Below are 71,227 nucleotides of genomic sequence, written 5' to 3'. Positions count from 1 at the left end.
ACTTGAACCCTTTTTTTGAAGGGAAACGCCATCATGGCTTACTTTATTGAAAATTAACAAGAGCTTACATCATTCACGAGCGCATTAAGAATAACATCAGGAGGTTCATCAACCCAAACACAAGAAAAGGAATTCTGAAAGCTGAACTTTGCTAACTCTTGTGCAGACTGATTAGCTTCCCGCAAGCAATGAAAAAATTTGACGTTCCCAATTGAGGCTATTAAATCCATGCAATCAGCAAATATAGGTGCTGCTTCACTGCATCAAGTACTTCCAGTACATGCACTGACAACATCTGTAGAATCTGATTCTGCAACAATCCTACTGAAACTGAGCTTTGCTGCCAAAGTGAGGCCATGCTTCATGGCCATTGCTTCAACAGTAGAGGCTTCAGATGCATAAGGAATAAAGGTGCATGATGCTGCTACAAATCTGCCATGGTCATCTCGGATAATCGCAGCATTAGCTCCCGCACCCACATCAGTATGAAATGATGCATCAACATTCAGTTTAAGATCGTCTTTCCCCGGCTTCTCCCAGTGTACAGTTTCCTTCAGATCAATTTTCTGGTTGGCTTTAATGAACGCATTGCAGAGAGCAAGAATCTTCATTGGCCATTGTGACAGGGGCGGAATACTTTCATTATGTGTAGTCCTTCGACGTATCCACCAGAGGTACCAGCATGCTGTCGCTATAACCTCTGCAATACCCACACTCTGCAGATTTTGATATTGGCCGACTGAACCATCAAGGAGCTGTTCCAGAATTTGAGAACCCGAAGTATCAACAGCAAAAGCATCTCTGATTCTGTTTTCGAAATTCAGAGCTTTCCACAGCTGTTTGGCAGGAGCACAATCAAATAGTAGATGGGCTACATCCTCTGTTCCAGTACGACAAATAGGGCATAGAGGATCAGTGCCCACATGACGCCTAACCAGAATTGCTTTCACCTGAATGGTCGCATGGAGAGCACGCCAACAAAAGATTTTTATCTTACCAGGTATGGATAGCTTCCAGATTTTCCTCCATATAGGATTTGTGCCTGCTGAAGATGATGCCATCTCGTTAACAGAATTGCCGAACTGGTGCCTCCATTCCACATGGTATGCAGACTTGACTGAAAATGTACCCGATTTGTTAAAGTGCCAAGCAATGAAATCATTAAAACCATTCAGGCTCACAGGTATCCCGAGGACTCTATTTGCGTCCACAACTGAGAAAATATCCCTGATCAACACTTCGTCCCATTGTCCAGTCAAAGGATCAATGAGATCTGAAACTTTATCAATAAGAACCACTCCTCTGTCAGAAATAATCCTCCTGGATGGACTAGTCGGTATCCAAGGATCTCTCCAAATATTAATTGATGTACCATTGCCAACACGCCAAATGTTGCCTCGTTTAAAAGTTTGAATACCTGCAACTATGCTCTGCCAGGTAAAAGAAGACCCCTTCTTTGGTCCAGCTTGAAGAACATGTTGGTTTGGATAGTACTTAGCTTTTAGTATCTTAGAACAGAGGGAGTCAGGTTTTTCAATCAACCGCCACACTTGTTTTGCTAACATGGCCAAGTTAAACGAATGGAAATCTCGGAAACCTAGCCCCCCTTGATACTTAGGGAAGCATAATTTTCACCAAGCAAACCAATGCATTTTCCTATCATTTTCCTTATCTCCCCACCAAAACTTTGCTACTGCATCTGCCATCTCCTTACAAATACCTTTTGGAATCTTGAAAACTCCCATTGCATATACAGGAATAGTTTGAGCTACGGCCTTCAATAAGGTTTCCTTACCAGCAATAGATAGGTTCTTTTCTTTCCAACCATTAATTCTCTGTATTATTCTTTCCACCAGATGTTTGAAGCAATCACTTCTATCAATCCCTACAAGTGCCGGGAGTCCCAAATACCTATCTGATAATGCTTCATTGTCAATGTTGAGATGTAAGCAAATATCCACCCTCATATCCACCTCAGTGTTTGGGCTAAAGAAAATACTAGATTTTGCTACACTCACCAATTGTCCTGAATTTGCACAATAAGTATGAAGTACCCACTGTAAGGAAGTTGCATTCTTCATATACAACTTCATGAGGATTAGGGAGTCATCAGCAAATAAAAGGTGTGAAACTGATGGTGCATTTCTGCACACCCTAATCCCATCGATGCCACCATCTTCTTCTTCAAACAACAGTAAACTAGAAAGTGCCTCTAAACATAGCAAAAACAGGTATGGTGATAACGGATCCCCTTGCCGGAGACCTCTGGTGGGAACAAACTGTTCTGTTTCTTGAGAGGTCTACCTGACATTATATTTCACAGAAGAAACACAACTGAGTATAAGATTAACCCACTGCTCATTAAAGCCCAATTAGCATTATCTCTCTCAAGAATTTCCATTCCACTATCATAAGCTTTGTGCATATCCAACTTTACTGCACATAACCATATTTCCCCTTCCTTTTATTTTTTATCATATGAATACACTCATATGAAACAAGTACATTGTCGGTAATAAGTCTGCCAGGTACAAAGGCATTCTGTGTGGGAGCAATAATCTCTGGCAAAATCGATTTCAATCTACTGGACAACATTTTTGATATGATCTTATATATCACATTGCAAAGGCCAATGGGACGATACTGAGAAATTAATTCTGGGGCATCTACCTTTGGGATGAGAACAATATTAGTGTCATTCCACCCCTCTGGGATTTGTCCTCCCTGAATGGCCGCAAGTACCTCCATAGTAATTTCCTCACCGATTAAGTGCCAACACCTCTTGAAGAAGATAGCATGTAAACCATCTGGTCCAGGTGCTTTCAGGTCACCAATGCTAAAGGCAGCTTGTTTCACATCCTCAGGCGTGAATGGCTTCATAAGGTGCTCATTCATTATATCACTTACTTTTGGCACAATTTTTCCCAGAAGTTCATGATCTATATCATTCACTTGAGAAGTAAATAGATTAGTAAAATAATCTCGAATATGAGGGTTCAACAGATTTATACCTTCCAACCAGACCCCCTGGTCATTTTTTAACTTCTTTATATAATTTTTCTTCCTTCGTTCTGAGGCAAAACCTTGGAAAAAGCGTGTGTTTCTGTCTCCATTTTTCAGCCAATTCACCCGTGGACTTCCTCCTGTTCCAATAGCTCTTCTATTTCTGTTATTAACTTTTTCTTTTTTCCTTCATTTATATCGGTCATTGGCCCCCTCATCACTCTTTCCAAATCTCTCTGTTTCTTTCGAAGCTTCTTCATAGGTCGTTTCAGAACGAACTGGTCCCAGGCATGCAAACCGGCATGCAACCGACCAAGTTTATCCAGGACTCCATTCCCCGAGACCTGCAACTCAGCCTCACTCCACGCCTGCCCGACGGCATCAGAGAAAGATGGTTCCTGCAGCCAACGCGCTTCAAAGCGAAGCTTGTGATTCTGCGCTGCTTCGCGTCCTTCTCTATGATACATCGTGTCCAATAGCAACGGTCTGTGATCAGAGTCCGCAAAGCCCATGTGAATGATTGCCGCATCCGGAATCTTGCATGGCGGCGAGCTGCATCCGTCAATGGAGGCAAGCTGCAACTACGCGTCCAGAATGCTGGCACTGTCATGCCCAAATGGTGGAACTATGATTGACAGTTGCTGCGATTCTCAGACACACACGAGCTTCCATGTTGACCATGGCGGCAGATGTAGGAACCCGCAACTTTCGGTGGTGACCACGCCCACGGGTGCTGCAACCACGGTGGCCAGATGCTAGAACAGTGGAGGTCGGATGCTGGGATGGGCTAGAACCCGGTGTTGCGACGGGGCAACAATTTGGTGCGGCGAATTTTGTGTTGGAACCGGCATTAGGGGTTGGAGGTGTTCTGCGAAGGGAGACATTGCTGGCTGTGAGGCACGTGTGAGCAAAACGGCCATGCCCGAGCTGGATTGCCGGGATGGGGAAGGACGCTAGAATTCTTATTTCTGTTGCGAGACCCAGATCCAACGGTCGTCATCGGCTGAATCGGAAGGCTCGGGTGCGACTTGCCAAAACTGGCGCCGCGCCTAGCAGCACCCATTTTTTTTTTGAGAAACACCTGTAATTTTATTCATACTCATAACAATTACATGTATACCGATTTGGATTTCTTGGAAACACCTTCTTCGCTGCACCAATCTCTGTTAGAAAAAGTACTCCAAAGACATCGGTAAAAATGCTGCAATTGGACTGGAGCAACGATGTTGTCACTTTTTCACCCGCACGAACATTACCAATAATGATATTTGAAAGCACCTTGAGTCGCCCATCAAAAAGGATGGGAGGCCTTGATCGGTGAACGCACTTGGACCAGGGATGATCCCCTAGAAGTGCAGGACGTCGGATCACAATATCTTCACCATGATGTCAATGAAACACTTCGACTTCATAAAGAATCAAACCAACAGAAAAAGTTTGATACATCAAGCTAAACTCATCAAATCCGAATAATCGGATCTGCGAGGACAGAAAACTCTCTAATCTCATGGCACCGCCAAAAGAACGATAGTAAATTTTTTCTCACAAAATACAATGATCACCAGATGATGACGAGGACCGTAGGACCCATAATTAATCTGTGACAGAGGCTATTGGGTCATTTGTCAATTTTTAAATTTGTCAGACATGTTGCACGTTGCTCCACATTTATTGATTAATGTATTCTAAGAATATATTTAATGATCAATGATTAATCCATGATTGAGCGGTTATTAAGTCATTTATTAGACTTTAAATTTGTTGGAGGTGTTACCTGCTACCCCTATAGTCTATATATATAAACGAGGCTTTGTCCTTCGGCACTTCCACACTTAAGTTGCACTAGCACATATGCCCGTGCGTTGCAACGGGAGAGATGTTTCTTTGGAGAAGCAATGGAGAGATAATTGATGTGTCCACCAAAAAGATCTCCATAGCGGTGCGATCGAGAATGGAGTTGTGGTCTTCTCGCGGGTCATGTTTGTCCCGCAAGATCTTGATAGTGGTGGGGTTAGTCGGCGTGGCGGCAACCATCCGACTCGTGCATTTTTTTCCTTCGGGTCCGCCCCTGTCTCGGGGTTGCGTCTGCTTCCTCGTTTGGTAGCTATGCGGCGGCGATCTTTGGGCATGGTTGCTTCGACCACTCTCCCTTACGATGGCGTAACCGGATGGATTACTAATTGTAGCGCATAAATCTCATTTTATTAGCATATTTAGTGCATAACCAGACATTATGTCCCTTCTCTATTAGAGTTTATTCTTTTTGATTATTTTAGCGCTCATGTGCCAAATTTTTTTTATTCGAGCCAAACCAACTTATTCAATTTTATTGGCCCTAAAAAAAAAAAATTGCTCCCTCGGACGACCCAGTAGGGGAGTACGGCTGAGGCCCAATACAGCCTATGCGACACTACATGGGGCTACTATATGATGCTAGTTGCATAAAATAGCGTGTGGGAAACACATCAGTTCGCACTGGTAAGCGCCAAGACGACCTGTGTTAGTAAGGCACGGATTTTCCTAAAAAATGATGAGCTGATGCATCGAAATCATGCCCTCAAAGACCAGACTACGTGCTGCTAGCCACTCGAAGAAACGAGTCCTACCAGCCAATGGCCAGCTCAAACCTTTAATGTCGGATTGGAAACAACTTTTTTTGAACTGTTTAAAAAAAAATTGCTGAATATTCTTAGAAACATGAACAATTTTACAAATCCCAAACACTTTAATTCTTTACATTTTCAGAAATACACAACAAAATTTGGAACACTAAAAATTCACAATTTTATTTGAAAAATAAACCTTTTATAATTACATGAACATGTTTTAAATTTGTGATTTTTTAAAAAAGGAAACGTATTTTGAACATTCACAACAATTTTTGAAAATATGTTTCTTTAAACTCAGACATTATTCTGAATTTGCGAACATTCCGCTAAAACAAAAATATTATTCATATTTTGAAAAAAAAATTGAATGCATATTTTTTCAGGAAAATCTCAAACCACTTTGAAATACGCAAAGAAAAATTGGAACATTTTTTAAAAATCTGAACTAATTTTAGAATGAGAACAAAAATTTAATGTTCTGAACGTTTTTTGAAATGAAATATATTTTAAAATACCAGAAATTTTAAAAAAATGGGAGTTTTCTTTTATTATGAAACTTTTCTGAAATTTGAATTTACGAAAAAAAGGGAGAAAGAAAAATAAACTTGAAAGGAAAAAAAAGAAGAAAAGGAAAGAAACGTAAAAAGAAAAATAGAAACATAACACAGAACAAAAATGGAAAACAGTTCAGCCCAGCTCGGGCACCCTATGTGAATTTGCGACTATTTTGAAATGAGAACAAAGATTTAATGTTCTGATCATTTTTCAAAACGGAATGTATTTTAAAATTCTGAACACTTTTTAAAAAAATCGATTTTTTATGATATTATGATCATTTTTTTCAAAAAATTTAATTTACAAAAAAGGGAGAAAAAAATAAACTTGAAAGGAAAAAGACCAACGAAAAAGAAAAAGAAAAATAAAAATAAACAGAAAAAGAAAATTAGAAACATAACAAAAAAAAACATGTCTGCCCAGCCGTGTGCGATAAATACGGTTTTTCCACTTGCATGGACACGAAAAAAACTGGGTTGACTTTACTGGGCCATACCGCAAGCGGCCCATGTACGAAATCTGTCGTTTTTCTTTTCTAATAGACGAACGGACAAAAATTTAGTACCACCTCGATAGAAAAAACTCTTTTCGATGGTGAACAGATGAAAAAATCGGAGAAACGCACCTTGCTTTATTAGTAGGTATAGATTATTACTAGCTGTAGAGCAATAGGTATCGACTGGCCGGAGCAATTGACCAAAGATCCATCTCAAAGCTCTCCAACTGATCGAAGGTATATTTGTCTAGCGATCAGTCGGCCACTCCAAGCTTTTCCTACTTTTCACATATATGATCTAGCTAAGAAAATCCATGAGCCTTTTTTTTGAACAAGAAATCCATGAGCTTGAATGTTTCCTCGCAACTGTGTGCAAATCATACCTAAGCACCCAAGGACCTTGTTTTACCCTTTAGGACATGTCTGATTTGTTGGAGATATGATTTGCGGTGTCCAATCGGGTTTAAAAAATGGAACTATAATACATTTGAGATTCTTCTGTTTGGTACTCCCTCTTACTAGCTTTAAAAACGTTCTTATATTATGGGACAAAAGGATAATAAATATAAAGCCCATAAAGTATGCATACGTACGTCAAGGTTGTGCAGGTGCAACTATGGGAAGCATGGGAAAATCCAGAGCAATGACCGTGCAGGAGCTCGCTAACATCGGCAAGCCCGACGTGCCAGAACAGTACATGGTGCGTGGTTACCACGACCAGCAGCTCGCCACGGCCGTCGCAGCACTGATCCCTGTCATTGACCTCTGCTGTCCTTTTAACAAAGACGGTGCAGCCGTCGATGAGGCGTCCAAGCTCCGGGCAGCGCTCGAGTCATGAGGCCTCTTCCTTGTAAGTAACAATTCTATCAGCACTTCAGCACCCGGTATAGTACTCCACCAATTTGTAGCAAGAGGAAGCATTCGTATTCATGTTGCTTCATATGTACGTTTCTGCAAGCAGCTCGGTAACCATGGCATAGAAGCCACCATGATGGATGACATGATGACCGTGTCGAGGGAGTTGTTCCGGCGGCCATTCGATGACAAGCAGAGGTACACCAACCTGATCGACGGCGAGCAGTTCCAGCTTGAGGGGTACGGGAAGGACTAAGTGAGGTCGCCAGATCAGATCCTGGACTGGTCTGACCGCCTCTACCTCAAAGTGGAGCCCGAGGACAAGCAGTGGATCACCCTCTGGCCAACATATCCCGAAAACTTCAGGTCATCAATTGATCTGAGCGATGTCTTCCCAAATTTCCTGGCTCGGGGGTTAAGAATCAGTAGCTCATATTTTTTGTGTTTGCAGGGATGTTCTGCATGAGTTCACAAAGAAATGTGGGAGAGTGAAGGACCATCTGCTCCGGGCAATGGCAACGCTGCTGGAGCTTAACCACGATGACTACTTTGTGGACCAGCCTGGGGAGAAGGCTGAAACTAACGTGAGATGCAGCTACTACCCACAGTGTCCAAGGCCAGAGCTTGTATTTGGTCTCAAGCCTCACTGCGATGGAACCATTCTTACAATTCTCATGGTCGATGACAACGTCGGTGGCCTTCAAGTTCTAAGAGATGGGGTGTGGTGGGATGTACCGACCATACCTCGCACCCTCCTGGTCATTATAGGAGATCAGACTGAGGTGCGCTTTTTCTAATAAACTAACTTTGTTTGGTCAGGTTAGAATGTTAGCCTTTTGATGAAAAATACTTTAATAGTATAACAAATTTATAGTCTTTCCTAACATATCCACATAAAACACAACAATCAAACTTACAAGCGAGGTATTTTGAACATAAAATCATTTTGTTGAAAGTTTCTAAGGTGTTGGGTTGATCGATTTAAATGTTTGTTGCACAGATATTGAGCAATGGGTTCTTCACTAGCCCTGTGCATAGGGTCGTGACAAATGCAAAGAAAGAGAGGCTATCGGTGGCTCTAGACTATGTTGACCACGAGAGAGAAATCGAGCCATCGCCATAGCTGATTAATGAGAAGAGACCAGCATTGTACAGGAAAGTTAAGGTCAAGGACTATATTGCCGCGCTCTATGAACATTTCTCTCAAGGGACAATGGTTATTGATACACTGCAGATATAATTAAGCAGTATGTATCATGGGTGTCATGCAAAAAATGTGATCATTTTAGGACCAATGTTTGTATCGTGTATTGTTAAATGGCAAGTGTATTAAGTACTCCCTTTTTTTCTGAAGGAAATATGCCCTATAGGCAATAATAAAGTTGTTATTTATATTTCCTTACATCATGGTAAATGTTTACTATTCATGCTAGAATTGTATTAACCGGAAACTTAGTACATGTGTGAATACATAGACAAACAGAGTGTCACTAGTATGCCTCTATTTGACTAGCTCGTTGAATCAAAGATGGTTAAGTTTCCTAGCCATAGACATGAGTTGTCGTTTGATTAACGGGATCACATCATTAGAGAATGATGTGATTGACTTGACCCATTCCGTTAGCTTAGCACTTGATCGTTTAGTTTATTGCTATTGCTTTCTTTATGACTTATACATGTTCCTATGACTATGAGATTATGCAACTCCTGAATACCGAAGGAACACTTAGTGTGCTATCAAACGTCACAACATAAATGGGTGATTATAAAGATCCTCTACAGGTGTCTCCGATGGTGTTTGTTGAGTTGGCATAGATCGAGATTAGGTTTTGTCACTCCGAGTATCGGAGAGGTTTCTCTGGGCCCTCTCGGTAATGCACATCACTACAAGCCTTGCAAGCAATGTGACTAATGAGTTAGTTATGGGATGACGCATTACGGAACGAGTAAAGAGACTTGCTGATAATGAGATTGAACTAGGTATTGAGATACCGACGATCGAATCTCGGGCAAGTAACATACCGATGACAAAGGGAACAACGTATGTTGTTATGCGGTTTGACCAATAAACATCTTCGTAGAATATGTAGGAACCAATATGAGCATCCAGTTCCGCTATTGGTTATTGACCGGAGATGAGTCTCGGTCATGTCAACATAGTTCTCGAACCCGTAGGGTCCGCACGCTTAACGTTCGGTGACGATCGGTATTATGAGTTTACGTGTTTTGATGTACCGAAGGTTGTTCGGAGTCCCGAATTTGATCACGGACATGACGAGGAGTCTCGAAATGGTCGAGACATAAAGATCGATATATTGGATGGCTATGTTGGGACATCGGAAGGGTTCCGGGTGAGTTCGGGCATTTACCGGAGTACCGGGGGGTTACCGGAACCCCCCGGGGAGTATATGGGCCTTATTGGGCCTTAGTGGGAGAGAGGAGGAGGCGGCCCAGGAGGGGGCGCGCCCCCAAGCCCAATCCGGATTGGGAGGGGGGTCGCCCCCCCTTTCCTTCCTCCCTCTCTCCTCCTTCCTTCCTCTCCTACTCCAACTAGGGAAGGGGGGGAATCCTACTCCCGGTGGGAGTAGGACTCCCCTAGGGCGCGCCATAGATAGGACCGGCCCCTCCCCTCCTCCACTCCTTTATATACGGGGGAGGGGGGGCACCCCATAGACACACAAGTTGATTGCTTAGCCGTGTGCGGTGCCCCCCTCCACAGATTTCCACCTCGGTCATATTGTTGTAGTGCTTAGGCGAAGCCCTGCTTCGGTAACTTCATCATCACCGTCATCACGCCGTCGTGCTGACGAAGCTCTCCCTCGACACTCAACTGGATCAAGAGTTCGTGGGACGTCACCGAGCCGAATGTGTGCAGATCGCGGAGGTGTCATACTTTCGGTACTAGGATCGGTTGGATCGTGAAGATGTACGACTACATCAACCGCGTTGTCATAACGCTTCCGCTTTCGGTCTACGAGGGTACATGGACAACACTCTCCCCTCTCGTTTCTATGCATCACCAAAATGGATCTTACGTGTGCATTTGAATTTTTTTAAAATTACTGTGTTCCCCATTAGTGGCATCCGAGCCAGGTCTATGCGTAGATGTTATATGCACGAGCAGAAAACAAAGAGTTGTCGGCGATAATATTCATACTGATTACCAGCATGTCATACTTTGATTCGGCGGTATTGTTGGATGAAGCGGTCCGGACCGACATTACGCGTACGCTTACGCGAGACTGGTTCTACCGACGTGCTTCGCACACAGGTGGCTGGCGGGTATCAGTTTCTCCAACTTTAGTTGAATCGAGTGTGACTACGCCCGGTCCTTGTTGAAGGTTAAAACTGCGCACTTGACGAAAAATTGTTGTGTTTTGATGCGTAGGTAAGAACGGTTCTTGCTCAGCCCGTAGCAGCCACGTAAAACTTGCAACAACAAAGTAGAGGACGTCTAACTTGTTTTTGCAGGGCATATTGTGATGCGATATGGTCAAGAAATGATGCTAAATTTTATTGTATGAGATGATCATGTTTTGTAACAGAGTTATCGGCAACTGGCAAGAGCCATATGGTTGTCGCTTTATTGTATAAAATGCAATCGCCAAGCAGGGCCGGTCCTGAGATTTTGGGGGCCCGGGGCAAGAAAATTTTTTGGGGCCCCTTAATATATATAATTATCAATAACACTTGAATGCAACCAATTTTGATATTATTCTAGAAGTTTCTTCTAAAATCCCGCTGGCCATCCAGGACCTAGCGGTAAGGCCATGATTCGTGTCTAGAGATCAGTCATTCTTCTGTAGGCAAAACATGTGCACAAACACAAACTCCAAATGTTAGACATCCGTGTATCCTGAGAAAGTTTTAACTCGGCTACGGAACGACTAAGCAAGCAAAGGACAATAAATATATATAAGATCTAGTCTCTTAACATAATTCTCGATAAAAATCCACTTATGATAGGGTCAATGTCAGTTTTATCCAACAATCTTTATGGATGCGAAATATTGCCAAATCATTTAGCAGTGGAAGATATGCATCTTATATGTATGTGAAGATAAATTACTTAATCAGCAACATGAATAATAGGGAATAGCACACGAGTGATATACCTCTTATTTTTTGCGGGTACGAATGATATACCTCATACAAATCGCATCAGTGTCCGTGATTAGGCGCTCAGCAACGACGCAATATGGACGTCAGGATGGAGGCACCTGCAATATACTCCCAGCACCTAGAAAGTGGATAACGGACGCACTAGGTGCTGTCAATTGCCATGCCCAGGCGATGTGCGTGTGAGTCCCGCGTGGCCGCGTCCAGCTACTCGAGCTGCCGGCGGCCTGCGACTTGTGATCTAAAATTCGGGACCAGGGAGCAGAGAATAGGGCAGTGGATTAGGGATGCGATCTCACGTCTCAAGAGTTACGCCGTGATTTGCGTGTTTACATCAATGTGGCCTAATTTTGTTTACTTGAGCCAATTACATTTCGGGAGAAGAAAGTAGTGAATTACTGATTGCGTACTTGCCTAGTCTGCTACCTCTTTCCTTTATTTGAGCTAATTTCATTTCAGGAAATGATATGGGCCTATGGGCCACCTTCGTACCACTGTGCCATCAGGGCCCCTGGATTTTGGGGGCCCGGGGCGGCCGCCCCCCTGCCCCCCCATCCGGGCCGGGCCTGTCGCCAAGTAACTGCTTTACTTTATCACTAAGCGGTAGCGATAGTCGTAGAAGCAATAGTTGGCGAGACGACAACGATGCTTCGATGGAGATCAAGGTGTCAAGCCGGTGACGATGGTGATCATGACGGTGCTTTGGAGATGGAAATCAAAGGCATTAGATGATGATGGCCATATCATATCACTTATATCGATTGCATGTGATGTTTATCCTTTATGCATCTTATTTTCCTTAGTTCGGTGGTAGCATTATAAGATGATCTCTCACTAAATTTCAAGGTACAAGTGTTCTCCCTGAGTATGCACCGTTGCGAAAGTTCGTCGTGCCGAGACACCATGTGATGATCGGGGTGTGACAAGCTCTACGTTCACATACAACGGGTGCAAGCCAGTTTTGCACACGCAGAATACTCGGGTTAAACTTGACGAGCCTAGCATATGCAGATATGGCCTCGGAACACTGAGAGCGAAAGGTCGAGAGTGAATCATATAGTACATATGATCAACATAGTGATGTTCATCATTGAAAACTACTCCATCTCACGTGATGATTGGACATGGTTTAGTTGATTTGGATCACGTGATCACCTAGATGATTAGAGGGATATCTATCTAAGTGGGAGTTCTTAAGTATATGATTAATTGAACTTTAATTTATCATGAACTTAGTACCTGATAGTGTTTTGCATGTCTATGTTGTTGTAGATCAATGGCCCGTGCTACTGTTCCTTTGAATTTTAATGCGTTCCTAGAGAAAGCTAAGTTGAAAGATGATGGTAGCAACTACACGGACTAGGTCCATAACTTGAGGATTATCCTCATGGCTGCACAAAAGAATTACGTCCTGGAAGCACCGGTAGGTGCCAGGCCTGCTGCAGATGCTGCTGATGACGTTAAGAACGTCTGGCAGAGTAAAGCTGATGACTACTCGATAGTTCAGTGTGCCATGCTTTACGGCTTAGAATCGGGACTTCAACGATGTTTTGAACGTCATGGAGCATATGAGATGTTCCAGGAGTTGAAGTTAATATTTCAAGCAAATGCCCGGATTGAGAGATATGAAGTCTCCAATAAGTTCTACAGCTGTAAAATGGAGGAGAATAGTTATGTCAGTGAACATATACTCAAAATGTCTAGGTACCACAACCACTTGACTCAGCTGGGAGTTAATCTTCCTGATGATAGTGTCATTGACAGAGTTCTTCAATCACTGCCACCAAGCTACAAGAGCTTCGTGATGAACTATAATATGCAAGGGATGGATAAGACAATTCCCGAGCTCTTCGCGATGCTAAAGGCTGCGGAGGTAGAAATCAAGAAGGAGCATCAAGTGTTGATGGTCAACAAGACCACCAGTTTCAAGAAAAAGGGTAAAGGGAAGAAGGAGAACTTCAAGAAGAACGGCAAGCAAGTTGCTACTCAAGTGAAGAAGCCCATGTCTGGACCTAAGCCTAAGACTGTGTGCTTCTACTTCAAAGAGACTGGTGACTGGAAGCGAAACTGCTCCAAATATTTGGCGGATAAGAAGGATGGCAAGGTGAACAAAGGTATATGTGGAGTGAAGTCTGACTTAAACTTTGAAGTTGTAGTGCCGGTCGAAAACGAACCCTCACATCTGAATCCCTGAAGTCTATACCCTGTCCTATCTAATCCCGGACGTTTTTAACCTTGTTACCCTTTTAGGAGTGGATTTGCTGATGTGGCAGGGAGAGACCGGGATTGCTGACTTATTTAAAGGAAAAATAACGTGAGTGCATGCATGCATGCATGTGCGTGGTAGCGTAGGCGCAAAAAGGAAAAACAAAACGCATGTACGCATACGCATTGGCCGGGTTACAAGCTCCACGCTGGCGACGTCGCGGCGCTCGCCGACTTCCGACTCGCCGCCGACCGCTCCGGTGTGCTCTGGAGCTGGAACCTGTCTGCTAGTCCATCCCATGCACCGGAGAGATAACAATCCTGCCGCTCGCCAAGCTGGTGCTCGAGGCCTGTCCGGAGCGGATGCAATCCCACCGCGTGCCAGACTCGACGGCTTCCGCGTGCTCAGTCAGTCAGCCTCAAGGGAGCCACTTCCCCGCCGTCGTCCTGGACCTCTCACACCTCGTCGGGCTGAAGTTGCTCTTCCTCTCGCGCAACGCGCTCTTCGGCGGGATCCCGCCATGCGAGCCCACTATTGTACACCACTTCCTGCACTGGCGAGCTGTCGGGCATCTCGTCAGCTCCTGGATGGCTGGATGGCCCAGTCTATTGCGTGTTGCATCGGTCACCGGTGGCCGGAGCATGAGCACACCTCTTCGTTGGAGCTTCCGCGCTACCATCCATCTACTTCCTCTTCTTCATCATGTATGCGGCACTCGTCGCTGCCTGGGTCTCCATACTACATCACACCCTAGGCCCTGGTACATCCCTGTTTGGATAGTATCACAAGGTTAAAAACAACCGGGATTAGAAAGGACAGGGTACAAACTTCAGGGATTTAGAGGTGAGGGTTCATTCTAGACAAGTCCTACAACTTCAAGGTTTAAATCAGACTTCACTCGTATATGTGATATACATGTTATTGATGTGTACCTTACTAATGCTCGCAGTAGTGCCTGGGTATTTGATACTGGTTCTGTTGCTAATATTTGCAACTCGAAACTGGGACTACAGATTAAGCGAAGATTGGCTAAGGACGAGGTGACGATGCGCGTGGGAAATGGTTCCAAAGTCGATGTGATCGCGGTCGGCACACTACCTCTACATCTACCTTCGGGATTAGTTTTAGACCTGAATAATTATTATTTGGTGCCAGCGTTAAGCATGAACATTATATCTGGATCTTGTTTGATGCGAGACGGTTATTCATTTAAATCAGAGAATAATGGTTGTTCTAATTATATGAGTAATATCTTTTATGGTCATGCACCCTTGAAGAGTGGTCTATTCTTTTTGAATCTCGATAGTAGTGACACACATATTCATAATATTGAAGCCAAAAGATGCAGAGTTGATAATGATAGTGCAACTTATTTGTGGCACTGCCGTTTGGGTCATATTGGTGTAAAGCGCATAAAGAAACTCCATTCTGATGGACTTTTGGAATCACTTGATTATGAATCACCTGGTACTTGCGAACCATGCCTCATGGGCAAGATGACTAAAACTCCGTTCTCCGGAACAATGGAGCGAGCAACAGATTTATTGGAAATCATACATACTGATGTATGTAGTCCAATGAACATTGAGGCTCGCGGCGGGTATCATTATTTTCTCACCTTCACAGATGATTTGAGCAGATATGGGTATATCTACTTAATGAAACATAAGTCTGAAACATTTGAAAAGTTAAAAGAATTTCATAGTGAAGTGGAAAATCATCGTAACAAGAAAATAAAGTTTCTACGATCTGATCATGGAGGAGAATATTTGAGTTACGTGTTTGGTCTTCATTTGACACAATGTGGAATAGTTTCGCAACTCACGCCACCCGAAACACCACAACGTAATGGTGTGTCCGAACGTCGTAATCGTACTTTACTAGATATGGTGCGATCTATGATGTCTCTTACTGATTTACCGCTATCATTTTGGGGATATGCTTTAGAGACGCCTGCATTCACGTTAAATAGGGCACCATCTAAATCCGCGGAGACGGCACCTTATGAACTGTGGTTTGGCAAGAAACCCAAGTTGTCGTTTCTTAAAGTTTGGGCTGCGATGCTTATGTGAAAAAACTCCAACCTGATAAGCTCGAATCCAAATCGGAGAAATGTGTCTTCATAGGATACCCAAAGGAGACTATTGGGTACACCTTCTATCACAGATCCGAAGGCAAGACATTCGTTGCCAAGAATGGATCCTTTCTAGAGAAGGAGTTTCTCTCGAAAGAAGTGAGTAGGAGGAAAGTAGAACTTGATAAGGTAACTGTACCTGCTCCCTTATTGGAAAGTAGTTCATCACAGAAATCAGTTCCTGTGACTTCTATACCAATTAGTGAGGAAGCTAATGATTATGATCATGTAACTTCAGATCAAGTTACTACTGAACCTCGTAGGTCAATCAGAGCAAGATTCGCACCAGAGTGGTACAGTAATCCTGTTCTGGAGGTCATGTTACTTGACCATGACGAACCTACGAACTATGAGGAAGCGACGATGAGCCCAGATTCCGCGAAATGGCTTGAGGCCATGAAATTTGAGATGGGATCCATGTACGAGAACAAAGTGTGGACTTTGGTTGACTTGCCCGATGATCGGCAAGCCATCGAGGATAAATGGATCTTCAAGAAAAAGACTGACGCTGACGGTAATGTTAGTGTCTACAAAGCTCGACTTGTTGCGAAAGGTTTTCGACAATTTCAAGGAGTTGAGTACGATGAGACCTTCTCTCCCGTAGCGATGCTTAAGTCCGTCCGAATCATGTTAGCAATTGCTGCATTTTATGATTATGAAATTTGGCAAATGGATGTAAAGACTGCATTCCTGAATGGATTTCTGGAAGAATAGTTGTATATGATGCAACCTGAAGATTTTATCGATCCAAAGGATGCTAACAAAGTGTGCAAGCTCCAGCGATCCATTTATGGACTGGTGCAAGCATCTCGGAGTTGGAACAAACGTTTTGATAGTGTGATCAAAGGATATGGTTTTATACAGACTTTTGGAGAAGCCTGTATTTACAAGAAAGTGAGTGGGAGCTCTATAGCATTTCTAATATTATATGTAGATGACATATTGTTGATTGGAAATGATATAGAATTTCTGGATAGCATAAAAGGATACTTGAATAAGAGTTTTTCAATGAAAGACCTCGGTGAAGCTGCTTATATATTAGGCATCAAGATCTATAGAGATAGATCTAGACGCTTAATTGGACTTTCACAAAGCACATACCTTGATAAAGTTTTGAAGAAGTTCAAAATTGATCAAGCAAGGAAAGGGTTCTTACCTGTGTTACAAGGTGTGAAATTGAGTTAGACTCAATGCCCGACCACTTCAGAAGATAGAGAGAAAATGAAAGTCATTCCCTATGCTTCAGCCATTGGTTCTATCATGTATGCAATGCTGTGTACTAGACCTGATGTGTGCCTTTCTATTAGTTTAGCAGGGAGGTACCAAGGTAATCCAGGAGTGGATCACTGGACAGCGGTCAAGAATATCCTGAAATACCTGAAAAGGACTAAGGATATGTTTCTCGTTTATGGAGGTGACAAAGAGCTCGTCGTAAATGGTTACGTCGATGCAAGCTTTGACACTGATACGGATGACTCTAAGTCACAGACCGGATACATATTTATATTGAACGGTGGAGCTATAAGTTGGTGTAGTTCTAAGCAAAGCGTCGTGGCGGGATCTACGTGTGAAGCGGAGTACATAGCTGCTTCGGAAGCAGCAAATGAAGGAGTCTGGATGAAGAAGTTCATATCCGATCTAGGTGTCATACCTAGTGCATCGGGTCCATTGAAAATATTTTGTGACAATACTGGTGCAATTGCCTTGGCAAAGGAATTCAGATTTGATAAGAGAACCAAGCACATCAAGAGACGCTTAAATTCCATCCGCGATCAAGTCAAGGAGGGAGACATAGAGATTTGCAAGATACATACGGATCTGAATGTTGCAGACCCATTGACTAAGCCTCTCTCACGAGCAAAACGTGATCAACACCAAGACTCCATGGGTGTTAGAATCATTATTGTGTAATCTAGATTATTGACTCTAGTGCAAGTGGGAGACTGAAGGAAATATGCCCTAGAGTCAATAATAAAGTTGTTATTTATATTTCCTTACATTATGATAAATGTTTATTATTCATGCTAGAATTGTATTAACCGGAAACTTAGTACATGTGTGAATACATAGACAAACAGAGTGTCACTAGTATGCCTCTACTTGACTAGCTCGTTGAATCAAAGATGATTAAGTTTCCTAGCCATAGACATGAGTTGTCATTTGATTAACAGGATCACATCATTAGAGAATGATGTGATTGACTTGACCCATTCCGTTAGCTTAGCACTTGATCGTTTAGTTTATTGCTATTGCTTTCTTCATGACTTATACATGTTCCTATGACTATGGGATTATGCAACTCCCGAATACCGGAGGAACACTTAGTGTGCTATCAAACGTCACAACGTAACTGGGTGATTATAAAGATGCTCTACAGGTGTCTACGATTGTGTTTGTTGAGTTGGCATAGATCGAGATTAGGATTTGTCACTCCGAGTATCGGAGAGGTTTCTCTGGGCCCTCTCGGTAATGCACATCACTATAAGCCTTGCAAGCAATGTGACTAATGAGTTAGTTATGGGATGATGCATTACAGAACGAGTAAAGAGACTCGCCGATAACGAGATTGAACTAGGTATTGAGATACCGACGATCGAATCTCGGGCAAGTAACATACGTACCGATGACAAAAGGGAACAACGTATGTTGTTATGCGGTTTGACCGATAAAGATCTTCGTAGAATATGTAGGGACCAATATGAGCATCCAGGTTCTTCTATTGGTTATTGACCGGAGATGAGTCTCGGTCATGTCTACATAGTTCTTGAACCCGTAGGGTCCGCACGCTTAACGTTCGGTGACGATCGGTATTATGAGTTTATGTGTTTTGATGTACCGAAGGTTGTTCGGAGTCCCGGATTTGATCACGGACATGATGAGGAGTCTCGAAATGGTCGAGACATAAAGATCGATATATTTGATGGCTATGTTTTGACATCGAAAGGGTTCCGGGTGAGTTCGGGCATTTACTGGAGTACCGGGGGGTTACCGGAACCCCGCGGGAGTATATGAGCCTTATTGGGCCTTAGTGGGAGAGAGGAGGAGGCGGCCTAGGAGGGGGCGCCCCCCCCCCCCCCCCCCCAAGCCCAATCTGAATTGGGAGGGGGGCCGGCCCCCCTTTTTCCTTCCTCCCTCTCTCCTCCTTCCTTCCTCTCCTACTCCAACTAGGAAGGGGGGGGGGGGAATCCTACTCCCGGTGGGAGTAGGACTCCCCTAGGGCGCGCCATAAAGAGGGCCGCCCCCTCCCCTCCTCCACTCCTTTATATACGGGGGAGGGGGGCACCCCATAGACACACAAGTTGATTGCTTAGCCGTGTGTGGTGCCCCTCCACAGATTTCCACCTCGGTCATATCATTGTAGTGCTTAGGCGAAGCCCTGCGTCGGTAACTTCGTCATCACCGTCATCACGCCGTCGTGCTGACGAAGCTCTCCCTCGACACTCAACTGGATCAAGAGTTCGTGGGACGTCACCGAGCGGAACGTGTGCAGATCACGGAAGTGCCGTACTTTCGGTACTAGGATCGGTCGGATCGTGAAGACGTACGACTACATCAATCGCGTTGTCATAACGCTTCCGCTTTCGGTTTACGAGGGTACGTGGACAACACTCTCACCTCTCGTTGCTATGCATCACCTAGATGGATCTTGCGTGTGCGTAGGATTTTTTTTGAAATTATTGCGTTCCCCATCATGTTCAACAGCACATGTCATTTCAGGTTGTGCATGGTTTACATGCTACTAAGAAAATAAAGTTACATATCACTAGTGTGTTCTATACGTGAGGATAATATTTCCACTTGTGAATTTCATAAACCATTTCTGTATAGTACCAATGAAAAATGCGAGTTCAAGGACTATTGCTGGGTTGTTTGAGTATGCTTCCCGAGGGACAAGTGTCATCAACAAAGAAGATATTGTTGGAAAATAAAGGTAATAGTTTAAATCCAAGAATTGACTGGAGTCATCATTCACAATAAGAATACGGCGCAAAAATACTTCTAACTGTAGGTAAGACAGTCCTAACAAGGGAATGCAAACAAACGCCGTAAGGTTATCAACACACCTGCCTGCTGCCATGTGTCCCTCGCTCCCACCTGATGACTCCCCGTGGTTGAGATGCCGACAAGCTTTTTGAGCTAGTTGTGGTACCCATCTGCGTCCGAGACTAGTGAGAGGTCTACGACATTCGTTTATGAAGTGTATCTCTCTATGCTAAAGAGCACGGGAGTTCATTTGATTATTGATGGGTAATTACAGGTGCTATGTTTGGGCTGTGGTTCAGGGCGAGCCTTGGTATTTTGGACATGATTAAGCCAAGGTAAGATGTAAAATAGACTGCAAAGTCGTAAATAGACCAAAGGAATCCTGTCTGCTATTTCCTAATCATTGGTACCAATCATGTATAGTTCAAAACATTCAAGTCAAGATCTTTGGTCTTACCCTGAAACCATTGAAAACAGTGAAACATAATATAATAGAAAGACTAAGTGTCGTAGAAAAAACTATATTATATTATTTATCCTACTAGTTTTTTCTGTGGCAATTTTCCCTAACCTTATGCATGTAGTATTTTAATCCATATATAGAGAAAGCAGATGTGCCCTTATTAGCGCAGAACATACATATATCTCTTTATCATGAAAGAACATCTTGGCCCATTCCACCTTCTCAGGGCTACTGGGAATGAATCAAATCATGGTGGAGTGAAATCCAACAGAAAATTAGTAACAATATAATAGAGAATTATTGGCACGTGAACACAGTCAATACCATGGTAGCAACAACTGGAATTTCTTTAGGAGGAGTTTAAATCCAGATACCAAAGGAAAAAGAATGGAAACTCAAAAAGGATCGTTCGATTCTCAAAAGAATGTCCTGAACGGGTTATGACAAGTGCTTCAGAGAGAGGAGAACGGGTTATTCACTTTAATTGGATGGCCAGAGGAGAATTCAAAGTTAAGTTGCTAATGTATGTACAAAAACTTGAAGTGGGACGAAGGAGTCTTGGTTAGCCAAAATTTGGTTATAGGTACGCGCAAGATATTTCGTCTTCCCCTGAAACCGATGGAAAAAAAGGCCAGCGGGAAAAGCATGAAAAAAATGCTCGAATGCATCAAGTGGTTGATTTTAGTAATTCCTCACAGAGAATTATTGACTCCCCAGCTTGTTGCTTGCGCATTGTGAACAAAAGAAGTCAATACAAGAAGAGAGTCAGAGTAGGCCGTAGGGTGACCGAGATGCTTTTGGCTAGTGCTGGCAAAACTAAGCAAATAGTCACCGATTCTTCTTGTAAATAAGAAATAAATTTCATGGGGTCTAGAGATCATTAGCAATGCATGCAATTATTGATCACCGGAAAACACAATTTCCTTTTCTTTTTTTAGAGCTAGGGCATGAAATAGAGTCACCGAATAAAGCGGATTCATTAACAACTCAATTTACAGATACAAAAAAAAAGCCATTGCATTAGCATCTTCTAGACCTTTTCTAGAACGATCCATTTTTCAAGGAACATGGATAGTATTGGGATATTCTACCCTATTTTTTCTCGGAGACAATGAATTCGTGTAGACTCCTAGTAGAGTCTGGAAGACCATGAATAAATTGGAAAGAAACATAAAGTATTAGACGTAACTGAAGCTTATAAGTGGGGTCACAATAGTGGTGGACATAGCCTGGGCACCGCCACAACTATTTTGAGAAAGTTCTAGTGGCGGATGAAAAAGGCGCATGTCACTGCTAAATGCTCAGCAGTGGCGAGCAGTAGTCGTCACCCGGTGCAAAGTGTCAAGTTTTGAAAAGTGGTGGTTTTCCTAGAGCTATGACATGAAAGTGGTGGTTTTATGCATTTTACTCGTCAATCCCAGAATACTCAGATCACGCGGAACTACGCTACCGAAGAATAACACAAACAGATCTGAGAACAACGTCACAATATGCCTTAGTACATCTAAGCTCCACGACAACGCCCTCAAGAGGAAGAATGACGCAAAGTGTCGCCGCTGCCTAGTCCACAATGGACAAAGGTTTTCATCCGGAACCCAGACACAAGAGGAACACTACGATGGCGTTCAAGAAGAGAGCGGCGCCTGCGAGCATCGCCGTCGGTTGCGGCAAAGCGCTGAGCTTTCCCTCGGCATGCCTCTCATGCCAGCATGAGGACTTTAGGAGAAGCGCGGCAAGTTCAGATCCCCGGATTTGGATCCCACTGCAAGAGACAGAGAGCGCGCCCGAGCTATCCGCCGCTATATCTCTCATCGCCCACATGAAAGAGACATAGCCACCACTGCGGCCGTGATGCCCGCGGGAGAGCCACCCATGCTAGGGGACTACAAAACTCTCAGTCAAATTGCCTACCTAAAAGCACTGAAAAAAATAGCACGCTATAGCGCCGCTAATAGCACGCTATAGTATATAGAGAATTGACTCGCTAAATAAATAAATGTACAATGCCTTGCTAATAGCACGCTATAGCGCGCTATAGCACGCTAATAGCATATTTTCAGGGGTCACGCTATTTTATATAGCGCGCTATTTTTTTCATTGCTAAAAGCGACGCACCGATTTTTTTCAAACTAATGCATATCCAGGGCACCAATAATAAGAATCCAGGTCGTTTGGAGTCGTGCGCACGTACGTCTACCCTATCTGTCTGTGCGTAGGGTGCAATATATCGATCGAATCCAACAGAACAATTCTTCTTCCGCGGCTGCTCTTTCTTCTTCGGCACGTCAAACATGTTGCGGAAGGACGAGGTGGCCGCGATCCTCTCCGGCGCTGCTTTTGTCTGGTCAGCGTGGAAGTTATACAACGTCGACAATGATCTGTTGCCTCGGTTCCCCTTCAGACTCACCATCTTGGACGCCAACAGTGTTGATCCAGTCATCGGCCGCGACAACGAGATCGACCGCGTCATCTGCATCCTCTGCCGCCGGACCAAGAACTGTGCCGCGCTCGTCGGAGCCGCGGGAGTCGGCAAGACCGCCATCGTCGAGGGCCTCGCCCGACGCATCGCCGCCGGGACCGTCCCCGACCTTCTCCTTGGAGCGCGCGTCGCGGTGCTCGATGTCGGGGCGATGATCGCTGGGACCTCGTTGCGCGGCCAGTTCGAGCAGCGCTTGAAGGAGGCTATCAAGCAGGCCGAGGATGAAAGCAGTAAACTGATCCTCTTCATCGACGAGATGCACATGCTTATTGGCGCAGGCGATGGAAGTGGCACCGCCGACGCCGCTAACATCCTCAAGCCGGCGTTGGCCCGAGGCCGCCTCCGTTGCGTCGGTGCTACCACCTCTCAGGAGTATTACAAGTACATTGAGCAGGATGCTGCGCTTGAGCGGCGGTTCCAGAAGGTCGAAGTCGGAGAGCCGAGCATGCAAACCACCGTTGCCATCCTGCAGGGGCTGAAGCACAAGTACCAAGAGCACCATGGCTTGAAAATCGACGACGAGGCTCTTGTTGCTGCTGTAGAGCTCGCTGCCCGTTATATTACTGGTACGTCCGTGAAATCGTCGAGAATTGGTTTGGTTTATTCTTTTAAATTGGTGCACCTTGAAGAAAATTATTGACCTCTTTTTCTTCGTTCCAGGTCGCAAATTCCCTGATAAAGCAATTGATCTCATGGACGAGGCATGCACTACGGTAAAGTTGCGTGCCAGCAAACAAAGAGAAACAAACGCGCCTGGGGAGGTACTGGTTGGTCAAGGCCATGTCACAGAGGTCATTCCTAATCACATGTCTTACCTAGCTTCTACTATTTCATTATTATTATTATTCTCTTCTCAATTACCATTTTCTAATATTGTTTGAAGATTGTGAGCCGGTGGACTGGAATTCCTATCACTACACTTGATCAAGAGGAGGAAAAACTGACTCATCTAATAGATAGGCTCCATGAGCGAGTTGTTGGTCAGAATGAAACGGTTAGTTTGGTTGCACAAGCAGTGCTACGTTCTAGGGTTGGCATTGATAAATCTGGTCAACCAATATGTTCTTTCCTCTTTTTGGGCTCGATTGGTGTTGGAAAGACGGAACTTGCTAAAGCTCTTGCCGAGAAGCTATTTAACAATGAGAAAATGTTAGTTTGTTTTGACATGTCTGAATATGCTGAGAGTGGATCTTTGTTGCGTCTCATTGGAGGACCTCGAAGGTTTGACTTGTACACTTGTTTAAGTGTTTTTTTTACACTTCATCATCATGTCTCACCTTTTCATTGGACTTCCTAAAGCTATGAAGAAGAGGGACAACTCACCGAGATAGTCAGGCGCCGGCCATATAGTGTTATCCTTTTTAACGAGATGGATAAGGCAAACCCTTCGATACTCAAGCTTTTTGTTCAACTCCTCAATGATGGTATGTTGGTTGATGGCAAAGGAAGAGACGTAGATTTCAAGAATACAATCATTATTATGAGTTCAAATCTAGGATCAGAGCACCTATCTGCTGAAGTGGGAGGAGAAAACACAATGGAAAGTGCACGTGATTTTCTCATGAAACAGGTATGCGAATCAATTCAAACGGTCCCTTGTAATGTCCTCAGTGATTGATCATCATATAATACTTGTTTGTGCAGGTTGAGAAACGTTTCAAGCCTGATCTTATGAACAGATTGAGCGAGATTGTGATATTTGAGCCGCTTTCACACCATGAACTGAGGGAAATTTTGAAAATCCAAATGAAGAGCATTGTCGCTATGATGGCCAAGAAGCGTATTTCTCTATCTGTGGCAGATGCCGCGTTGGAAGTCATTTTGTCGGAATCACACGACAAGGTAAGCATAGCTTCTTACCACAATCAGCGTACGAGAAAGACATAATATCTATTTTTTAACAGGAAAATATTTATTTGAGTATTTGTTAGTATGACTTGTTAATCCATGCATCCTTCATGGATGCTCATAGGTGAACGGTGCGAGGCCTATAAAGATGTGGGTACGAAAGCATGTGGCGACAATTCTTTCAAATATGTTGGTCAATGGAGAAGCATGTAAAGGCTCAACGATTTCCATAGATGCTAGTGACGATAAGAGGGGGTTGAAGTACCGAGTATTGAAGAAGCAGGAGATGGCAGATCCATTAGGCCTGCTACAAGTTATGCTGTAAACGTCAGTTTAAGAACAAAATTAGATGACAAAGAAGATGAACTTGCATATACTTGTATTTTCGCAAAAGTAAAAGACTTGCATATACTTATATTAGCGGGAGCTGATATGTGGGTTGTTAGTGATTTACACAGGTTTATATGTAACAGGACTTTGCTATCTTCCAATCGTTCTGAAATATAGCATTAGATCTGAACGATTGCTTGCATGCATGCAGATACTAGCGCTAGGGCGGTAACTTGTATGCGTGGGTGCCCAGGAGTAGTCATTGTTTAATTAGAAGGGCCTAATTACATGCATGTAGAAAAAAACAAAAGTGATGGTGTCAGCCTTGATTCCCTTTAAAATTGAAATTTCAAAATGTTTTGTAGCTCAAATCATTGGCCCGATTGAAAAATTGTTTTCACATAAAAGATTCATCGTGACAAGACCTTGAAAATTAGATCACATGTTGCTATGTTTCGACATCTTTTTCGGATAAAAACTTACCATGCTTGTGCTACGCAAATTATCACCTTTGTGTTATATAAGTTATCATGTTGTTTATCCAGAAATTACCGGTCACAAAAATGGTTCCACCAAACTTCTTTCCACATGCACATGCATGCATGCACTAGAGGACAAAAATCTAGTAATGTCATTCTAGATGCTTCCATTCCAAAATTTCAAAATGATTTATAAGCTAAACCGCCGGTTCAATCAAAAAGTCGTTTTCACATAAAAATACGTCGCGGTGAGACCTTCAAAACTAGATTCCATATTGATATGTTCCAACGATTTTTTTAATCAAAAAGCTACCAGGCCTGGCTAAAGTGTTTATCAGTTCTGCTGTGCGTATGTTACAATGCTATTCATACATGAGTTATAGGAGTGTTTTTAACATTTTTTTTGGGGTCAGATAATTACCACCCCTGGGCTAAGTAAGTAACCAGCTTTGTTATGCATCTATTACCATGCGCATGAGTTACCGAGGGGTGTTTTTAAATAAATCAATACCCATGTCAAAAGCTATCCTGGTGTTTATATGTGAATTATCAGCTTTGTTGTGCATATAGAACAATGTTATTTACACAGAAATTATAAGGAGGGTCTATGGATAACTAAATTGTTAGAAGGCTGATAACTAGAGGATGAGAAACATGGTAACTTTACCATGATAATGTTGATAACTTCAACATTAGCACCCTCATAACAAATAAGTAGCATGGTAAGGTTGATAACTACATCGTTAGAAGGCTGATTACTACATCGTTCGAACCATGGTACGGTTGATAACTTCAACATTAGCATTCACAAAAAGCATGGTAAGATTGATAGCTACATCGTTAAAGGGTTGATAACTAGAGCGTGAGGGGTATGTTTCCACACCCCCCCCCCCCCCCCCGGTCAAAGTTACCATGTTATTTTGTATGTAAGTTATCAGGTCTGTGGTGCGTAAAATTACCACGCTACTTACATAGAAACTATCAAAGTTATGTTTCAAGAACATTTTTTGCTCGGGTCAAAGTTACTATGATGTCTATGATGTTTTATAAGTTCATTGCCCATTTAGATGATTTCAAAACAGTGTGCCAAAGCTTTGACACTGCCAAAACTTTTTTGTTTGCCAAAGCTTAGATGAACTAGCTAGTGTTTTTTTTTTTTTTTGCATTCATATACTCTAATTCATCCTCTAGTTCATATATTCTTTTAGTTGCATTCATATACTCTAGTTCATCCTCTAGGCCATCATAGGCATATGTTCTAAAGTGCCAAAAACAGTTCATCCTCTAGTTCATATACTCTAGTTCACATACTCTAGTTCTTCCACTAGTTCATCCTCTAATTGTTGTTATTTTGTAGTTGACGCCGATGAGTACCTACAGGTCTTCTTGCAACTTGGCGTGTTCCGATGTCGACGGAGGCGAAGCGGGCACCAACCAGGCAATTAAGATTCAAAACACACCCATGATCATTGCAAACACATGCATACATCTAACCATTCATGATGATTGCAAACACACATGCATACCTAGCAATTTCAAACATTTGACTTGGTAGGCATACGTGCCGGATCCGATACCTGTCGAGGAGAAGGTATATGATGTCGACATGCTCAACCGCCAGCTGATAGAGTCTCATGGAAGTACCATCAAGGCCCTGAAGGAGGTGAATGCCTCGCTGAAGGCGGAGAGGGATCAGCTGATCACCGAGAAGACTGATCTCTTCAACAAGACTCTTAGGCTGAGAGACCAGAGGGATCATGATGTGACCTTTAATAGCAAAATGAAGGATTCCACATGTGTTATAGGAGCTATGCCACACATTAATCCCGAGAAAAGCGACACATGTTACATGAAGGCCTCTGTACATGCAAATACACAAACTTTAGCTGCGTCACCTGCTAGTCCAAAGAAAGATACGATGAAGCCAAACTTCAGAACTGCTCTAAGATGGTGGTCTAGAGCGTGCCAAGAAATATCTCATTTATCTTTTGATTAGGTACTATGTGATCAATGTGGCCGGAATATTTAATTAGTTTCCTTACAATTAGAGAGTCCTAGAGAGTCTGTACGTGAGCTTTTAAAATCGGGAAAGGGGTATAGGTCCGTTGCTAGATGTTGGCAGGTTTATTTGGATTTGTACGAGTCAAATTAGGAGTTTTCGAGAGTCCAATTAGGAGTCAGCATGAAATATTTAGTCACGTGCTTGCGTGCACTATGAAAAGTATGAGTAAGTCGATCGTGCAAGGGGGCCAGAATAGGTTGAATAAAATACATAAAAAGGCAACGATATGGTTGCGCCAAACATGTTTGCTTGCTGATCCATGAGGGATCCGAGAGTTGCTTGGCGTGGAATTAATCTGCGATTGATTATATGCTAGTGTTTTCTGCACTTTCTTCTTCTAGCGTCCTGCTTGATTCAGAGAGTTGTTCTTCTATTTCTTCATCTATTTCTGCTATTACGAGAATTGTTTGTCGTGGTCCGTCGCTGAATTTTCGTGTACCATGAAAGATTGGACCATCAAATGACTCGTCCTCTAGTAGAAAGCTCATTCCAGAAAGAGGGAGAGAACACAGATACAAGATTCGACAATTGAAGTTAATCCTTGATCAAGAAATGTGATCGACCACCAAGACTAGCTATATATGGATGATGTAATTTGGTTGTTCAACGGTTTGTGAAGTTGAACTAGTTTAATTAGTTCTTGAACTACTAACTTCTGTGAAGTTGAACTAGTTAAGTTGTTGAGTACCTAACTAGTTTGTAGAGTTGAACTAGTTGATATAGTAGTATATCTCAAATTAGTTGATGGTTTACATAGCTGCATATAAATTTTTTATAAGCGAAAAAACAATTTGTTGGCATTGGGCCAACAAGGCACGTTAGTGGTAACATACACTTACTGCTGGCATTGGCCATGCGGCATTGCCATCAATATCTAAAATACTGTTGACATGTGCTCCAACACCATCAGTAAATTTTTTTACTGGCGCCATTTTGGTGCGGTTGGAACCCAACGCCAGCAAGGCCAATTTTGCCATGCAGTAACTAGGCTTTTCTGCATTAGTGAATGAAATGGGGAAAGAGCAGGGAGAACATTATTCCTACACTGGAACGACACTATCGTCTTGCCATCACAAACCAAACTCAAAGACTCTCTAAAGAAAACATGAAAAAATCACCCATGCCACTGCACGATACGTCTGAGTATGATACTGAGCTCGCCGCCATCCAGGACCATGCACTAGCTCCCTCTTCTTCGATGACTTAGCGAAGTCGGGTCGCCGTTGAAGATCACCGCGCTAGATTACGAATGAAATCGCCGAGCACTGCCTGACGAAGACTGCAACTGGAGCACACATCTCCTTCGCCATCTCGCCGCAACCCTCCAACTCCTCCACAAACAAGCGGCCCCAGGTCAGGATCTCCTTGCTATCATTGGCGCTGCATGGGCTTTGCCGGCTGGCGGCGGCGAGAAGGGAAGTACATGGGGAGGTGGCTAGGTTTTTGGTAGCCCGCCACCTCTCCACGAAACGGTACATCCCTGTTGTGCTCTATTTTCGCGAATTTTACCATCGGGTAGTTTTTGTAGAATTAAAAAACGTGTGGAATTTGCAATCAAAAAATAACTAGTGCATATTTTTTTTAAGTCTGGCATAGAAATAGGATTTTCGGAAATTAGTACTTACAAATGCTATTCTATGTGCTACTTTTACAAAAGCTTTACATAATGTGTTATTCTATGTTAGGTCCAGCGTCTTGGTTGGGGCGGTGTGGCGGCGGCGATGTCCCTCAGCAGGAATAATGTCTCCCACGTTGTATCCCCGTCCTAATGGTTTGTCTGGCATCGTCAGAGGGCGTGTGGAGTTGTGTCCACGTCGGATCTTATGGGATTCAATCGGTGCTAGTCTTCAGTGGATCTGTTTGGATTCGGTCTTCGTTCGTCTCTGTTTGGGTGTTTACAGGTAAGATCCTTCTGTTCTTCATCGGTGATGGTTGCTACTCTGGTGCGCTGGTCCTATAGGGCCTTAGCACGATGACTTCCCTACTGTATATTACAACAAGGTTTGCCTGGCTCTAACGAGTGAGGGCTGACAACTGCGGCGCGCCTTCGGCTCGCTCTAGTGCATTAGTCATCACTAGGTGGTACACGGACCTGGTTGTAATTTTTATTACCTCTGGTGTTTTTTGTACTGCCATGATTGAAGATTAATAGATTGGAAATTTCTCTCGTAAAAAAATATGAGACAAAAGTAACTTTTTTTAGAGAGAGACAAAAATAACTACCTACACCAAAACAGTTGTTAAGAGTTTTTTTCAGCGAACCAACATGTGGTTGGATGGTTAGGAGGATAGTGGTATTCCCATTCCACTAGAGTTCAAGTCCTAAACTTGATATTGGTGTTCATATTTTCCTGGATTAATTTTAAGTCTTAAAACGATATGCGTGCAGTGGGTCGAGATGTTCTCGTCGATTACAAAGACGTCTATGGCTATCTCGCCAATCTTTTTTTTTTAGAATAGAGTAGAAAGCCTACTCAAAACGGAGCAGTACATTCAGAGATCATTAGAGATCGAAGACTACTCGGGACGTTCGCGATCCAAACCTGCTCTCCTATGCTCCTGGTCAGCGCAGCCAGTCCATAAGCCAAAGTGTTTCTGCTCCTCTTTACATACTGCACACTGCAATCTGAGAAAGCGGCCATGCACTTCTTAATGTATGTGATTAGGCCATAATGAGGCGAGCGTGTAGGCTTCAGTGCTAGCAGTTCGTTCGCGATGATTTGGTTGTCCGTCTCAACAATCACTTGGCCATTGTAATTTCCTTGCATAGCCTGCAGACCTACCAGGATGGCTCGGGCTTCGGCTTCCTCAGCGCTCCGGCACATTGGTAGCCTCTTGCAGACTGACTTCAAGACAACACCACGGTAGTCTCGTCCAACAACTCCAGCAGCACTTTCGCTGATCTCAGCTAGGAAAGATGCATCGGTGTTTATTTTAACTGCACCTCGAACTAGCGGGATCCATTTTTCGTCGAGTCTTTTGGTCATACAGACTGGTTGTGCAGTAGCCCGGGTGCAGTTCCCCTGATCGTTTTCTACAGCCTTCCCCCCATACTGGTCAGCTGAAACCTCTGCCTTTCTTAAATCTTCCTCGTATTGTTTCAGAAACTGCACACACCCTTTGATCGTCTCCCTGCCATTATTTCTCAAGCAATCCTCCCTGTGGTGCCAATATCGCCAGAGTAACAGCAGGATTTTGGCGCGCGTTTCCTCGTTCTCTGTGTCCAGTACTACTTGTAGCCAGTTCTCGCCTGTGAACCAGAATTTATTTTCAGCAGGTAGGTTCCAGACCTCTCTCATGGCAGCTCTCAACGCTCTACTCCTTGTACACATAACCACGTTTTGTAGGTAGCATCCAGTTCAAGTGTTCTTTTCCATTTGTTCTGTTTTGTTGCTAGGGTATCGGTGGCCACCCTCCATCCAAAGATTCGTACTTTCCCAGGCACCTTGGATTTCCAAATTAGGTCCCATATGCTCCGGTCGTTTGGGTCCCTAGCCGAACTTAAGGCATTTCGGGCTAGTTGGGGAAGGCTCATCACAGCAAGTTTGTAGGCGCTTCTCACCGAGAACTCGCCATTTTTCTCGTGATGCCATGCCACGCAGTCCTCCACATCCGAGGACGGAATATGAATTTTGCATATTTCATCTGCATCAATCTTATGATGATGTGTCGCCTTAGTCTTTCGGAGGTGCTCATAAGGGTAAAGTGTGCATGCATGCGTTCATAGGGTTCATTGGAGCGATCGATCGAGCATCACACATTGGAAAGCTCCTTCCATGTAATATCCAAAATTCTCTCCCCCGTGAATTCTAGTGGTAGGGCTAGCATGTACTACTTTCATAAATCTCTCCTACTGAAATCAACACGTGGTCACCCGCAAAAAAAAATTAAAAAAATTCAACGCGTGGTGCGGGCATCTCCTTCCATAAATCTCTCTCGGTCCCTGAATTCTACGGGTGGGGCCCGGCGCATCATTTAATTTTCTCTCACGCTGATTATGTGTAAAAGGAAAGTTGACTTCTGAAGTTTCCTATCAGAAATTGGCCGCTGCAAAGCCAATAGCATCTCCCGTACATATGTATACTAGCATACATGTACTCGTGCAAATGCACGCATTGACTTCGGTCATTACATTGGATCGGCTCTAAAGTCACACTAATGCCAGCTCTAAACTCTAGAGAAAAAAAAACCTCCTCGTTGAGGCGATTAGTGTGCACGTCACCGTAGCTCGGATGCAACGTAATAACATCTTGTTTAGCAATGCATACCATAAAAGGAAAATATCTTAGTCACATTTGTTATTGAAAGACGAATATTTTTATGGTTGCAAAACTTGAAACACGAAAAAAAAAACAAATCACAGGGTAGAAAAGAATACATTGTTATACACTAATCACAACTTAATAAATGTACTGCCATAAGTGCTATATATTCTCTAAAAAACAGCTATATGACGCACAAACACGTTACAAAGTGATGCCTTGGTACACGTGGAACTTTTCATGCTGACACCATTCTTGCTTTCTGCTTTTGCCAGCTAAAAATAAGAGTATGATAGAGATAGGAGTACAGAAGAAGTCTGGCGTGGCTGCAAACTGTTGTGCTACAGGTCCACGGGCCATGGCCGGCTGGTTTGTTCTGCCTGCGTGGCCAGACATGCAGTGCACCAGCGAGACGTCCGTATACAATAAACAATTCAGAGTGACCAAGATTTCTCTAGAATGAAGTGCAGTTGCCTGGTGGACACTGTAGACGCGAATCCCTCCACTTTGGACCATAGGATTGAGCCCATCAACGGCTGACATTGCTTCTTAGGCTTAGGTTTCAAAATTTTAAAACTCGTACACTATAGAGTAGTATAGATATAGATAGTATAGATGTATGAGTGTCTATGTCTGTACTGTGATAAAAAATTAATCTTTTAGGGTGTCGTCATAGTAAAACTACTAGTAGTAACCTAAGATTTTGTCTAACTTGTTTTACTACCCTCCGTTGTTAAATATAAAATGTTTTGACAGTTCAATTCCTTTCGATTTCATCCACGTCAGCGCATAGGGTAATCCCGTAAACCAAAAATCCCATAACAGGATTAGGTCTTTGAAAAGGTTCATATGACTCCGATCAACCCAATCATTTGGAAGACATTTGAAAAATCCCGTAACTGAAAATATTCCGGTGCACTATTTCACAAGACATTGGGAAAATGGATGCAAGAATTAATTGATGCAGAGATTGGTGTTTTTCCCTTTTAAATTTTTTACATCGCCAACTTTAATATTTTCATGTTTCTCGAAAAAATCTTGAATATTTTCATGAAGTTCACCCTGCTAACTAATATGTGATGCGCAAGGTGATCAAGAAGGAGCCTTAGCTAACGACATCCCAATAGTTGCGTTGTTAATTTAAGGAGATTTGAGAAAGTAATGAGGAATTTTCAACAAAATCTAGAGGACGGAATAGAGTACCAATGTAGTACGAGGAGAGTGCCTATCCCACTCGTATGGTACGGGATAGCCAGCAAATACGATTGTGTTGTTGCTAGAAGCTAAATGGGTCGGCCCAATTTACTAGGTTGAGCCAAAATTGCTTTTAGTTTTTTTAATTTGCAGTTAAATGTTAGTATTTGGTTTAGGAAAAAATATTTGAAAATGTCTCTAAATTTTTGAAGAATTTAGGAAAATGTTGGAAAATTTTAGAAGTTCATGAATTTAAAAGATATCCATGAAATTTTAAATACATCTGCACATTAAAAAATGTATATGCATTTTTAAATTTGTTCCTAAACTAAAAAGATGGAAAATATAAAAAATATGATTTTAAAAAATGTAGAAGGTTTTATATTTAAGAGCTTTAAAAGTATTGATAAAATATTGATGAATTTCAAAATGCATATGATGTATTTTTAACAAATTTTAAAAAAATGTGTGGGGATTTGGACGCGTATTAACCGCACACAAACCCGTCGAGTGCCATGTGCCCCGAGATGTTAGACCTACTGGCTACTGACACACTTATGGATCGACTTACGGGCTGATTGGCATATTTTGGTAGGAAATTAGGTAGGAGGAGAGATACTTTCCGCCATGTGTGGTTGGGCAATCCTTAGCTAAAGCTTCTTCTTCTCTTGATATGAAATTTTGAGGTGCCCATGATGCCCTATATCGCGAATGTAAATTTTGAGGCGCATTCTTTATAATTAGCTAAAGCTTCTTCTTCTTCTCTTGATATAGGGCATCATGTGTGGCTGGGGAATCCTCATGAGATTGCATGTTTTATGATGACTTTGAGTGTTGAATAAAGAACTGTGCTAAAGGTGAGCATCTAAACAAAAGGTGGGAGGACCGGAGGAGAGAGTCCGGTAGTTAAAGCCAGGAGGAGTTTTGTCTCAAAGAGAATCAGGAGGACTTTTGTCCTTTCAAAAAAATACGAGGGATACATTTGTCCCTGATAGTACTTTTTTTTATTGAAATCTCTAAAAAAAATCCCTAAAAAAAAGAGAGAGAGGGGCCAACGTGGAAGAATTGGATTGGTGTTTAGGGGAGTGAGGGGCCCACACCCCTGAAAATCAGGGATGGGGAGGTTTAGATTAGGATAGTCCCGTAGAGCTTCTAATTCGCACAACAACATGCAGGACGCACGCATCTTGCCACCACACAACCCTCGTCGTTGTCCGTCTCTTCTGGTCTACCAGTGTGCCTCGTTATCTTTCATACTCAGCTCGGCTGTCCATCCTATTTGCCCATGTATATTAATTCTTGAAGCAGCTTACTGATTTAAATTCATACATGTATATAAATCGGTGTAGAGGGGCGTAAAGAAGCGAGGTGGTACTATTTAATAGAAGCACAAACCCTCTATTGTCTAGGGAATCAGGCATGGCTCAGTAGGATTGTGCCTTCATGACTTGGAGGCAGGTATTGAGTTTGATCCCAACAGAATACGATTTTTTTTTGGCCTAATCTCTTGGGCTGCCAGGGTCTGCTTCGAGAGGTCGAGGCCCACAAAGGTGAACGGAGGCGTATGACGGTAATCAAACATCGGCGGTGTCAGGTGATAGGATTATTAAGACGTTGAAAAGGTTGATACGACTCCGATCGAGACACAATCAGCGGTCGCTCCAAATCGCACGGCGCACGTCGATCGCTCACAAGTTGGGTACGGCGCGCGCCGGCCCTAGCTAGCGAAGATCAATGGAGACGCTGCCGGAGGACGTGGTCGCCGAGATCCTGGTGCGCGTGGCGGGCGTCGCCGCCCTCTTCCGCTGTGCCGCGACGTGCAAGCGGTGGCGCCGCCTCATCGCCGACGCCTCTTTCCTCTTCCGCCGCTGGCCGGAGGGCGCGCTCCACCCGTCCTTCCTCCTCGGCGTCCTCGTCACACCACTGCCCCGTGAAGAACGACCAGCACGAATCATCTCTGCGCCCGCGCCGTCGTTCGCCCTGGTGCCATGGTCGCCCCTCGGAGACCGCTACCGCTTCCTCGGGCATTACATCCGCGGCCTTCCCAAGGATGGTCGCTTGCACACGGTGCCGCTCACCGCGCGTCGTGGCCTTCTTCTCAATCACATCGTCGAACTCGTCTACCCCAACAATCTGACTATCGAGGGAAGCTTCAGTCTGGCATTGTGCGATCCGCTCGCGGGCGTAGGTCGCGTGCTCCCCCCGCTGAAGTACAATGGAAAATTCACGATGGTAGGGTATACCATCCTAACCGATCTTGATTGCTGCTCCGGCAAACGGCGATGGCCAATCTACTCGGTCTCGTTCAAAGTGCTAATCATCAGTGTCGACGAAGGTCAGCCCGGGTACAATCTCCATGTGTTCATGCCCGCTGAGTGGAGCTGGAGCACGCCTAGACAGTTCTTTGGCACTCTGGAGCACGGCGTGCATGTGGCGCCCCAGCAGGCCAACGCCGTCGTGTGCCAAGGCGCGGCACACTGGCTTTTCAGGCGGACGTCAAGCTTTTACACGCTCAGTGTGTGCGCTAAGACTGCCCACATGTCCTTAACAAGGCTCCCAATCACGCCGAACCAAACCGACCTCAACTTGTATAGTGAACCAATGCTTAGTGTCACCAATGACGGGATGCTATCGTTACTTCGTTTGTATAGGAAATTCACCATGCTGGAGATCTGGACATGTCAAGGTGACTATAAAAGTGAGGATGACAACGTGGACCGCTGGTACCGCACAAAGATGATCAAGCTAAAACGACCCACGCAGATTAAGATCGACCTTGTGCGATGCCTGTGTATCGGAGAGATGAGTGGCAAACTGCTGGTCAATGACAATCAAGGTTGTGTGTACATTGCAGACCTCCAAACTGGTGCAATGGAGACGGTCACCGAGTGGTTTCGCGGCAGTGTCCGGAGTGCTATACCCTTTGAGATGGATTGGCCTGCCTACTTCATGTCTAAGTTGGCTGGTGGCAGGATCAAGCGGACTAAACTGGGAGGAGCTATACAGAAAATTGCGAAATCTTTCTGGGGACTAGTAGTTGTGTCAGTAATCTTTGGACCAATTGCTATGAGGTGGGCTTGGGCCTAGTAGGAGCTACAAGAATCTTAGGTTTTTGTGTGGCAGACTTGGTGAACACCTAAGTTAATATACTACGTACGGGCGCAATGGCTACAAACTTTTCCATTGACTTTTTTCATCAGATCAACAGCTTGGAGTTGACATATTCAGATCAATTGCCTCTGCATTCTGTGTTCTGTTTTGATATGTGTTTTATCAGGACTGCTTGGTGTGCTTGCTGAACCATTGATGTTCTATATTAAACAAATCGTAATGATGTTTTAAATGGGTGTTTAAGCTATGTGCATTTCCAGTTCTCCAGTATCTAAGAAGTAAAGTTTCAGTTCTTTAAGATTAAGTATACAGTTAATTGTGATTATAACTGATAGTTCAACTGAACCTGCATGCTATAACACTATATCCTGCATGCTGCTTAATTTGTTCATTATTTCATGGCTAAAGTAGAGATCAAGATAAAACTTGTAATTAATGTACTTGACTATGAGAAAAGCATGGCCGAGTAAGCATTTGCAAGGTCCATCAAATTTGAAATATGAAAAATGACTCGATAGCCGCCAATCCATGGATGAATTATTCGGTAATTAAAAAAATTACCTCCAGAAGAAAAATTACCCTTCCCAAAGGATGGATGCATCTCTGGGGTCGCCATGCATCAATTTACCAGCAAATACTCCACACACTTAAACCCAAGCGGATGGCTAACTTGAAATATACTACGTAGAGCTAACTACAATATTGCAAGAGACTCAGGACGCGGCTTGAGAGTTTCATAAGAAGAAAAAAAAACTTCATTTTTCTAATCAGTCAATCAAAAGCTCTTGGTTGTTGCAGGGGTCACTCCGCTAATTGGCTTGGATCTGTTTCAACTTAATTATAGACAACTAAAGCACATGACCAGCAATCCAGCATCACAAAATTTTCATTTAGAACACATTAGTAATATTATAACTTTATTTTCTTATTAGCATATAAAACATGCAAAAACTTGAAATGACATGTGTTGTTGAACAAAGGGAGTACTTAATACAAGTGACATTTAGAAATACACAATACAAACATTGGTCATAATTTGATCACATTTTTTCCATGATGGATACCACATAGTTATATCTGCAGTGTATCAATAACCATCGTTCCCTGAGAGAAATGTTCATACAGCCCGGCAATGTAGTCCTTAACCTTCACTTTCATGTACAGTGCTGGTCTCTTCTCATCGATCAGCTGAGCCGATGGCTCGATTTCTCTCTCATGGTCAACAGAATAGTCTACAGCCACTGATAGCCTCTCTTTCTTTGCATTTGTCAGAACCCTATGCACAGGGCTCTTGAAGAACCCGTTGCTCATTATCTATTAAACAAAACATTTAACTCAATTAGTCCATGACCTTAGAAACTTTTGACAAAATGGTTTTTTAATCCGTAAACCCTGGCATTTAATTTTGATTGTTTTGTTCCATTATGGATATGCTAGCAAAGACTATAAATTTGTTATACCATGGAAGTATTTTTCATGGAAAACACAAACGGTTTCGTTCTGACCTGACCATACAAAATAGTACTTCTAGTTTATAAAGAAAACGCACCTCAGTCTGATCTCCTATAATGACCAGCAGTGTGTGAGGTACGATCGGTACATCCCACCACACCCCATCTCTTAGAACTTGCAAGCCACCGACGCTGTCATCGACCATGAGAAGTGTAAGAACGGTTCCATCGCTGTGAGGCTTGAGACCAAATACAAGCTCTGGCCTTGGACACTCTGGGTAGTAGCTGCATCTCACGTTAGTTTCAGCCTTCTCCCCGAGCTGGTCCACAAAGTAGTTGTCATCGTCAAGCTTCAGTAGCTTCGCCATTGCCCGGAGGAGATCGTCCTTCACTCCCCCACATTTTGTCGTGAAGTTGTGCAGAATATTCCTGCAAAGAAAACAATATATGAGCTTATGATACTTAAACCCCAAGCCTGGAAATTTGGAAAGTGATATCTCTGATCAATAGGTGACCTGAAGTTTTCAGGATGTGTTGGCCAGAGGGCAATGCGTCGCTCGTCCTCGGGCTCCACCTTGAGGTAGAGGCGGTCAGACCAGTCTAGGATCTGGTCCGGCGACCTCACCTGGTCGTTCCCGTACCCCTCAAACTGGAATTGCTCACCGCCAATTAGGTTGGTGTACCTCTTCTTGTCTTCGAGTGGCCGCTTGAAAAACTCCCTCGAAGCAATCATCATGCCATCCATCATGGTGGTTTCTACACCATGGTTACTGAGCTGCATGCAGGTACATATATATAAGCAAGATGAATATGAACGTTTGATCTTGTACTAAAATTGTGGAGTACTACTAAGTACCGTGGGCTGATAGGATAGTTACTTACCAGGAAGAGGCCCCATGACTCGAGCGCTGCTCGAAGCTTCGATGCCTCATTAGTGGCTGCACCATCTTCCGTGAAAAGGCTGCGGAGGTCGATGACAGGGATAGGTGCTGCGATGGCTGTGGCGAGCTGCTGGCTGTGGTGCCCGCGCACCACGTACTGGGCTGGCACCTCGGGCTTGCCGAGGACGTTGGCGAGCTCCTGCACCATCATTGCTCGCGCTTCTCCCATGCTTCCCATAGTTGCACTTGCACGACCTTCACGTATACTGCATGGGTCTTATAGTAAGAGGGAGTACCAAACAGAAGAATCTGAAATGTATTCTGGTTACACTTAAAAATCAGATTGATACTGCAAATCAGACATACGGGTAAACTAGATATGATTTGAACAGTTGCAAGGCAACGTTAAATCTCATGCATTTTCTCGGCTAGCTCATGCATATGAGCTTAGATCAGGAACTGCCAGACGAAATTACCTGCAATAGTGGGAGAGATCTTAGCTAGATGGATCTGTGATCAATATCCTTGACCAATTCCTTGGGTCAGTACTTGTGCTCTACAACAAGTAATGCAACTTAGCTGTGGAAGTACCAGAGCATGGTGCCCCGTTTATATAGACTTTGGAGTAACAGGTAGCGCCTCTAACAATTGAAGAATATGACAAAAGAACTTCATAGCCGGCCAGCCATGGATTAATTATTGGGTAAGTACTCTCTCTGTCTGAAAAAGTTTGTCCCTCAAATGGATGTATCTAGCACCAAGCTTCTTCGGACGGAGGGAGTAGAAGATTACCGCCCACAGAAAATCTAGTCTTCCCCATACACATGCGCTTCCCAAAGGGATCGATGCATCTGGTCACCATGCATCTAAGTTCGAACTGCCAGCAAATACTCCACAATTAACCTAACCCAAGTGGATGGCCAACTTGAAACATACGACGTATGAACTTTGAGGTAACAAATTGAAAATATGACAAATGACTTAATAGCCGCCTAGCCATGGATTAATTATTCGGTAAATTTAAAACTACCACCAAAGGAAAATTTACCCTTCCTAGAGGATCGATGCGTCTGGTCAGTATCCGTCAATCTACCAGTAAATATTCCCCACTTAAAGCCAAGTGGACAGCCAACTTGAAATATACCGTGTATGTGCCACGTAGGAACTTAGAGCTAACAACAATATTGCAAGAGACCCAAGGACGCGACTCGAGAGTTCCTTGAGAAAACTTAATTTCGTATGAACACTTGCTTTGAACGCCGACGTGGAATGAATTCTTTTAATCGGCCGGTCAAGAGCGCTTGGTTGCTGCAGGGGTCAGTCCTAGATTCGTGTGGCTGGCAGGCTTAGATCCGTTTTAGTTTAAATATTGACAACTGAAGCCCATGACCAGCATGTGTACGTCAACTTCAAACTATTTATGCGTCGGGGACGTCATTAGTGCTAATTACTATTACGTCAGCAACTGAAGCACAAGCTGCTGCTACGTCGGAGTTAGAGGTACACTTATGTGCTAAGCATCATGTTGATGATTGTTGTTCGAATGTGTGGTATGTTACACCTCCAGCCTTCCTTTTAAGGTGTACTAGAACATGGATGTGCGCTTTACTGCACCCGTCTATCTACAAATGTAATAATATAATACCTGAGAACATTTAGCCGGTAGAAAGGTTCGGGAAAGAAATGAACAATTTAAATGATGTTAGGGTTTAAAGCAGTACATATTTTACATGTTTACATAATTGTTTGTACTTCCTCCGGTCCAAATTAATCAACGCGGTCTCTATACAGCATTGTACAGAGGTTGCATCAACTAATTCAGTTCAGAGGGAGTAACCAAAATTTGCTAAATAATGTAGCATGCACATTTCAATTTTACTCTATGCTCCAAATATATATTATGCAGATGCCACTAATTTCATTGGTTGAAAATGGGTCATAATTACAATTACCTTTCATGCTCAAATTAATATTGATGAATATCATTCCATACATAAATTTTTCTAATCAGTCAATCAAGAGCGCTTGGTTGTTCCTGGGGACAGTCAGCTAACTGGCTTGGGCCCGTTTCAACTTAATATTAACAACTGAAGCACATGACAACCAATCCAGCATCACGTATTTTTCATTTAGAACACATTAAGAATAAATAACTTTGTTTTTCTTATTAGCATGTGGAACATGCAAAAATTTGAACATGATACAAACATTGGTCATAAAATGATCAAAGTTTTTGCATGACATGCATGATACCACATATTTATATCAGAAGTGTATCAATAACCATCGTTCCTTGAGCGCACAGCCCGGCAATGTAGTCCTTGACATTCACTATCATGTACAATGCTGGTCTCTTCTCAACAATCAGCTGATTCGATGTCTCGAGATATCTCACATGGTCAACATAATAGTCTAGAGGCATCTATGGCCTCTGTTTCTATGCATTTGTCACGACCCTATGCACAGGGCTCTTGAAGAACCCATTGATCATTATCTGTGCAACAAAACATTTAACTTCATCAGCCCAAGACCTTAGAAACATTGAACAAAATGATTTTATGTTTAAAATACCTGGCATGTAACTTTGATTGTTGTGTTATATATGGATATGCTAGGAAAGACTCTAATGTTTTTATAGTATGAATGTGTTTTCATGAAAAACACAAGCAGTAACTTTCTAACATGACCAAACGAAGTAGTAGTTCATAAAAAAATGCACCTCAGTCTGATTTGCTATAATGACGAGCAGTAATTGAGGTACGGTCAATACATACCACCACACCTCATATCTTAAAACATTTTGAAATAGACTTTCGCCCTGCTTTATAAATAAAGAGCAACTGTCAGGTCCATACAACAAGTTCAAGTGCAGAAAGTAGAGAAATAGTATGATGTGGCATTAGCACAAATAGGCCCAAAGAAAGCATAAAAAAAGACCACCAAGTTGTAGGAGTCTCGAGCTGCCTGCAACGAGGCAAGTCGGCGAACAACATCAGTCGTCGCTTCTATCATAAGGCCCAGCCGATCGCAATTCGTTGTTTAGACAACAGGTACCAGTGCTGCAAAAGTGCATGGAATTTGAGGATTGAGTCAGAGGCCTGCCTAAGAAAGACTTGTTCAATGACCATCTTGTTGCATGTCGTCCATAGGGTCGAAGCTAGTGACACAAGCAAGAAGAGGTGTCTCCTCCTACCGGTCTGGTTGCCATAGGTTTGAAGGAACCCGGTCAGGTCCAGGGCCTCCCAGTCAGCCCTAGAGCCTCACGGACAAAACTCCAAAGTACTCTCGCCGCCATGCAAGAGAATAGGATGTGGGTCCCAGTCACCGAGACATCACAGAGAGGGCACATCCCATTTCCAGCGACGTGCCACTTGATCACCTCTATCCCTAATGGTAGGCGATCCCGCAACAATTGTCAAACAAAGATTTCAATCTTAAGGGATAAGGGCACTTTCCAGAGCAGAAGAGTCTAGGAAATAGATGGCCTTCGGCACAGGGCATGATATGCCGAGCCGACAGAGAAGTCTCCCGAAGAGGCTAGTTGTCGGGATATGGTATCCGGATAATCTGCAAGCACCGGTGAGAGGGCCGCCCGCAATCCAGCCCACTCTATGTTCTCCCGTGGCCCAAATATCCGTCGGAACAAGATGTTCCACTGGCCATCATAGGCGAACATGGAGACCAATACCATCCAATCCGAGCAAACGATAAACAAGATTGGAAACCTCATACATAATGGTGTCCCGTCCACCCATGGGTCGAGCCAGAATAGGATCCCCTCTCCATTGCCAGTGGAGAAGGACACCCCGGGGGATCTCATGCTTGATCCGTTGGATGGACCTCCAGAATTGGGATCCCTCCCTGTGCCCACTAGTAAGCAGGGGTTGGCCCCTCATGTATTCTGCTTGGGAAAGGCCCACCATACCCCGCGCAGCATAAGGGCCACGTTCATGCGACGAGACGCTAGAATGCCTATCCCTCCCAATTCCTTTGGCATGCATTCTTAGGCAACTTTACTATATGATATTTTTGTCGGCCATCCATCACTTGCCATAAGAATCGGCAAATTTCTTTATCAAATTAGCTCTGAACCCCTTCCAGTAAGATATAAAGCCCCATCATATACATCGGGAGACTAGAGACATTGGAATCTATAAGCATGGTATTACTCCCCTTGGATGAAAAATGTCTGCACCAAGGTTCCACCCTAGATGCTACCCATCCCATAAGAAGGTCAAACTCACTCAAGGGATCCATCCAGTCAGATAGCAGGATCCCCAAGCAGGGCCGAATCTACTAGGGGTGGCTTTAACAGGCTCGAGCCCCCCCCCCCCCCTCTCCAGCACCGCAAAATATATTGTTACTACTAGTCTCGAGGCCCGGCCCCGCCACTTCCTAGTCCAGCCCAACCCATGTGCGCATGACACAGGCAACCGAACCCCCCCCCCCCCCCTATATTTATTTGTAGATTCGCCACTATCCCCAAGTACGCAACGAGGAAGGAGGACAACCTGCAGTTTAAGTTGTCTGCTATACGTTTTTGCTCATCCTCAGAGTAACCTACAACTACCACCTCGCTCTTGTCGAAGTTGATCTTAAGACCATACATGGCCGTGAAACAGAGTAAGATGAACTTGAGATTTATGATGACAAGTTCAGAGCCCTCGACCATAATCATGGTATCATCTGCATCCTGAAGATGGGTGACACCAGCTCTAGGGATAAGATGCCCAACCATCCCAGGGTGCAACCAGCATCCATGCTTTGTCCAGGATGACCGCAAGGGCGTCGACCACAAGGTTGGAGAGAAGAGGGGAAATAGGACCCCCTTGTGTCTTACCCCAAGCTAAGACCTAAAGAAGGGCCAACGTCCCCATTAATATTGATCGATGTGATGTCAATCCTAACCAACTGCATGATCCAGGAGCACTATAGGTCATCAAACCTCCTCCACTCAAGCACCAAGTGGAGGAAGGCCTGGTCAAGGCGGTCATAGTTCTTCTGGAACTCTAGCTTAAGAAAGACACATCTATGGCGGTGTATCCTAACCTCATGGAATATTTCATAAAGAGCTAAGATCCCATCATCAGGGTCAGAGAAGCAGTTGGTAGACTTTCTGACAAAGCCTTTGGGTCGCATCAGGGTCCTCCAGCTATGTGACAAGATTGGAATGCTCAAGATAAGGTAGGCGCCACAAGTTTTAGGGGGTGATTGTTAGCAAATAAAACCTTGCTGCGCGTCGGTACTTAATCTGCCATGGCAAGCTATTTTTGCTCCCATGGCAGCGCTTTTATAGGCTACCATGGCAGTGTTTTCTGGCTGATGTGGCAAGTCTTTCTGTTAGAAGTTTTTACGGTTTAGGGATCAACTACTTTGAGCGATTCTTGTGGCATGATTGGTTTGTTAGTGGGATAGCGTGATCGGTTTGTTCGTGGGATGGCAAAAACCACTCTCTGCATCTTTGTTCTCTTAGGGCATGTACAATGGTGCTATTTTAGGAGTGTCACATAGGATAAATGATGAGGTGGAGGAGAGAGAACTCATAAGAAAAGATTTGTCTTCTCTTATTTAAGAGATAATCTCTTAGCACAATTTATCTCACCACATTTATAGGAATTGCTAGTTATTAAAGATAAATCTAAGAGATAACCCATTGTAGACATCCTTTTATTATCATCTCTAAATTACATGCAAAGCTTAAGATAACACCGTCTTATCAACCACTGTACACAAGCAAGTGTGAGTTGAGGGCGAAGGGATTCCTAACAGGTAGCCGGCCAGACATGGATTAATTATTGGGCAAATAAAAGATTGTCACCCACTGAAAATCTAGTATTCCCCATGCACATGCTCTTCCCAAAGGAGGGATGCATCTGGTCGCCATGCATCTATCGACAAGCAAATACTCCCCATTTAAGCTAACCCAAGTAGATGATCAACTTGGAATATACCACGTAACTATTCTGTAAATTTAAAACTACCACAAAAAAATCTACCCTTCCCAAAGGATCAATGTATCTGGACACTAAATCAATCTATCAGCAAATACTCCACATTTAAACCAAGTGGTCGGCCAACTTGAAAATATACTGTGTATATACTTCTTTTTTTGCGGGAGTACTGTGTATATACGATGTATGAACTATGAGCTAACAGAGTAACAGTATTGCAAGAGACCCAAGGATGCGAGTCAGGATTTTTATAAGGAAAAACTTAATTTCGTATGAACACTTGCTTTGGGCGCCGATGTGGAATGAGTTCTTCTAATCGGTCAGTCAATAGCGCTTTGTTGTTGCAAGGGTCAGTCCTAGATTCCAGCAGCTAGCCGGCTTAGATCCGTTCCAAGTTAATTATTGACAACTAACGCACATGACCAGCTTGTACGTCAATTTCACACTATCGTGCGTCGTCAGCAAGGACGTGGTCAGTGCTTAACTACTAATCACGATTACCTCTGCAGGTGGATTTGGGCTAGTTGTTGTATCATGAAGATCAAGGTCTTTTCGTTGATGATTGTGATGGATAGATTGAACACTCTAAGATCTACTTGCAAGAAGGCATTGGAATGTCTGATCCTAATACATGTGTTCGGTGTCCAACTCACACCAAAGAAGACAGGGATCATCTTTTCTTCATGTGCAACTTCAGTTGCAGAGTCTGGTATTATTTGCAGATTGATTGGCCATAGGGAGTGGATATGAGGGACAATGCTTTGACGCCCAGAAGGAATTTTGCTAAACCTTTCTTCACTGAGGTGGTGTTCACTGCATGTTTGAATGTCTGGATCATAAGGAATGCTAGAGTCTTCAGGAATGAAAAGCCTAGCTTCAACAGATGGAGGAATGCTTTCATTCATCACATTTCTCTTCTAGCTCATAGAACTAGCAGAGATATATAGAGGAGCTAGTTAGATGGGTTTCCTTTACCACCCTGAGGTGAGTCTTGCCGTTTTTTTGTACACATTTCCTTTCTCCTTTGCCTTAGGACGTGTACATACTATATTGTGTTCTCTTTGAAATAAAAATGAGAGGCGGTGGGGTGATTTTCCCTACAGTAAGCCGTCAAAAAACAACACATCATGAAAGTTTCCTATTTACTCGGTGCCCTGAAGCGATCCTAGTTACTTCAGCAGTTGATTCAAACAGGGAAGATTCCTATTTTGAAATAATCATGGTGCCTAAGACGTTAAACAATTCCACCAGAGAAATAACATCATAATGCTTCACTGGAACTTACCGACATAGGAGCTATTGTGAAAGACGGTTTGTAATTTGAACGCTTGCATAAGTTGTTTCTGTTCGAGAAACAGGCAATTCCACTCCTCCTGTGAGCCCCTCCAATTCACCCCACATGTCAAGCAGGGAGTTACCCTTGACCATCCTCAAAAGGCAGTTGTTTTCTAGTGATTATCAAAAGAAAATGGCAGACTACTCCCCATGCATTGATCTACCAGCAAGCATTCCCAATTTAAACCCGGGATGGACAGCTTGAAATATACAAATATGGACTTTGAGCTAACAACTTGATGTTCGCAATATCGCAAGAGACTCAAGGATTACGCGACTCTAGTGCGCCTAAGCAAGTTTCCTACCAAAATTTTTAATTCGCTATGAACACTTTGGACGTCGACGTGGAATGACTTTTTTTTAATTGACAATTCATGCACATTAATTGTTGTGGTACACTTGTACAAAGGACTTGAACGATTGCTCTAACTGGATCCCTCGTGAGCGTGAGCCAATGATCATACACATGCACATCATATACAATGTGCACGAAGAAATCTCTATGTATTCGGAATCGTTGTCTGAAAAGGTTCTACGGATACACCAGATTGTCTGTATATAGTCCATGACAAGTTTGGCATGTCCTTCTGCCCCATGGCAAAAAAATGCAACCACGCCCTGGTTGAGGGCCTGTTCGGCAACCCTCTAGCTCCCTCAGATCCTCAACTCCTCAGCTCAACTCCTCCGCCCAACTCCTCGTTGAAAAAACCCAGAGTTCAGAAACGTTTGGCAGCACAGCTTCTCGATCGGGAGCACTGGCGTGGGCTGGCAGCTGATTCGGTTTTGATGTGGCCTAGCTCGAGCGATAAGCTGCAGCGAACCGGTACGCTAGCTCACTTGGCGGTGGCACGCAGCCGTAGTTTCAGTCAACTCTCGCTCCTTTGATTTTTCAGAGCAGTAGATGTCTAGCTCCTCAGCTCCTCGTAAAATATAGTACGCTCCGCTCCCAGCTTCTTTTTCTTAACTCCGGGAGTTAACCCGTTCGGCACAGCTCCAAAGCTGGAGTTAGTGGAGTTGGGAGCTGGAGAGCAACCGAACAGGCTCTGAGAACCACATCTCTCATTCTCCTTTTTCCTCTGAATTGATCTGAGCCATCGCTATCTTCTCCCTATTCCTCATACGAGGAGTCGTCGAAAAACTTGTCCACAAGCCTCTTCATATGTGGATTGCATCGGAGTTAAATATGAGCATTGTTGCCTATGAATTTGCTGCATCAATTGAGAAAAAACAAAACAAAACAAAGAGGGGGGGGGGGGGGGTAGCTCTGGAATAATCTCTCGAGCACCTTGTGGCATGCAGCAACCAGCACATGATGCACGGGGGTGGTCTCGGAAGACAAGGGGGAGGCGTGGACGCGTGAAGAGTCAATTCGAGGCATGGTTTTAAGTTTCAGTTTCAGAAAAAATTTAGCACCAACCGAAATTACCGAAATTCAGTGAATCTCAGTTTCCATTCAGCCAAATGACTGAAATATTCACTCAAATTCAATTGAAAATTTGAAAATTTGGAAAACATTTGAATTCCTGTGTTGTACTGAAATTGCTGAAATATTTTGGCTGAAAGGTAATATTTCAGTGTATACTGAAATTCAGTGAATTTCGTCGGAATCTCACTGAAAGTGAAAACCATGATTCGAGGATAGCGTGCACCGCGCCAACAGGGCATACCACAGCTTGGCTCGGCTGGCAGAGGTGGCCGACATGGGGAGGCGAGGAGGAGTCCGAGAGCTTGGGCACCCCTGCTCCTCACGCTAGTACGCGGAGATGGTTTCGCCCTGTACGAACATAGGCGACGAGCTCGGCTCGGTGCACGGTGAGGTGGTGGCTTCAGCGGGGGGCTAGGGAGGCAGCGGGGCCCTAGTGTGCAAGGGGAGGCAAAAATGCAATCAGCGGGGGGTGCTGGGTGTCGTGGCGGTTGACAGTGGGGACATGGAGAAGATGCGTGCAAATAGCACGACATAGCGCCCCTAATAGTTCCGCCATAGCGTTTTGATAAATGTTTCGCTAAAAAATATATGTACAATATGTCGCTAATAAGAGCATCTCTAGCCGCGCCCCAGGACGGCCCCAGGAGCCATTTTTTAGCACCGGCACTAAAAAAAGTGTCCCAGTCGCATCCCTACAGGCTCGTTTTGTGCCGGATTTAACGAAAGCTACGGCCGGCGCACGCAAGGCAATCCCAGGGAATCAGGGAGCAGCTGGGGGCGCCGGCACTAGTTTTTGGCTGCAAAAGGCCCACTGCCAGCCTCTAATCTCTCTCTCCTTCCTTTTTCTGACTAGGCCCACCACATGTAGTGCAAGCAAGAATCTCCTCTTTCTCCCACATGCCCGCCGCCCCTTCTTCTCCACGCTCCACCAGCCCTCATCCGCCTCGCGGCCTGCGCTGGCTCCGAACGGGCGAGTGCGGCCAGCGAGCGGGCGCGGTCAGGGCTCGCCGCGCCACCCGAGCTCGCCGCCTTTCCGGCCGGATCCCGCGGGCGTGGCCGGCTCACCTCGTTGCTGCTCAACGCGGCAACCGGCCTCTGTCTCCTCACCGCCGCTGGTCGCGGCCGCCTCCTCGCCGCGCGCCGGTCTCTGCCTCCTCACCGCCTCACTCTGCTCACCGCGCGCTGCGCGCCGCCGTCGCCGCCCTGCCCACAGCGCGCCGGCTCGGGCGTGCCGGAGCCCAAGCTGCCTCGCGGCGCGCCCGAGGGCCTCGACTCCAGCGGCGTCTCGCCGCCTCGTCCTCGACTCCAGCAGCGGCGGGCCACGCCGCTCGTCGCCGTCCCCGCCTGCGGCGCCGGGTCCGGCCCCGTCCGCTGACCGGCTCGCCGCCCGTCCGCCTCCTCGCCCCCGCCGGCTCCTCCCTCTGCCGGCCCCGCGTGCCGGCTCCACCCACTCGCCCTCCCGCGGCTTCCTCCGCGCGGGCGTTGCTTCACCCCCGGTCGGGTCTGCTCGCCGCCCCACTCGCCAGCTCGCCCCGTCCGCTCCGCTAGCCACTTGGGCGGTTCGCGTGGTGGTGGTGGCTGGGTACGTGCGTGGGGGGCAACGAGTGGATTTTTTTCCACCCCCAAGCTTAATTTTTCGCCGGCAGCCCCCAAGCGGCGAAAAAAATGCCTCCTGGGGGGCTCAACGGCTGGAGATGCTCTAACACCCTACAGCATGATATACATGCTAAAGGCATCCTCAATGCCGACCCACAAACCTCCCGCAATAGTCGAACTGCGATGTCTATATTGCGAAAGCCATCCAACAACGACCTCCATCGGTCAGCGGGGCGGTCCGGACGTGATTTCTCCCGCAAACCAAAGACAAAAGTGCGCGGGGGGGGGGGGGGGGGGGGGGTTGCAGGAGTCCGGACCGATCCCAAGCCTGCTTCTGACCGTCCATGCCCACCAAAAAACCCTCCCCACTATCCCGCGTGCCTCTCGGCCGGCGCCAGCTGCCTGCATTCATGCGGCTGTAAGGCGCGTCGATCCGCATTGAAGGCGGCTTAGGGAGGACGCAACCTCTCACTGCCTCCGCCATTGAAGCGGTTCGCCGCCGATGGCGCCACCCGCTACACGCCCGGATGAACACGCCTCCTCGCCGCATTCATACGCCTCCATTAAACCCGCGTGGAAACCAAGAAACCTACTCCGGCTACATGTCCATTCATGAGCGGGTCGGCATTAAACGCAACGCCGGCCGAGCTCCTCCCGTCCGCCCTCTATTTAAACGAGGCTAGACGCCAGACAAGAATCACACTCCATAGCTCCCCATCTCCTCCTTCACCACTTTTCTGATGGCTCCTGAAGAGCAGTTCTCCGGCATACAAGCCGGCTGGGTGGCCCGCCGAGCCCGCCGGATACGAGCGAGGCAGGTCGCTGCTCCACCTCTCGCGCCTGACCTGACAGAGCAAGTTGCCGCCCCAAACCGCCGCGTGGTTCAACAACTCGCCGCGCCAGGCCAACTAGATGAGGAGTGGGGGTTGCTCCACACCGACACGGCGGGAAACACGACGGCTCGGGCATCGCCGCATCCAGTGCATGCGACCGCGCCATCGGCCGTCATCACGCGCGTAGCCGCGCCATACACGCAGAGAAAGAAGATGGATGTGCGGATGTTGACGAGGTGGCGGCCCGCACATCCGCGCCCGCCGCCATCTTCGAGGACAAGTAGAACACGGGAGGCCGCCGCCGCTTGGGTCCCATGAAGGCCACCGCTGAGGCGACTCCGGTGTACACAGCCGGTGTCTTACCCGGCTCTTCTCTTGCGAGGACGTCCGTCGATCCCACACGGGCTTCACAGAAGCGGAGCCGCCGCCTTCCCCTCCCGTTGAAGCATCAGCCGGGGTTCCACTCTGGTGAGCGGTGGGTAAGCGAGCCATCCTTTGCGTTGAATTATATACCTCAGGGGCTCCCGGCAGTCCGGTGATCGAGCTGCCGGACATGAGGAAGACAGAGGGATCGGCGGGCGGCCATTTAGATTAGGTACTACTCCCTCCGTTCCTAAATATAAGTCTTTTTAGACATTTCAAATGGATTACAACATACGGATGTATGTAGACATATTTTAGAGTGTAGATTCACTCATTTTGCTCGGTATGTAGTCACTTATTGGAATCTCTAAAAAGACTTATATTTGGGAACGGAGGGAGTATTATACATCCAGAGCCAGACTAGCACCGTTTAGTTGATGTAAATATACTAAAATCCGTCATGTTTATATGAAAATCCGGCATTTTTATGTGAAATCCGCCATGTTTATATGAAATCCGGCCATGTTTATACGAATTTCGTCCGATTGATTCGAGTTTTTGTGAAAATGTATGCGGCTACAATTGAATGGCGTCCTCCCGCATCCGTGTCCGCGGACTGGTTTTCTGTCCACTTACAGATGCGGGAGGAAATGTGGGGGTTGTCGTTGGAGATGCCATAGTAGCATAATTTTAGTACGACGCTATTTTTTTTATTGCACAAAATGCACGGGTCAGGAGGGGACATGGAGAAGACAAACTCCGCTCCAGAATGCATATTGTGCACTGCATTTGCTCCACATGATAAATGTTAATTAATTATTCTTGATCGGTTAGAGTTATATCTCAACAAACACGAAATCCATAATGCCACTGTGCTAAAAGAAACAAAAGGGGGAGATGAAATCAAGCCTCAGCCTGAGCTGACTTCTCCATGTAGAGCTCGACGATCTTCTCCTGGGAGAAATCCGTGAAGTACCCCTCGCCGACGGCGAGGCCTTCCTCCCCCGCCAGCCGCTCCACCATGCCCTGCACCTCCTCGGCGCCCACGCTCCCCGGGTCGAGCAGGTTGCACGCCACCTCGGCGCCGCCGTCGCCGTGCGCGAGCCCCATGGCCTGCACGGACCGGAGCCCGCCGCCGCGCTCGCTGACCCGGCGCGCGACCCGCCGCACGGCCTCCACGTCGGCCGTGCGCACCGGCACGTTGTAGTTGTCCACCCAGGCCGTCGCCCCGAGCACCAACACGCCCTTGGACGCCGACGCCGCGTCCGGGCCGGCGTCGGGCGCGACGGGGAGCGTCGTCGCCTCGGCCGTGACGGGGAGCGGCCCGTGCCACTCGGCGTTGCTCTGAGGCCTGAAGTAGCCCAGCTGCCTCCTGATGGCCGCCAGCGTCCGGCCCTCCCGGTGCGCCGCGCCGTAGAGGTACGTCGGCACTGCCAACCGACCCCGTCGCCGCACGGGTCTGAACGTCAGCACGCCGCACGGAGTGGCAAGCAAAGGGGGACAAGAACAAGAAACAGAGGAGACTGGTTTACCTTGGAGCCCGTCGCCGATGTCGGCAGCCACGGCGGCGGCGAGCGCGGCGACGTCGCGGAGGGCGGCCCCGGCGAGGGGGTGGAAGCAGACGTGGTCGACGGCGCCGAGCCGCGGGTGCGCGCCGGCGTGGGCGCCCAGGTCGATGGCCCCGAGCGCGGCCTCGACCATGCCGAACACGGCCCGCCGCAGCGGCGTGGCCGGCGCGACGGGGTGCGGGAGGCGGGAGACGAGCGTGTAGCCGACCCGGTTGTAGGCGTCGTCGGCGAAGGTGTTGACAAGGGCGACGGCCGGGTGGTGCCGGCGCGCCGCCTGCTCGACCGCGCGCAGGACGGCCGAGCTCCGGCCCTCGGAGACGTAGAGCTTGCAGCACGCCAGCATCGGCCTCAGCATCCTGCTCCTATACGCAGCCGCCGCATCCAAGATGCAACCACCAACCAAAAAGAACAGAAAATTCTCGTACAAGGAGAGGAAGATGAGGTTGTGGACAGAATTGGGCAGCGAGAGAAGAGACCAAGCGTCCAAGGTCTCAGCCACACAATGGATTCTTCCTCCGTTCAGAGGAACTTGGTTCTCAAAATTGCTCAAATGTTCTTTGTGCCGTGTCGATATGAATTACAAAAACTTCCAGTTAGGAACATCGATATCCACGAGAATCCAGCCATTACAAATATTGGAGTTTGCTGAAAACCATGCAAGTTCCAGAAAGACACAACCACAAGGATGACCACATCCAAAAACTGTCCAAATCCAAACTCTTGAAACCACTGAAAGCAGAACGAGCAAAATTGTTTCGAATGCGGAAGTGTCCCGACCAGCGACATGAATAGACAGTGGCACCGTGTGTTCAGTGTGTCTCTAAAACATAACAAGATCAATCAATTATACAATACAAGATGCCGCCAACCGTCATGCTCATGCCTCACTCTTGGGAGAAGAATACGTGCCAGGCGGCAGGGTGTAGCATTATTTCCCAGCTACAATAACTCGAAACCAAGATCTATGTGTTGCCATGCGAATTCCATGCAACCTAACTATATAACTTAAACCTGCAAATTTCCAGGCAGCATCCTACTCTATCTTGTGGTGTGTGATGAGCTAAACCGCCCATGAAATGCTGGGCGGCTTGGCTCCTAAGACCGGCTATCCTGATGCGCCAGCTGCCTTTTCCGCGTCCTTGTCGTCCTCGCCCTTCTCTTCCTTCTCGAACTCCTCGAGAAGCATGCGCTGTTTCTGCGTCAAATTCCTGCAGGAAATATGTGTGAGAACTACCTGTGACGGCACAGGGCATTGTACACAAGTTTTGCAGGCAACTTACACAGGGATTTTGACATTGAAATGGACATATTGGTCTCCATATGAATACGAGTTTCTTGTCTTGATTCCTGCAGGACACGATGTTTATGATTATATAGGCAAAAGGGAATGCATCAGTTATTCTGTTTTCCTATAATCATTATTAGTATGATGCCATACATAAATCATTTATGTGGTAGTTCAAGCTGAATGTTCACCTAGATGCCAGTTAAAAACGAATCCTGGCATTTTCTTTCAGATCTTACTCCTGGCAATCTAATATACAGGAAGGCAAAAGGAGACAATTTTGCAGGTGCTACAAACTTTGTCTCTTCGTTGCTTATTCATATCCTTATTGCTTCACTTGAAGACTTAAACCCAGATACAGTTTGGCAAATGCCTACTTTTCAATTGTTCCGAAGAAAAGAGTAGATCTTAGCAACTAGTAGTAGTTATACCTAGCAAACACAAGATGTGCTTCAACATAAAAGCACCGACTATAAACTATGTCACTGTATATGCACCTAAGATAAAATGAACCACGAGCAAAAGATAAACAGTCCACTGCAATTTACCTTTTCCTCTCAGAACAACCTTCTGACCAGGTTGAGTACCAGGCTTAACCTACAACAAGAGGAGACCGATGGATAGTTTGCCACTTAATAAACAACTAAAACCTTGCACAATTAAGATAGACCTTTTTGGGCATACCTTTAGAACAACATCTCCAGCGAGAGTTGGCACTTGAACAGTACCTCCCAGAATTGCCTATAAATGACATGAATTATGTCTCATGAGAACAATTATACCTCACATTTCAAGTGCCACTGCAATGTCACAAGTGACTCAGCACAGAACTACTCTTAACATGAGCTGTTGTGATTAATGCGAGGAAGGATTGGTACTTGCTCATTCAAAGGTCATGGGGAAGCTAATAGCATTAGTATCCTATAAGATCAAATTCAGCCAACACGATCAGGATTCGTATTCCTATCAATCAGTGGCTTAGAACAGAGTTTTCATGCTAGCGCACAGAGGTACAATTTCAAAGAAGGGGGATCAATTTTACCACTTTCCTTTAACTGTCCCATGACAAATAAAAATGGTATACCACACAGAGACTGGAACATGCAACAATTACCTGAGTCACGTTTAAGACAGCATCTACATGGATATCACCTTTCTCTCTCCGGAATACTGGATCCTCACGAACCTGGAACGAGAATAGCATTACAAAGGTCAAGTGCCCATCTTCAGCCATCAGCTAACAACAGAAATACCAAACGAGAAGACGGCTGACCTTAATGGCTACATAAAGGTCACCAGCACGAAGACCGTCTGGATCTGCTTGACCTGATCTAAGCACTTTCATGACATCCTCATCATCCGTACCTGCACATGCAGAATCATGTCCAATGGCATATAGTAAACACAGAAGAACATCACGTGGGTACAAGCGATGTCAAAAACTTGGAAGCTTACCAGGCGCTATATCAATAGAGACTGTTTTTATTCCTGGCACAACCTTCTTCCCCCTGCACGACTTGCAGAAATCCTAACAACACAGGCATGGTAATCTTCAGCTCACATCAAGTAATTAGAAATACTCATTGTGCATAATGTTGATTGCAGACAAATATGGCAAGACAAAGGGCTTCATAATCATCAGTCTTCACATTAACCACTAATGTATGATAGGAAGCAACATTTACATTAAACAGTAATGTATGATAGGAAGATGCAGATGCACAGTCTCACACGACATTTATTCTAGTCACCTGGTTGGTAATAAATCAGTACACACTAAAGAGTACACCGATATTTGTTCACTATGATGTTGATGTAGATATTTGTAGGTACCAAAAAGTAAGCAGATATTTGCTCATTCCATTTATTCTGGTCATCTGGTTAGAAATAAATCAATACACATTAATAAGTACGCAGATATTTGTTCAAAATAAGAAGCTTCTCTAGTCTAGAACCTTAACGAATGGTCAACTTTCCCAATGATTCATTGGGGGCTTGGTACAGAAATGTGCTACATCGGAAAGCTGTTTTTACTTTATTGCAACTGATAGTTGCTATTACAAAGCGATATCTCACCTTTACAGTCTTGCCAGATCCACCACACTGCGTGCATGTTGATTGCATTCTGAAGGGACCAGTTTGCAGAACCATCTGCCAGCATTAGATGAAAAACAAAAACAAATAAGACACTAATTATATTGGTCAAAGGCATCTTGATAACTAAATAGAATGTGCTGGTGGAAGAACTAACATATCCAGAACCCCTGCAAGCTAGACAAGTTTCGGGTTTGGTTCCCGCAGGTACACCAGCTCCATCTAGAAGAAGCATGATGTTATCAGAAAAGGGAAAATATGATTCAAAGACGACATTTAGTTACCAAAAAAATGCAGTTGGTAAATGGTAAAATACACGTGCATATACATACTGCAGGTTTCGCATGTTACTAAAGTCTGGAAGTTGATTGTCTTTTTGCATCCTTCAACTGCTTCCATAAATGACAACTCAAGCTTAACCTGCAAAAGGATTACATGTAATTGCAATTCAAAGAGCAGAGCTATAACGGTCAAAGAAAATTAAATCTAGAAATAACCTTAACGTCCTGTCCACCAGATTCTCTATCTTTGAAGATGTTCCGGAGGAACTTCACAGCAAACAAAGAAAGCAGAGGTCAGATTAGATATGCTAGATTCATGAGATTTGAATACATGAAGCAACAGAAAATTCATCTGTTCAGTGTCAAGTAAAACAAAAATGTAGAAACGGATCGAGAAATATTCCTATATGCTTAGCAAGCTAACTCGATGAGAGAGAGAGAGAGAGAAACCATCTGTGACATAAGAGGGTATGGCTGGTGCTTTAGGAGAGCATCACAAAAGAACCAGCCATATAAGGGGCTATCTAGTGTGTAATGATTAACACACAAATGCAGATGCTTAGCTCAAAGTAGCTCCAGAAACTGAAAATTGCAAAGATGAAAGATTTTCCAGACGATATAACTATTTCTGCTTAGTCAGAACATACATAATAATGCTAAAAACATGAGATTTGAGAAGAAGCAAAACCACCAAACTGGGACCTAAAATAAAAACAGTAGAAAAGATTAATAACTCAGAAGATGACATACATCATTCATTCCGCCAGTACGACCAGTGCCGAAAATATCCTCAAAAGGATTTCCAAAACCGCCTTCGAATCCGCCAGCTCCACCACCTCCAGCAGCAGCCCTCTCATATTGATCAGGGCCAACCTGTAAAATCAGTCAAAGTTATCAATGTAGATTCCATGTTAGCATGAGATTCTGGCCAAGCTTTTTACACAAGAAGGTTGGTGTTTTAATTTTTAGACAGGTTGATGACCATTGCAAATAGTAAAGGCAAACAAAAATTAGACAATTAGTCAAGTGGTATTTCTGTCTAATTATCTTCATTTTCAAGCAATTAATTATTTGTACCTCATGAACATACAAAAAAAGCCAGCCATTGGCAGTCAAAGGAACGTAGACGTGTATAATCAGAGGAATTAAATTGTACCTGATCATAGACCGCTTTTTTTTCTTCATCCTTCAAAGTCTACAGAGAAGAAGCGAAAATGTATGTATTAATACTATTCAAAGCTGTATATCTTGAAATTGAGCATCTACGCTGAACAAAAATCAAGTACCTCATAAGCTTTCTGAACCTCTTGAAACTTTTTTTCTGCATCGGCATCGCCTTTATTTGTATCTGGATGGAGCTTCTTCGCAAGCTTTTAGAAGAAATCAAGAGTAGAAAATATAAGATGGTGAGGTAAATAACAAATTGCATGCCATTGAAAGTATGAACTATCTTACAGTGTAGCCTATAAAGAAAAGATAACTCAATTGCCACAGATATGATATAATAACTTGCGATTACTTTGTAATTAGGCACCAAGGAGACACCAGCCCCTCCACAAATATCAAACATCCTAAGGCCCTTTACTTCTGCAATCCTGTATGCTTAAAGAGTCCATGTAATTCTTATTTTCCGAAACATTTTTGGAAGTGTTTTTTCAGGTTGTTCAGCAGAGACCTGAACAAGTTTTGACAACACAAAACTCAGACAATATTACCACCGATAACAGGTGAATGGTGATCTGATTTCTGCGCATAAAACACATGATGAACTAATAACAGGTGAACGATGATTCGATTTCTAAGCACGAGCTTTTGCCACCACATTTAGCGCATAATGTGTGTATTTCGCCTGGAGCATCTACCAACTAAAGTAACTACCCACAAGCAGCCTTCAAGTTCAGTCTTAGACAACACTAAGATTACAGTACAAGTGCCACACCCAATTGTACTGAGCCATACCGCGTAATACGCCTTCTTGATCTCGCCCTGGCCGGCGTCCTTCCTCACACCGAGCACGTCGTAGTAGTCCCTCACCGCCACGGGCCTGGTCCCTGCACGCAGCCACAGACCTCAGGGAAAGCTCACCCAACCGGGAACAAACGAGAACCACAACCGCCCATCGCCCTCACCGTGGAAGAACCTGCTCGGCGACGAGAAGGGCGGCCTCCAGGAGGGCGCCGCGCGGGCCGCGTCGCCCCATCTAGCTGCGCGCAAGCACCAAGGGTCAGTTAATCAGGGGGGCGGCGGACTCCGGGAAATCGGGAGCGGCGGACTCACCTCTGTGCGCGCGGGAGGCGTGGAGGGAGGAGGAGCGGGCGGAGGAGGAGGCGGCGGCGGCGGCGGCGGTGGAAAGGGAGCGGCGGGCGAGGAGGAGAGCGAGGCGGGCGCCGCCGGGGAGCCGCATGGTCGTGGGGGCGAGGTCGGTGGCCGTCGGCGTCGCCGCCTCGGGGTTAAGGGGGAGGGGAGGGGGGGAGGGCGCAAGGTAGGGGAACGTTCTGGAATGCGCCGCTCGCTTCGCTGGCCCGCATTCTTCTACCTCGCGGCCCGTTGGGCCTGCCGTGTTCTGCAAGCACGAGAGGGGGGGGGGGGGGGGGGGGGGGGGGGGGGGCCCATGCCGAGGCGTTTGCAGCCCGAAATGGTGGATGCTTCGGTCTCTTTTTCCACACGCCTCCTTTACCACTCGTTTGCCACATGTGAACAGATGACATCAGCAAGAATTTTTTTGGTTTTCAGTTTAAAAATATTTTATCTTCTAATTAAAAATCCGTTTTCACCATTAAATCCGTCTCGACGAGATCTTCAAAACTAGACCCATGTTGATATGTTTCGACAAAAAAAAAAAATTGCCCAAAAATTGCCATGATGTTTACACTGTAGTTGTCATAGTGCTTAAACTAAAGTTGCCATGTGGCAATTTCAGTTTGTCGATCATGGCAATTTTAGTATTTTGATGATGGCAACTCCAGTACTTTGACCATGAAAATTATTTTTTGTATGAACCATGGCAATTTTAAGTGCATGCATCATGGCAATTTTAGTTTATGGTTCATGGCAAGTATATTTTCTTAATTTCCCGTTTTATAAATGTCAAAATTACTTTTAAATGTAGAAAAAAATAGCTGAAACATATCATGGCAACTTCAGTGTAAATACCATGGCAATTCATGTGCAATAGACATGGCAACTTTAAACCCAAAAAAATTTGTCGAAACATATTGATATGGGATCTAGTTTCGAAGATCTCGTCGCGAGGGATTTAATGGTGAAAACGGATCTTCAATCGGGTTTTTCATTTAAGAGAAAACATTTCAAAAACTGAAAATCCAAAAAGATTCTCACATGCATGCATGCGGTGACGTGGCGCAGTATGTGTGTTATAGAGCGTGTGGGCGGGTTTCGCTCCGACCACACGTGTGGGCGTTATCATTGTCCTTCTTTTTTTGACAATTAAACTATGGACACTTCAGGGTCTTCTCGCTGATGCTACATAAGAGCAACTTTCCCTAAAAAGGAATGTAAGAGCATCTACAAGCCATGAATCTGCCCCCGAACGCCCGGACGGCCTCCCCAGTCATTGTCCGGACGTAAATTGCCACTCAAACGGATGCCTGAACGCAGTCCACACGTTCGGGCTGACCGACAACCCATAACATCCCATAATATAAAGACGCACTCGCCACGTCGGCCCGGCCCACTATGGCCCACCCTCCCCCACATAAATTCATCCCCATCCCCACTTTGGACTAAACCCGAGCCAATCCACCTCACTCCACTCCACCCCCTAGCTTTTCACCGACGAACTCGGGCCATCTCCGACATGGCAGACAGCGGAATCTGACTTCGAGATGTCCGGATTCATCAACTGTGACCTTGTCCTTTGCGGTCTTGAGGAGGAGATGACGGTCTGCGCGGCTCTCTGCCTTTATCTCTACTTTTACAAAAGGAAAAAATGGTTGAATAAAAAAGTTTTGCACTTACTAGAATTATTCTAAAAGCAAAAGTGATGGGGTAAATCAACCACATGGTGTTTTAAACAATAGATCGGTGGTCCGTGCTTTGGGCATTGCTTATATGGAATCGGTATTCCATAGTACTTAAGATTATGTCAAAATCTATTTTTACAATGCATGGCTCTTCATCTTCTTGCTAGTTCCATGGCCTTGTCACCTTATGTTGATTTATGCCGCGTGGGTGTGACTTCGTCACCTCTCTCGAGTTTATGTTGAGGACTCTGCAGACCAATGAACGACCCACCATAGTTTTGGCTTGGGTTTCGACTATGAGTTTGTTAACGTTCGTAGTGGCAACACTACAAGGAACATTATTCGGTTTTCTCTTGAGAGTGTGTGTATGTGATAATAAAAGACCATCGGTCGCTACTCCCGAAGGAGATACTCATGGTACATAGTATTCAAAGTTAAGCCACAACGGAACCCCCTCATTTGTATATCACCTTTTTGGCATAATCTTGAGAACTTAGACATACCTATTTTGGATGTGCCACTACTGAAGTAAGTGCTTGAGAGTCTTGAGAATATTAGTCGGCAGGAATGAAAATCTCTATATCTTGACTTTTTGACAACTCTCCGTGTTCAAGTTTATTTTAAAGAATAGTAACAAAAAGAAATAAATAAGTTACTAAGTAAGAGGATTCAAGTATATGTTTCCATGCTATATACTTTGACAAGGAGCATAGAAACTTTTGATGAAACTCTAGTAGTTTGGTTATCAAAATATTTTACCTAGCTGAGCATGTGCTACCTTGTACAAATATGATTTATCTTGCTTATATCTTGCATAGAAGACAAGGATATGCCTCTGGGCAACAATACTTATTGATGAGCTAGATGGACAACTTCGGTTTATGAACCTTCTTGCTCGAGAACGAGCAAGGTTTAAACTTGGGGATGTTGATGAGTGGATTTTATGCAGTTTTTGCCAAAATCCCTCATATCATATCCCTCCAACACTTATTCATGTCATCGATGCGCTAATGACTGAACCAAATCTACATGACCAACATCGGTTAGTTTCCGGTATTTACTCGTTTTACCAAGTTCATTGCACAACTTTTATTTCTATTTAGTTTTTCTTTGTTTTGTGGTCTCTGGAGGTATGTTTGAATGTTCATGCACTTGGCACATCAAAAGAACCAAGTTGGGGGGTCAAACCGGAAAAGTTTCAGCCACCAGGTTAAGGCCCTATGGAGTATTTTACGTTTTGACATTTATACAAATGCCTAAACTAAAGATACAAGGCAACTAACGCATCGGGCTTGTCGCTAGCAACCCAACAAGCACAAGAACATCAAAATTGGAGTTCGTATGAAGAAATGGGGACCAAAATACTTAAGTGCTCCAGGAGTCCAGAGTGGAGGATTGTGTGTGGCACAAGCGCGCGGTCATACTGGCGCTCATACCAGAGACTGATGCCAGATTAAATTGGCCACTACTTCCCCTATTTTGCTCTGATTTTGTCCCAGTTTGTTCATATGGGATCCTTGATGACCAAAACTTGTTTTGGGAAAGGATTTGGCTTCCTTAGAGCTCTTGGGTGGAGGAAGAGAGCTACATCAACAATGGAGACCAGATGAGGCATCCTATATATTCACCTCCAACCCTAGTCGTCGGCCATCACCATCTTCATCGTTCCATATACTTCTGCCCCGCCTCCATTATAGTGGCTCCACCATACAGGAAGGGTTGAGACAATGAAGGAGAAGGGAGGAGGCGCCTCCCACGTCCGGCGCCGCCCGAAAGGCCGACGTCCTCTCCATGACCGCTGCCACGCGCCAATCTCCATCTCTAACACCATGTTGAGTTGTAACTCGTCCCTAGCCTCTATGTACTCAATCACCATGTTTGAGTAATTTATTTAATTCTTGTGGAATAAGATGAACTCTAGTTTGTACTAGTACCGAATGTCTTGCGATATATGAAATCCTCTTTTACATGTTTATTTTTAGTATTCTTCTTGATGTTGGGTGAAGCTGACCATCCAACATTTGCCAATTTAGGACATAAGGTCACTATGTACTATTGGTGAGCCGACAGGTTGAGGAGTTAAGTTAGTGACAGGGCCCACCTCACTTCGTCCCAGATCATTGTAACAGGGGATAAATGGAGACCGCTTTTGGTTGTGTCCACAGGAAGACCCTTAATTAGCATTCAGTAACCGGAATGGGGATGAATGGTGGTGGCGTATGTGATATAGGGTTGCTGCATGTATGCAAGTATGTGTACCTTGTTCCATCTACAAAGAGAAACATGAAAAGTGGCTTAGATATTTGTACAATGTACAGGTGATGATGATTCCTAACATCTCGAGAACGCCCTTATTACTCAAGTGCCGCCCCTTTATTTTATTTGGTATTTTATTTATGTTTTTACCTTCGCTTACTTGTTTAGATAAAACTGGCCCTTATTATCGTTTTCGCTAGGAATCGACGAATAGACTATTTTCCAGATAATGCTTTGGGTGAGAAGGTAGACGCGTGAGTGACGGTATAGCTGCGGGGTGAAGGAAATATGCCCTAGAGGCAATAATAAAGTTGTTATTTATATTTCCTTATATCATGATAAATGTTTATTATTCATGCTAGAATTGTATTAACCGGAAACTTAGTACATGTGTGAATACATAGACAAAACTGAGTGTCCCTAGTATGCCTCTACTTGACTAGCTCGTTAATCAAAGATGGTTAAGTTTCCTAGCCATGGACATGTGTTGTCATTTGATGAACGGGATCACATCATTAGGAAATGATGTGATGGACAAGACCCATCCGTTAGCTTAGCATTATGATCGATTAGTTTTATTGCTATTGCTTTGTTCATGACTTATACATGTTCCTCTGACTATGAGATTGTGCAACTCCCGAATACCGAAGGAACACCTTGTGTGCTATCAAACGTCACAACATAACTGGGTGATTATAAAGATGCTCTATAGGTGTCATGGTGTTTGTTGAGTTGGCATAGATCGAGATTAGGATTTGTCACTCCATGTATCGGAGAGGTATCTCTAGGCCCTCTCGGTAATGCACACCACTATAAGCCTTGCAAGCAATGCGACTAATGAGTTAGTTACAGGATGATGCATTACGGAACGAGTAAAGAGACTTGCCGGTAATGAGATTGAACTAGGTATGAAGATACCAACGATCGAATCTCGGACAAGTAAGATACGATGACAAAGGGAAAAACGTATGTTGTTATGCGGTTTGACCGATAAAGATTCATAGAATATGTAGGAGCCAATATGAGCATTCAAGTTCCGCTACTGGTTATTGACCGGAGATATGTCTCAGTCATGTCTACATAGTTCTCGAACCCGTAGGGTCCGCACGCTTAACGTTCGATGATGATTTGTATTATGAGTTATGTGATTTGATGACCGAAGTTTGTTCGAAGTCCCAGATGAGATCACGGACATGACGAGGAGTCTCGAAATGGTCGAGACGTAAAGAATGATATATTGGACGATGTTATTCGGACATTGGAAGAGTTCCGAGAGGTACCGGGTAAAAACGGAGTGCTGGAGGGGTTACCGGAACCCCCCCGGGGAAGTAATGGGCCAACATGGGCCTTAGGGGAGAGAGAGGACATGCCACGAGGAGGTGGCACCCCCCCCCATGGGGAGTCTGAATAGGAATAGGGGAGGGGGCGCGGGCCCCCTTTCCCTCTCCCTCTCCCTCTCCCTTCCTTCTTCCCCCTTCCACCAAATGGAATCCTACTAGGACTTGGAGTCCCAGTAGGACTCCTCTCTCCTGGCGCGCCCTACAGGGGCCGGCCGGCCTCACCCTCTCCTCCTTTATATATGGAGGTAGGGGCACCCTAGAACACACAAGATCAATTGTCTTAGCCGTGTGCGGTGCCCCCTTCCACAGTTTACCACCTCGGTCATATCGTCGTAGTGCTTAGGCGAAGCCCTGCGCCGGTAACTTCATCATCACCGTCGCCACGCCGTTGCGCTGACGAAACTCTCCCTCATCCTCAACTGGATCAAGAGCTCGTGGGACGTCATCGTGCTGAACGTGTGCTGAACACAGAGGTGCCGTACGTTCGGTACTTGGATCGGTTTGGATCGTGAAGACGTTCGACTACATCAACCGTGTTACTAAACGGTTCTGCTTTTGGTCTACGAGGGTACGTGGACACAGTCTCCCGTCTTGTTGCAATGCATCTCCTAGATAGATCTTGCGTGATCGTAGGATTTTTTTTGAAATACTATGTTTCCCAACAGTGATATCAGAGCCAGGTTTATGCGTAGATGTTATATGCACGAGTAGAACACAAAGAGTTGTGGGCGATAATAGTCATACTACTTACCACCAACGTCTTACTTTGATTCGGCGGCATTGTTGGATGAAGCGGCCTGGACCGACATTACATGACCGCGTTCATGAGACTGGTTCTATCGACGTGCTTCGCACACAGGTGGCTGGCGGGTGTCTGTTTCTCCAACTTTAGTTGAATCGAGTTTGACTACGGCCGGTCCTTGTTGAAGGTTGAAACAGCACACTTGACGAAAAATCGTTGTGGTTTTCATGCGTAGGTAAGAACGGTTCTTGCTAGAAGCCCGTAGCAGCCACGTAAAACTTGCAACAACAAAGTAGAGGATGTCTAACTTGTTTTTGCAGGGCATGTTGTGATGTGATATGGTCAAGACGTGATGAGATATAAATTGTTGTATGAGATGATCATGTTTTGTAAAAGTTATCGGCAACTGGCATGAGCCTTATGGTTGTCGCTTTATTGTATGAAATACAATCGCCATGTAATTGATTTACTTTATCACTAAGCGGTAGCGATAGTCGTGGAAGCAATAGTTGGCGAGACGACAACGATGCTTCGATGGAGATCAAGGTGTCAAGCCGGTGACGATGGAGATCATGACGGTGCTTTGTAGATGGAGATCAAAGGCACAAGATGATGATGGCCATATCATGTCACATATTTTGATTGCATATGATGTTTATCCTTTATGCATCTTATTTTGTTTAGTACGGCGGTAGCATTATAAGATGATCCCTCACTTAAATTTCAAGGTATAAGTGTTCTCCCTGAGTATGCACCGTTCACTACAAGAAATATATCAACTTGTGACCATCACTATTGGTCGCTGAAAGGTCATTGTTTTTCATTTGCGACCTTTTTGTGACCAAAAACAGATGGTCAAAAGCTGACGGTCGTAAACTGAAATTCACGACCTTCTTTGTGATATGTAAAAGGTCGTTGGTTCTTTGACCAAATTTTTGGTCACTAGCAGCCTCCCCAGGCCACGTAGGATCCAGCGTGGCAAGCTGACGTGAATAAGAATCAGCCCGGTCCAATTCAGTGTTTATATGGGTCGAGCCCATTAATTCTGCCCATTTATATATATTTTTCCTGACAATTTTTAATAGCTACATGGGCCTAGCACATCAATTCGGCCTTTTTATTTTCTGGGTCATGGCCTTTTTGGCTCAACAATTACTTTTTTTAAAGACGGATCCAATAGTGAGATGGGTCCCAATTGAGTGGGTCCCAATGGTCAGGGTCATATTCTTCAGATTTCAATTTTCTAGTAAATAAAAACAAATATTTAAATCAGAACATACTGAAAACAGAAGTAATACTTCAAACAGATCAAACAACCAAATTTGGTACATTACAATCAAACAGAGTTCACACCACGTTTATAATCGAACATACTTCACATCAAGTTTACAACCACCAAGAACACAGCCAAATATCAAAATATAACTATCTATAAAAGTATAACTAGCTCCAATGAGCTAGAACTAAATGCTTCTTCACTTCTTCATCCTGGAGCTTGCGACGAAACATGAACGAATGTCAGCATCTACATGTTATAGAACAAAATGGTTAGGGACAAAATAAAAGCAATCAATGAAACAAAACAAGACTGCACCAATAATATCACAGGAAGTTCCATATGAGCTAGAATATGGCCAACTGCACTATGCACTGCTCTTACATGGATATATGCCTACTAACATCAACATACTGATCTAATACAGAGCAGAGGCATCATGCATACCCTAAGCATATACATACAGATGGTAGGTTGAACAAATACATGAAAAGGCAAATTAAGCAACTCCACATTGGCACATCACGTTTATTCAAGATGATGTGCTGCATATGCAAAATAAATCCAGAAACTACAACAGGGAACAGGAAACAGAGCCTCAAAGTGTTCACTTGTCATGTTTTGTCCGCCATTTTGAGATCGACACACACCATGCAAACAAACATGATTGCTTTATTCCTTTTGGATTAAAACAGGAATATGGTGTCCACCTTATACTACAACATCATCATCCGGATTAAAACAACACATTTATAGTCAGAGTGCTGGATGAGACAAATATCAATTGAAACCAACTAGAGCAGGTGAGCCAGGGATAAGTAGCAGCAGGAAAATAATGGTATATTCACAACTTCAGTTTAGGTAAATATCACCAGATGTATCAGTATACAGGCAGCAATAGTATCATCGAGCACATCAAAACAACAGCTTGAACCATATAAGTCATAGCTCTGAAGAAAGAAAGAAAGAAAGAATAGGTTTAGTAGCTATGTATTCATAGTTGAGAGCTAAGCAATTTGTTTGTTTATGCTGTAACTGACAGACCTAGTACAAGAAACAAGCAAAGTGAAACAGTATTGACTAATTCGATGGCAATACAAGCTTAGCTAGTAGGTGACCATCCAATCCATGATGCAGCAGCAGGTGCAAATATGATATGATGTGAAGAAGAAGCTAGCTGGAGTGGTGGGGGATGAAACCAAAATTACAAACCATAGTCGGACCTCACATCACCACTGTTTTATGGTTTTATAACCAACTGGAAACTATGAAGAGCAGAGCAGGTCGGATAGTAAAAGAATTATCAAGCAGAGCAAAACAGCACTGCGACCATCAAGTCGTAGCCCTGAAGAAAGAAAGAACCAATAGGGTCAACCACATATTTATTAAGAGTTGAGAGTTGAACAATCATCAGAAAACTAAAGGTACTGCTCAGCCAACTAAATAACACATGATTCAGTCACACGGTATAATTCTGACTATAATATAACAAGAGAACTAAAGATACTACATACTTAGAACTCAACTAATAAGTGAGAATGATCAAACTGATGCAAACAACTAATTTTGTTTGTTGATATTACTAAAGAAAATGTCTAAAACAATCTGCAGCAAACAAGCTTTGATTTGCTGCTCCAAATAGAGGACCATGGATGGGGTGCTGATCACATAAGTAAATGGCTAGACAAAAACCTTCCCTTGGCAAATCACAGGAGAGATCAGCCAACAATGTCTCTAAACATAAAGGTCGCAAACTTCGCTGACTGCAACAAGGTGCATCAACAGCCTGGGTGTTCAGTTACGGAAAAGAGTATGCAAGCATCAGTATTTCTACAGTGTAAATTGTGGTTGAAAATGCAGTAAGTTTAGCAGTACACTTACTGTTGAATTACAATTGTAATCTACACTACATTTGAAGTGTAATTAACAGTAGATGCACTAACAGAAGGAAGCGAGCCTAATTAATAGTACTTTACAGTAGATAAACATTTGTTGATGCTAAAAAGACAAAGGCTTGTACCATGACATGTCCAGCAAGCCTAATTAATAGTGTCAAACTGTAGCTATAAATAGCACATAAGCAGCATCATAATACTAATCTGAAACCTTAATTGAAGTCCATGTATCACTGTCCCTAACAATAGCTACTTAGAAATACTATATATGACCTGATGCAAATGGAATGGGAACGTGCAAGCTAGCATAATGGAGGACAGATCGTATGTGTAGTCTTGGCTTGACCTGATGATGTTCACCCCTTTTGCTGGTCCTGAACAGCGCAAGCCGGAACTCCTCCTAACATGAATGAAACAACCTGCCACAAATTCAGAACTCAGGGGCGGGATCTTCGGACAAGATAATGACGGAGCTCATGAGATGGATGTAAGGCAATGGTAGGAGCTTAATTACCTTGTGGATGAGACTGTCCTTGAAGATGGAGAAGCTGAGCTTCTTGTAGAGCTCGTACATCGCCTCCACCTCGTTCACCGTGACTGCACGCAAAGTTCAGTCGATTCAGCTACATTCTTACAGAGGAAAGGCAAAGGCAAACTTCTGGAGCTGGGAACGGGGGTGCTCACGCACAGGAGGTCTCGGTGGCGAGGACGACGGGCTCCTCGTACCCCTGGGCACGCTGCTCACGCTTCGGCGGCGACGACGACGAGAATGCGCAGCCCATCTGTCGATCCGCCCTATGCCAGCCGACCGGCGCTGCAGGGGCGCTTCTCTGCAGGGCAGGGCAGGGCAGGCGTTGACCTTCAACCAAAAGCTCAGCAAGAAAGGGGAACACCATTACCAAGCCGAAAACACAATCTACCTGAGACCGCCTCGCCGGTGGGGTCTCCGACGAGGCATTCGGCGACGCGGGTGTGGGCGGCGGGCTTGTCGAGGATAGCGCAGGCGAAGAGGACGCGCGTGGTGAGGTTGTGGCCGTGCGTCTGCGGCAGCAGCTTGTCGATGGTGGTGAAGACGGGCTTGCGCAGCTGCACGGCGGGCTTCGCCGCAGCTGCGGTCAAGGCGGCGGGGGCGTCGGAGACGGCCGCGGCTGTCGAAGATCTGGCGGGCCTTCACGGACTAGATCGTCGCCGCCATGGCCAGAGCTGGTCTCGCGTCCTGTGGCTTGGAGAGGAAGCCGAGATCGAATCGGATCGGAGCGGAGGAGCGAGAGGAGTGGTGTGCCTCGGTGAGCGCGGGGCGCGGGGCGGCGAAGCAAGAGGTGAGGTTGGAGAGGTGGTACTGGAGGAAGGAGGAGGCGGAGGGAAGAGATGGGTGGCGGAGGTGAGGGGAGAGGTGGGCGGCGGAAGGAAGGGGAGGACGGGACGGCGGCGGAGGGATCTGGATCGGGGAGGGGAGTGGGAGCGGGGAGGGATCGGGGAGAGGAGTGGGGGCTAGGGTTCACGCGCGTGAGAGAGAGAGAGAGGCTGCACTGGGTTGGATCGACGGATGGATTGATGTATGGATGGACGGATGGATGGATGTTTTCTACGTCATCGATCCATGTCACAACGGATTCCACCAATCAGAATTCACCCTATGTTTCTCTTATAGTTTTTATCCTCTTATTTATGGCAAACATGCAACATATTAACCACTTATAGTTTGTTAAAATGAAATAATATTGTGCACATGTGTGTATCTTGTGATGACAAACAATGTTGATCTAGGGTGTTTTCATTTTCATTGCACAAAAAAGGCGTTTTCTATTTTTTGGGTGCCCGAAATGAGTTTTTTTGTGAAGGACCTACCATATATTTGTTGCAAAATTCTACCAAATCAATTTTCTAAAATACTAGGACATATTTCATGCACAATTGACTAAATGGTTGGGTGTAAAAAGTTTTGATCCACCTCTCGTGAAAAAGACAAATTTATGCCGATTCAGGTGGAAGCGGGTCAAATTTGAACTGCAACTGCCTCGTAGTTTGCTCTTTATTTTTTCCAAAAATCATTTATAGGTACATAAGTATCTATTTAATCAGAGAAACATCAAAAGTTTTCCAAGATTCAACCACTAGCTAGGAACGGTCAAGCCCGCCGTTTTGACCGCATTTTGAAACGGGCATAAAAAATTCAAAAAATATCAAAAAATTGGAAAACCTTCGCATTGTGTCATTATATGTGACCAAATTGCCAGAAAAAATATTAAACTTGTAATACGGTAATTATTTTTAAAAAGTGTTCTCAGAAATGAGCTATCATGCGTGAAGAGTCATGGCTTTCAAGCCAAATGATCAATCTTATGCCCACATTCATGGCATAATTTGTTCAAATGATCTCATATTGTGCACAAGGGTGCATCTTGGAATTCCAAACGATGTTTCCTAAGGGAGTTTTCATTTTCTTTGCACGGAAATTTCATTTTCTATTTATCGAGTGCCCGAAATGAGTTTTTTTTGAAGGACCTACCATATATTTGTTGCAAAATTGGACCAAATCATTTTTATAAAATACTAGGCCATATTTAATGCACAATTGACAAAATGGTTGGGTGTAAAAAGTTTTGATCCACCTCTCGTGAAAAAGACAAATTTCTGCTGATTCAGTTGGAAGCGGGACAAATTTGAACTGCAGCTGCTTCGTAGTTTGCTCTTTATTTTTTCCAAAAATCATTTGTAGGTACATAAGTATCTATTTAATCAGAGAAACATCAAAAGTTTTCCATGATTCAACCACTAGCTAGGAACGGTCAAGCCCGCCGTTTTGACCGCATTTTGAAACGGTCATAAAAAATTCAAAAAAATCAAAATATTGGAAAACCTTCGCATTGTGTCATTATATGTGACCAAGTTGCCAGAAAAAAAATAAACTTGTAATACGGTAATTATTTTTAAAAAGTGTTCTCAGAAATGAGCTATCACGCGTGAAGATTCATGGCTTTCAAGCCAAATGATCAATCTTATGGCCACATTCATGGCATAGTTTGTTCAAATGATCTCATATTGTGCAGAAGGGTGCATCTTGGAATTCCAAACAATGTTGCCTAAGGGAGTTTTCATTTTCTTTGCACGGAAATTTAGTTTTCCATTTTTCGAGTGCCCGAAATGAGTTTTTTTGTGAAGGACCAACCATATATTTGTTTCCAGATTGGACCAAATCATTTTTCTAAAATACTAGGCCATATTTAATGCACAGTTGACCAAATGGTTGGGTGTAAAAAGTTTTGATCCACCTCTCGTGAAAAAGATAAATTTCTGCCGATTCAGTTGGAAGCGGGTCAAATTTGAACTGCAGCTGCCTCGTAGTTTGCTCTTTATTTTTTCCAAAAATCATTTATAGGTACATAAGTATCTATTTAATCAGAGAAACATCAAAAGTTTTCCAAGATTCAACTACTAGCTAGGAACGGTAAAGCCCACCGTTTTGACCGCATTTTGAAATGGTCATAAAAAATTCAAAAAAAATTGAAATATTGGAAAACCTTTGCATTGTGTCATTATATGTGACCAAGTTGCCAGAAAAAATAATAAACTTGTAATACGGTAATTAGTTTTAAAAGGTGTTCTCAGAAATGAGCTATCACGCGTGAAGATTCATGGCTTTCAAGCCAAATGATCAATCTTATGGCCACATTCATCGCATAGTTTGTTCAAATGATCTCATATTGTGCACAAGGGTGCATCTTGGAATTCCAAACAATGTTGCCTAAGGTAGTTTTCATTTTCTTTGCACGGAAATTTCATTTTCCATTTCTCGAGTGCCCGAAATGAGTTTTTTTGTGAAGGACCTACCATATATTTGTTGCAAAATTGGACCAAATCATTTTTCTAAAATACTAGGCCATATTTAATGCATAATTGACCAAATGGTTGGGTGTAAAAAGTTTTGATCCACCTCTCGTGAAAAAGACAAATTTCTGCCGATTTAGTTGGAAGCGGGTCAAATTTGAACTGCAGCTGCTTCGTAGTTTGCTCTTATTTTTTCCAAAAATCATTTATAGGTACATAAGTATCTACTTAATCTGAGAAACATCAATAGTTTTCCAAGATTCAACCACTAGCTAGGAACGGTCAAGCCCGCCGTTTTGACCGCATTTTGAAACGGGCATAAAAAATTCAAAAAATTTGAAAACCTTCGCATTGTGTCATTATATGTAACCAAGTTGCCAGAAAAAATAATAAACTTGTAATACGGTAATTATTTTTAAAAACCGTTCTCAGAAATGAGTTATCATGCGTGAAGATTCATGGCTTTCAAGCCAAATGATCAATCTTATGGCCACATTCAAGGCATAGTTTGTTCAAATGATCTCATATTGTGCACAAGGGTGCATCTTGGAATTCCAAACAATGTTGCCTAAGGGAGTTTTCATTTCTTTGCACGAAAATTTCATTTTCCATTTTTCGAGTGCCCGAAACGAGTTTTTTTGTGAAGGACCTACC

General features: G+C 44.4%; 5 protein-coding genes and 1 pseudogene across 5 annotated transcripts; 3 read left to right on the top strand and 3 right to left on the bottom strand.

Moving 5' to 3' along the window:
- The first annotated feature begins 7,279 nt into the window (after window positions 1-7,279).
- LOC123163993 (2-oxoglutarate-dependent dioxygenase 11-like) lies at window positions 7,280-8,758 on the top strand (annotated as a pseudogene).
- Window positions 8,759-22,673: 13,915 nt separating this feature from the next.
- Window positions 22,674-25,257, top strand: LOC123168435 (chaperone protein ClpB1-like). Its single transcript, XM_044586321.1, has 6 exons — window positions 22,674-23,469; window positions 23,564-23,694; window positions 23,787-24,124; window positions 24,203-24,473; window positions 24,548-24,745; window positions 24,876-25,257. Exons 1-6 carry the CDS (start codon window positions 22,716-22,718, stop codon window positions 25,074-25,076), a joined length of 1,893 nt encoding a protein of 630 aa, XP_044442256.1. The 5' UTR covers window positions 22,674-22,715; the 3' UTR covers window positions 25,077-25,257.
- Window positions 25,258-34,732: 9,475 nt separating this feature from the next.
- On the top strand, window positions 34,733-36,363 carry LOC123169235 (uncharacterized). The gene has a single exon (XM_044587073.1). The coding sequence runs from the start codon at window positions 34,813-34,815 to the stop codon at window positions 36,163-36,165; it is 1,353 nt and encodes a 450-aa protein (XP_044443008.1). The 5' UTR covers window positions 34,733-34,812; the 3' UTR covers window positions 36,166-36,363.
- Window positions 36,364-37,161: 798 nt separating this feature from the next.
- On the bottom strand, window positions 37,162-38,759 carry LOC123163900 (protein SRG1-like). Its single transcript, XM_044581307.1, has 4 exons — window positions 38,523-38,759; window positions 38,156-38,415; window positions 37,739-38,069; window positions 37,162-37,503 (listed from the first exon to the last, which is right to left on the bottom strand). Exons 1-4 carry the CDS (start codon window positions 38,757-38,759, stop codon window positions 37,261-37,263), a joined length of 1,071 nt encoding a protein of 356 aa, XP_044437242.1. The 3' UTR covers window positions 37,162-37,260.
- Window positions 38,760-50,799: 12,040 nt separating this feature from the next.
- Window positions 50,800-52,191, bottom strand: LOC123165138 (formimidoyltransferase-cyclodeaminase). Its single transcript, XM_044582773.1, has 2 exons — window positions 51,558-52,191; window positions 50,800-51,455 (listed from the first exon to the last, which is right to left on the bottom strand). The coding sequence occupies exons 1-2, from the start codon at window positions 51,946-51,948 to the stop codon at window positions 50,929-50,931; spliced, it is 918 nt and encodes a 305-aa protein (XP_044438708.1). The 5' UTR covers window positions 51,949-52,191; the 3' UTR covers window positions 50,800-50,928.
- Window positions 52,192-52,397: 206 nt separating this feature from the next.
- LOC123165137 (chaperone protein dnaJ GFA2, mitochondrial) lies at window positions 52,398-57,741 on the bottom strand. The gene is made up of 17 exons (XM_044582772.1): window positions 57,531-57,741; window positions 57,383-57,457; window positions 57,213-57,304; window positions 56,540-56,623; window positions 56,410-56,448; window positions 56,004-56,126; window positions 55,470-55,520; window positions 55,305-55,392; window positions 55,130-55,194; window positions 54,955-55,029; window positions 54,334-54,406; window positions 54,152-54,243; window positions 53,993-54,064; window positions 53,563-53,619; window positions 53,427-53,475; window positions 52,874-52,940; window positions 52,398-52,801 (listed from the first exon to the last, which is right to left on the bottom strand). The coding sequence occupies exons 1-17, from the start codon at window positions 57,655-57,657 to the stop codon at window positions 52,699-52,701; spliced, it is 1,332 nt and encodes a 443-aa protein (XP_044438707.1). The 5' UTR covers window positions 57,658-57,741; the 3' UTR covers window positions 52,398-52,698.
- Between the last annotated feature and the right edge of the window lie 13,486 nt (window positions 57,742-71,227).

The sequence above is a fragment of the Triticum aestivum genome, chromosome 7D, assembly GCF_018294505.1.
Source record: "Triticum aestivum cultivar Chinese Spring chromosome 7D, IWGSC CS RefSeq v2.1, whole genome shotgun sequence".
Lineage (NCBI taxonomy): Eukaryota > Viridiplantae > Streptophyta > Magnoliopsida > Poales > Poaceae > Triticum > Triticum aestivum.
The sequence above is the reverse complement of the archived record's forward strand: the minus strand, read 5'-3'. Positions and strand labels throughout refer to the sequence as shown.

Bases quoted from the DNA above. Each gene is read 5' to 3' on its own strand.
- LOC123168435 (XM_044586321.1), top strand. From the start codon at position 22,716: ATGTTGCGGAAGGACGAGGTGGCCGCGATCCTCTCCGGCGCTGCTTTT. The intron at 23,470-23,563 runs GTACGTCCGTGA...TCTTCGTTCCAG, and splicing joins CGCTGCCCGTTATATTACTG to GTCGCAAATTCCCTGATAAA. The intron at 24,125-24,202 runs GTTTGACTTGTA...GACTTCCTAAAG, and splicing joins CTCATTGGAGGACCTCGAAG to CTATGAAGAAGAGGGACAAC.
- LOC123169235 (XM_044587073.1), top strand. From the start codon at position 34,813: ATGGAGACGCTGCCGGAGGACGTGGTCGCCGAGATCCTGGTGCGCGTG.
- LOC123163900 (XM_044581307.1), bottom strand. From the start codon at position 38,759: ATGGGAAGCATGGGAGAAGCGCGAGCAATGATGGTGCAGGAGCTCGCC. The intron at 38,416-38,522 runs GTAAGTAACTAT...ACCTGCATGCAG, and splicing joins AGTCATGGGGCCTCTTCCTG to CTCAGTAACCATGGTGTAGA. The intron at 38,070-38,155 runs GTCACCTATTGA...TTTTCTTTGCAG, and splicing joins ACACATCCTGAAAACTTCAG to GAATATTCTGCACAACTTCA.
- LOC123165138 (XM_044582773.1), bottom strand. From the start codon at position 51,948: ATGCTGAGGCCGATGCTGGCGTGCTGCAAGCTCTACGTCTCCGAGGGC. The intron at 51,456-51,557 runs GTAAACCAGTCT...GTCGGTTGGCAG, and splicing joins CATCGGCGACGGGCTCCAAG to TGCCGACGTACCTCTACGGC.
- LOC123165137 (XM_044582772.1), bottom strand. From the start codon at position 57,657: ATGCGGCTCCCCGGCGGCGCCCGCCTCGCTCTCCTCCTCGCCCGCCGC. The intron at 56,624-57,212 runs GTATGGCTCAGT...TTCTTCTAAAAG, and splicing joins TCAAGAAGGCGTATTACGCG to CTTGCGAAGAAGCTCCATCC. The intron at 56,127-56,409 runs GTACAATTTAAT...CTGATTTTACAG, and splicing joins AAAAAGCGGTCTATGATCAG to GTTGGCCCTGATCAATATGA.